Source organism: Xiphias gladius, chromosome 1, assembly GCF_016859285.1.
Source record: "Xiphias gladius isolate SHS-SW01 ecotype Sanya breed wild chromosome 1, ASM1685928v1, whole genome shotgun sequence".
In the NCBI taxonomy this organism is placed as follows: Eukaryota; Metazoa; Chordata; class Actinopteri; order Istiophoriformes; family Xiphiidae; genus Xiphias; species Xiphias gladius.
In genome coordinates this window covers 4,268,556-4,340,644 of record NC_053400.1, presented here as the reverse complement: position 1 = coordinate 4,340,644, position 72,089 = coordinate 4,268,556, and the positions used below count along the sequence as shown (strand labels likewise).

The 72,089-nt window shown below is 38.8% G+C and overlaps 3 protein-coding genes across 6 annotated transcripts in view; 2 read left to right on the top strand and 1 right to left on the bottom strand.

Moving 5' to 3' along the window:
- Positions 1-3,237, bottom strand: part of LOC120795182 (AP-2 complex subunit alpha-2) — a 20,390-nt gene extending 17,153 nt beyond the window's left edge. Inside the window, exons 1-2 of one of the 3 annotated variants that reach the window (XM_040136830.1) lie at positions 2,948-3,237; positions 670-738 (exon numbers count right to left, since the gene is read on the bottom strand). In XM_040136830.1, coding sequence (XP_039992764.1) covers positions 670-738; positions 2,948-3,014 — 136 coding nt within the window. In that variant the 5' untranslated portion in view covers positions 3,015-3,237. Of the gene's footprint in view, positions 1-669; positions 739-1,185; positions 1,304-2,947 lie in introns of those variants that run through there. The other 2 variants (XM_040136848.1, XM_040136838.1) reach the window with 2 other exon arrangements.
- An 18,807-nt stretch (positions 3,238-22,044) lies between these two features.
- On the top strand, positions 22,045-62,827 carry LOC120791648 (CD81 antigen-like). The gene is made up of 8 exons (XM_040130174.1): positions 22,045-22,230; positions 35,642-35,756; positions 52,054-52,151; positions 52,697-52,771; positions 54,423-54,542; positions 56,389-56,487; positions 59,218-59,301; positions 61,024-62,827. Exons 1-8 carry the CDS (start codon positions 22,165-22,167, stop codon positions 61,084-61,086), a joined length of 720 nt encoding a protein of 239 aa, XP_039986108.1. The 5' UTR covers positions 22,045-22,164; the 3' UTR covers positions 61,087-62,827.
- A 7,363-nt stretch (positions 62,828-70,190) lies between these two features.
- The window catches only part of LOC120804262 (plakophilin-3-like), a 41,834-nt gene continuing 39,935 nt past the window's right edge, over positions 70,191-72,089 (top strand). The window contains exon 1 of one of the 2 annotated variants that reach the window (XM_040153641.1): positions 70,191-70,505. In XM_040153641.1, the coding sequence (XP_040009575.1) occupies positions 70,301-70,505 (205 nt within the window). In that variant the 5' untranslated portion in view covers positions 70,191-70,300. The remainder of the gene's footprint in view (positions 70,506-72,089) is intronic. The other variant, XM_040153722.1, reaches the window with a different exon arrangement.

The window sequence follows — 72,089 nt, the reverse complement described above, 5'->3', positions numbered from 1 at the left end:
AAACATAATAGTAAAGGGGTCAGTATGCTTGAAACTAAGTGCCTGTTGGATTGCCAGAAAGTGTCTGGAACTTCCTCCCCCTATATCTTTCCAGCGTTGGGTTTGGTGTGACTGGGGGTGACAATTTTTATAACTCTCGTAATTTATGTACAAGGAAAATAAAAGCACATGGGAAAAACAAACATCATAAAGGACAAACATCCTAGGCATAATGTGGGGGCAGGACAGCACATAGGGAATATGCTAGAAAGAGCACAGGCCAGAATGCTGGGCGCTATGGGCAGAGGAGGCAGCTTCATTCGGGATCAAACTAATTATAGGCAGCATGGAACAGGTGGCAGGAGAAACAACACCAACAGGAGATTTAGACAGACACATTCACAATGAGGTGTGTGAACTTTTAACAGTGCAGACATAGCAACAGCCATTAGAGAACTGAGGAAACTGAAAAGGAGCAAAGTCAAGACACAGTCACGACATGAGCAGCAGCAAACAGCAACAGGAAAACTTGTCATGGATGGCAACGGGTGTATCCAATCAAAAAAGATACACCAGGTGCTATGAAGCAGTCTTTGGATGGGAGAGAAGCTCAACTTGTGGCCCTCCATGCCATATGCTTCCCTAAACTTCCCTGAGGTTTAGCCTGATTTGTCAGAATTGTTCACCTACCTTTAAATTTGGAACGGATATTGGCCAGCTCTTTGTTTATCCTCTTAATTTCTGCCTCTTTACTTTTACCTGCAAACAGATAAAGATATTTTGCATGTTATGTAGTGCTGTGATCAATTGTAACTTTGAATAAACCATCCTTCTTGTTTGCACTGCTATGCTCATTTTTGAAAAGCCGAGTGGAACAAACTACAGTTGCTGTGTTATTCATAATGAAAATATACATCTCTCAATGCAGACTTATGGCTCTTTTATCTGGTTTTACAAAGGACAGTGGGGCTCCATGATTCGGAAACATATTAGCTACGCTCATTGGACATGTTAGTAGGTATTCAACAAGGCGGTGGAAATATTCTTTAGAGATTCTGGTCCATGCTGACATGATAGCATCAAAATGTTGCAGATTTTTCAGTTGCACATTCATGCTGCGAATCTCCCGTTCCACCACAACCCAAACGTGCTCTATTGGACTGACATCTGGTGACAGTGGAAGCCATTGGGCTATCCTCAACTCACTGTCGTGTCTGCGGAACCAGCTTGAGATGACGTGTGCTTTATGACAGGGCGCGTTATCCTGCTGGAAGTAGACATTAGAAGATGGGTAGACGGCGGCCATAAAGTGATGCACATGGTCAGCAACAACAGTCAGGTAGGCTGTGGCATTTTCACAATGTTCAAATGGAATTAAGGGGCCAAGAGAATGTACCCCACATCATTACACCACCATTAGCCTGAACTGTTGACACAGCGCAGAATGGATCCACGGATTCATGTTGTTTATGCCCAATTCTGATCATACCATCTGCGTGTACCAGCAGAAATCCAGATTTTGTCAGACCAGCCTATGTTTTTCCAGTCTTCTACTGTCCAGTTTGATGAATTCAACAATGCTCTTCTGCATAGCATAGTTGCAACGCGTAGTTGTTTGAGTTCCTGTTTAATTTCGGTGAGCTGAACCATTCTGGCCTTTCTTCTCTGACCTCTCAAATTAACTACGTGTTTTTTCCCCACAGAACTGCCGCTCACTGGATGTTTTTTGTTTTTCGCTGTTTGAACTTTACAGACTGTTGTGCGTGAAAATCCCACGAGATCAGCAGTTCAGCAGTGTGAACACCAACTGAACCTCTTGACCATATCTAAAAGCTTTTATGCATTGATTTGCTGCCAAATGATTGGCTAATTACACCGATTGGGCACATCAAAACCAGTTACGGGTTTAAACATTGTGGCTGAACATTGTATATATACACAACATATATAAATAAATAAATTATATACTGTGTATGGAGAGCATACACTGAAACAGCAAACTTCTGCATCAAACTGTGAAATGACCTATAGGAGCTAGTACAGGGAGACTGACAGGACAGGCAGATCAGTGTGAGATTTATGTGGTGTAGTGATTAGACATCCCCAACAAATGCAATGCCTGAGCCATGTTGACACACATTACATATGTCGTTCATATCATCAATCAATCAATCAATCAATCTTTAAAAAAAGCCATTTTAAGCACTGGCCCCGATCAAGGCAGCGCCTTTATCAGACCGTATCTACCTGTACATACTGTACTGGGGCAGAAGGGAAAGCAAACTGGGGAATGGAAATAATGGGCAACTTCTTGAGCAATCAAGTCTATTTCTCCGCCCTGTAGAAATGCACTTGAACGCACTTTTTTTTCTGAACTGACAGCCAGGTCCTGTGAAGGTCTTCAGCCGGACGCTTGAAGTCACTGGTTTGTAAGACCCCTTAAGGCCGCAAAGCGGGCAACACTATGTGTAAATGCACCAGAGCGGTTCATAATTTTAGCTGTGCTGGTCCTTTGGACGTTACCTGAAATGTTCCGTACAAAGTCTAGCGACACCTTCAGTTGTCGCGCTTTTCGAAAAGAATTCGCTCGATTTCCGGCAGACAAAACTACTTGAAAACTGGAAGGCAGCTACGCAAATGTGAAACGCTACCGACTGACAAAAAATGCCAGTTTGGCATAATCTCCAGTTAGCAGTGCGGTCCACGCCCTTCGACATGACGTTAGCAACTGGAGGCTAGCGGCTAACTAACGCTAAGTGCATGGCTAGCCAGCTGAGTGGCTGTCTCAACCCACTTTGACACGTTAAAGTTACCGACATTGTGGGGAAAGTTGGAAGGGGCAGCGGACACATCCCTTGACATGCTCTCGAGACCGCCTGCCAGATCGCTAACGCTGACCGACGTTGCACCAGCGAACTCGCTACTAGCCAAACCAAGAACTGTCTATGAATGTGATAAACAAACTTACAGTTCCTGATGTCAGAGATGAACACGGCCAGGCCACGCATCCCATCCCCTTTGGAAACTGCAGGCATTTTGTTCAGTCCCTGTTAATTTGGCGTTTTTTCTCCCGTAATTAAAATAGCTTCACTATATATGGTAACTTTGTTCCAGAGTTGTTTTCCTGAACAGCTCGGAAGCACTGTATAGTGCAGGGATCCTCGATATATGACGAAGACAGGAACAAGACGCGCTGCGGCTGCGTTCAATGAATCACGAGTTACACCTAAAACCTAGCAGGGCTGCGTTCCATACATGTGGGGTTGCCGACTAAACCGAGGCTGCGTTTCCTCCAGGTGGGTCAGTCCGACGAAGGATAGGGTTTCGTAGCAGAGCTGAAGTCAGCGGCTGCAGCCGTATTGTTGCTGGATGTTCCAAAGCCGGAATGCGATCAACACTGTACAGAGGACTGGTGACTATAAGGCAATAAATACAGTAAAGGGTCCGGACCCCTCCCAGCCTCCTACTGATAGGTAAAACTCCTTGTAAAACATTAATATCCGTTTAACACAAACACACTATGAAATAACTGGGCATTATTTCTCTAATTATAGTAATTCAGCCACAAAAATTGAAATAAGCCAAATGCTGTGTAAATTCCCGTATTAGCCTGTTAACACTACTTCCTTTAGTATCCTTGATGTAATTTATTATATGTGTTACACTGAATCTGTGGAAACTGAAGCCCTTTTTAGGCATGGAATATCTAGCATTACCTGGCTTTAAAAGTCAGGTAAGCTGATGGCTTTATGTCATTCAGATGTCCATTACAAAAATGTTCCTAGTTACATGTCTAAACAGTGCTTTAGGAATCGAATGGCTCTACTACCAGATATTTTGTCCTGCTTTAACTTAAGAGTGTATTTCATACGCGTAACGTTCATCTAGGCTCAAATAATATTGCATGCATTTTCCGGCAGGTACAAAATTTGGGCTGCCAAACACTGCTTCAGTTTAGTAAGTAATAAAATAGGATAAACCACCCATATTTTGGGAAGCTTGGGCTTGACAGTGTAAATTTCATTCATGTAACAGTTGCCTTGGCTGAAATAATAGGGGAAGCATATTGTGGGTTACTTTGGATAGATAGAACTTAACACCTGGCTTGACTTAAATATTATACACACACACACACACACACACACACACATATATCATAGATACAGTATATACACAGAATATACATATACAGTAAGGTACATAAGCTTTTGTACAGTGCCCAAATTTTTTGGAATTTTGCCTCTGAAACAAAGTCTACAAATCTATTACGGTGGTGTACAGAGGCAAAATTGCAAAAATTGTGTCACTGAATATATATATATATATATATATATATATATATATATATATATATATATATATACGTGTGTGCGTGTGTGTGCATGTGTGTGTGTGTGTGTGTGTTTCTGCTTATGTGTATATATGTATATATACAGAGCATTCAGATAGTCTTCAGACCCCTTAAACCTTTTTCAAAAGCACAAACATGTCTATAGGTCTCTCAGCTGACAATGCATGTCCAAGGCATGAGGTCAAACAAACTGCCTGCAGAGCTCAGAGACAGGATTGTGTAGAGGCACAGATCTGAGGAAGGCTACAAAAAATGTCTGCATTGAAGTTTCCCAAGAGCACAGTGGCCTCCATAATTTTGAAATGGAGGAAGTTCGGGAAAACAGGGACTCTTCCTAGAGCCAAACCGATCAATCAGGGGAGAAGGGCCTTGGTAACAACCCAATGGTGACTCTGGATGAGCTCCAGAGATTCTGTGTGGAGATGGGAGGAACTTCCAGAAAGACAACCATCACTGCAGGAATCCACCGATCTGGGCTTTATGGTAGAGTGGCCAGATGGAAGCCTTTCCTCAGTGAAAGAAACATGAAAGCCTGCTTTGAGTTTGCAAAAAAACACCTAAAGGACTCTCAGGTTGGGAGAAACAAGATTCTCGGGTCTGATGAAACCAAAATTGAACTGTCTGGTCTCAATTCAAAGCATCATGTTTGGAGGAAACCAGTAGCTGCTCATCACCTGCCCAATACCATCCCAACGATGAAGCATGGTGGTGGCAGCATCATGCTGTGGGGATGTTTTTCAGTGGCAGGGACAGGGAGAGTGGTCAGGGTTGAGGGAAAGCTGAACGGAGCAAAGTACAGAGATATCCTTAATGAAAACCTGGTCCAGAGCGCTCAGCACCTCAGACTGTGTCAAAGGTTCACCTCCCAACAGGACAATGACCCTATGCAAACAGCCAGGACAATGCAGGGCTGGTTTAGGGATAACTCTGTGAATGTCCTTGAGTGGCCCAACCAGAGCCCTGACTTGAACCCAATCTAACATTTCTAGTGGGACCTGCAAATCGCTGTCAATCAACTGTCCCCATTCAACCTGACACAGGCTGAGAGGATCGAGAATATTTGCTGCCAAAGGTGCTGCAACTAAGTACTGAGTAAAGGCTCTGAATACTTATGTCAATGTGATATTTCAGTTTTTTCTTTTTGATACATTTTCAAGAATTTCAAAAATTCTGTTTTCACTTTGTCATTATGGGGTATTGAGTGTAGATTAATGAGTTTAAACGACCGTCTCGACTGGATGGTCTGAACGGCTGCAATGACTTATGAGTTATTACAAAAGCCAGTTTAACAGTGATTCAGCAAATATTTATAAATATATATAAGCGGCTGTGTGGTTCCTTCCAAAATTTTGCTGTCACTAATGAAAAATAAAAAATGAAATATGTGTCCTTTTCACGACGTTACGTCATCAACGCCACCAGTGCTAGCAGTGTGGCTTCACAGGCTGAAACAGCGTACACTGCAAGGAAGCCAAAAGGAATCATGACATTTGGAGAAGAAGAAAAAAAAAACAAAAGAAAAACCTGATAGCACTAGGTTAAAATCAGCACCACAGAGTAAGCAACATTAAAATGTCATTACATAATATATAATGTATACAGTAGCCTTTATATTATACATGAAATAGTTATATAATTGGACCAACAACTAAAAGAGCCAAGATGATAACAGAGTAAGCATAAGGAATGCTATAATTTTATTTGTTATGATTATAAACGCTGGTCACCACCAATTTGCTACATTGCTATCCCAGCATGCATTGAGCAAGAGACAGGATACATCCTGGATAGGCTGCCAGTCTATCACAGCAAATACACACATAAGGGGAACACATCAATTCCCTTCCCGTGGTTACCTGTACTGGGAGTGTCGTTAACCCCCTTTCCTCAAGTACAGTAGGTATAAATCCAGCTTAAGCTGCAACCAGGTTTACCTCACCTGTGTATTAGCCTCGGCATGTTCCCCGTCTTAAATGATCTACGTGACAAGCATCTGCACATACAGAACTTGCAACCTGTATTACCGACCAGTCCTGACAGTGTGTATGTACTTTACTGTGGACACACTGAATGCACTTGAAACGCTTCTATTGGCAGCAGCTATTGGCAATTTTTAAAATGTATTATTTCATTCATCACAGCAGTCTCTTGGTCTCTTTTTGAGTTGAGCCTTCATATCAGCTTCAGTGCTTTACTGCTGCATCTATCATCCAGGTGAACAATTTCAAGATTTTCCAGTGCTGAAAGGGAATAGCTTAATAAAATAAAGCAGGAAAAATGAACATCTGGTTACAGAATGACCCTGCGCAGAGATCATACAGCAGTAGAATGCATCACGATACTACACAAAGTCCTGAGCTCTGTAATTGTATAAATAGAGAGCAGATGGTTGGTTTTCATTAAGCTTCTCAAAGGAGCAGAGCTGCACCAGGGTCAGATTTCCATCTCAGAAGAAATAGCTGCAGATAACTTCTCACTGGTGAACCTGAAACAGTGATTTTCTGCTCAGAGAGTTGTTGAAAGTCAGATCCAGCTGTGAACGTGTTTAAATTTGCCTGGTCTCATATGGAAGCTCCTAGAGACTATAACTGCAATTAGTCATTATAGGTGGATATTCTGCATGGGCAAAGTGGTCATGTGCCAAGGGCCCTGGAGTCAAGGGAGCCTTGGCCTCCTTCAGATTTCTTTCATGTGGATAGAAATATGTGTATGAAGGACTTTGTTTATGTGGGAATAGGCCTACATGTAACTAAAAATGTAATATAAATTTGTGTTGTGTATTCAGGATGTAAAATACCCAATTAAATCATTTGCTGAGTGGAAATGAAGTAGAACATATCTGTCAACTGCAATTTCATCATGGAAAAACAAACTTTTGGTAGAGTGCAGCTGTAGAACTAGAACTGCAAACAGGTATAAAAGTCCAAGGACAGCTTGGAATAATAAAAACCTGCAGCGTACAATGCAAAGATCTGCTCTAGCCTTGGACTAAATCGCCTGTAGAGTCTGTGTTGGATTGTCTCCTGGTTTAGGCACTCTCCAATAGACTTACAACCTAAAAGGCAAAAATTACACGTATATATAAACTTCTCTCTCGCGTTCACTGATTTGTTATTTACTATACAAAGAAACATCTGACCCAACTGTGGTAGGATGAATCTATTATCTCCAAACTAAAATAAACAATATTATGTGCGGATGGACGTTCGATTCTGAAGTAATATGACCAGGAATTATACAAAAGTCATGAGTGTGATGCATTAAATAAAATAAAGGTATAAGACTGAAAGGAATAAATATCAGTGGGTAGTAATGCACCTAGAAAGAAAGCAAATCACGCACAAAGGCTCAGAATAAGAGTTAGCAAATGAACATGGATCTAAAAAATGCAGGTTTCATACATAAGAAAAATCACGTTTTCTAAATGTTTTGTGAGGGAGAAAATGCTTTGAACATGTCTATTAGGCCTCACAGATAAACAACATGTTATGGGAAAGACAAACTGAATATAGATAGAAACTTTGCTTATACCTTTAATTTGACTAAGTATAACCCAAGATCACTGCACAACGCAGCCCATTCGATTTCTGCCCCACTTGATCCTGACTTGCTCTGGTGTCATGCGAACATACAACGATCACCTCACAAGATCAAGGGGGCGGCAGTTTTGGGGCCCCCTTGATCTCGTGAGGGACCAGATGCCACAGTTGCTCTCCACCAATTAGGCTGTGGGGCATGATGGGAAACACCTGGCTCCCCCCTACTCGATGGTTTGGACGGAGGATAAATAACATGATATTTTACAGAAACCTTTCGTTTTTTTGTAATGTTTGTGATTGTATCAATTTGATATTGTACTATGAACTTTTATTTGGTTAAGTGAATAAATGTGTGTGGTTGAACTTTTATCAGGCCAGGTAAGCCTCATCCAGCTTCTCTGAATAAAGCTTGCAGGCTATTTGCAGTAACCTACACATATTACTGATAGTCTACAAAATGAATACTTATTTAATTCTTGTAAGTATTAGAAAGCACCATAAAACAAATTCCAAATCAAAATATCTGACCGATCGATAAAGAAAACTATTGTATTGAATTACTGCTTTTCCTCTCCTTATATATATCTACTAGAACAGCCGGATATGTGAAGCATAATAACCCTAAAATACTTTTTTTTACATAAGGAATAGCTGTAAAATGATGAATACATTTTTGAGCATCACAAAAACCCTAAAATAACATTTTGTATTAAGAGAATTTGATCAATTATGTCCAATAAATTTTGAAAGGCTCCAAGCATCTCAAAGAGCTGTGTCATGAAATTATTTTTATGCTTAAATTATTGATATGATATGAATGAAAGTTTAACATGGAGAATGTGACTCTTGAAAGTGATGTGATACAAGCTAGAGAGAGAGTGAGACTCTGTTGAAATCCCCAATCCATCCACAAGCGGGTTCAGTGTTGTGACAGAGTATTGTCCAAGGAGAGGAGTGCTGCAACACTAGCAGGCTGAGGTGGACAAAGCAGAGTAGAGTACAGTAAAGAAAGGATCGGATTTTGTTTGGCTTTATTTTAGCCAAAGCCAATCCATGAAATGATGCCTGGATCCGCCCCAATACTAATCTTTAGGATTGGCTCAGGATATCCCTATTAGATATACTGTAGTATGTCATTCATCAAGACCTTAAGCTACTCCACCTTTCTCTCATACTGTCACCAGCATGTCCGTATGACACAACTGGTAAAGTGTAAACCATAGAGGATGATGTTCCTCAGAGAAGCGAAGAAGTGAATATACCTTTATTTAATAGACAGTTTTAGCCAACAATGCGCTATGACCAGCCTGGCAGTTGAACAGATGACCTTCTGCCTAGCAGGTGGTCTCATTAAGCACTGGCCTACATGTCAGTGACACACAGTGCATTGATCTAGAGAAACAGAAAATGGAGGGTGGTGGGTGTCAAAAGAGAAACAAACTTCCCCACGACAGAACAAAGTGTCCCTGTACTCATTCTTACAAATAGTTCCGCTATTGTCTGTAATGATCTGCTATTACAAAACCTAAAATTGGACAAAAGCTAACATCATGTTTTGGAAGAATTCCATGGACTGATGCTGTAGTATGGGAATGGGTAAATGGAGTGTGATACCAATATGTGACCAACAGATGCCAGCATCGGATAACTAAATGGCACCACGAATCCCTGAGCCCTCAGCAAAGCGGTATAATGTCTCATTCAAGGTAAATTCATTATTCAAATATTAATAAATCATTGGATTTTCACCAGAATTCATGTGGCGGTACTAGAAGACATACTGCATGTGCACATGAAGTTAAGTGTAGCTTGGAGAAAATATGAGAGTATGATTAATTATTCAAAAATATTATATTCAAAAATGTGTGGCGGCTGCACAGATTGATGGATTTAATTATTATTATTGTTATGTATATCCAAATACTGGATGTACATATCAAATTATATAACAATTTGAACAATGTAATTCCGAGAAAATGCGACAAATGTGTCATAGCGCTATCTATGTTTAGATTTACTCCCAACTTTGCATGGAAGATCTGGATCACACTGCTGTACACAATTTGGTTTCAGTTTTTTGTGAGATGCACTGTATTCCCAAAATGACACTCTGCAGACAAAGATCAAAGTCATGTAGCAGGCAAACAGAACGCAGCATTAAAGTGTGCAAAATAACAACTGCTAACCTAGAATCTTTTGACACCAATTTTTAGTTTCTGAGTTGAAAAACCCGAGCAAAACGGACAAAAGTACATTTTAAGATTTTTTGCAAATTAGCAAAAACTAATTTTAGGCGGAAATGGGCCTGGCCTATACTACATGATGCAGTTCAATGTACCAAATAGCTAGACATAAAATGCGATGTACATACAGTATTAGATTAACAGCTGGCCATGACATTAAAATGACTCTTTTTCTTCAAACAAAAAGCAGTTGTATTGAACAGTAGGTAGTGAACTTAAGCCTTCTTCATTGGAAGTAGTGTATACAGTAGCATAGATCTGAGTGGGTGGAGCGACAGACAGTGGGATGCAGTACAATTGCTTTTGAGACTTTGGTTTTTTATTTTGTTAACTTGTTTTTAGGAGAAAATACAATGGTGTAGCATGTAGAATGGTAATGTGACAGAAACAACTTGCCTCTGGAAATGGTTCATGCTACATTACCCAAATGCTATTGGGAAATGTACTTAAAAGAATAGTGTCGCTTCAGTCGCTATTGACCAACGTTAACAAAAAGTTTAACTGTAAATTATACATATGTTAGTAATAATTTGTATATAACTTGACACTCATTTTTATTATAGTGGACTGCAACATTGGTCTGTCTGTCGGTTGGTCCACCACTTTGGTTCAGACTAAACTTTCTCAACAACTATGGGATGGACTGCGTTTTTTTCATGGCGTTTTATGCTTTATTAAACAGCCAATAGCAGGCAGATGTCAGCAAACGATGGGAGCAAGTGAGATAAGAAATGACATAAAACAAAGGAGAAATGATGATGAAAAAACAATAAAAGTTAATGATAACAGTTGTAGTGTTAAATGGAGTGTGATCACAGGAACGTTCACAGGGAAGTTATCACTGTGCACCATTGTGCGTCATGAGCTCATAGCTGAGGAAAGCTGGATCTCAGGTGTAACAATACAGACGATAAAAGCTCTGGATAAAGTGAAGGCAGTTCTCAAACCATCCCCCAGACCTTCCCCGTAGGCCGAAATTAACATTTCCATGTGGTGTGAATGAGCATTACTCATGCAGAAACCGGTGTCGTTACGTATTTTACAATGCTCCGAGTTGACAAAAGCACGGCCTTGACCACAGAATACCTCCAAAATGGCGGTTAACCCACAATGCACTTCGGTTTTATGTCATCTGTCAAAGACCAACACAAGATCTGACCGAGCACCCAGTTTGTTTTTCCTCATGTGTCATCAGAGCTGAAGCAGAATCTGAGCATCTTCAGCCCACTGTAATGTCCAGATTGTAGCTATCAGTTCAGTTGTAAAGACCGAAATCCCTTCATTCTTTTATATTAAATAATCTGAAGGTCTGGAATATAAGAGGCCAAATCTGACTTCCAACTATTCTGAACTTGAGCAACATCTGTATAAATCAAAAAAGGTTTTTTAGTTCTTTCTTTCACCATATCCACATAGGCACTGCTATCATGCTGTGTTTGGCAGTAAGCACCCAATGTGATTGCTTTTTTCCGTTAAAAGCAATATAAGGGAATGCAATTTTGAAATTCAGTAATTACATTACAGTTACTAACTCTCCAATACTTTGACATTTGGGGCTCTTTCCATGTTCGGTGGGCAGACTGGTCTGGGATATGGCTGAGGCAGGGGGTAGGTGGTAGCCTCTACTAAAAGAGAGAAATTTGACTCCAGGTAATTCCAAAGTTGTGTTCTTTAAATTTTGTGCGCTCCTGACTAGGTGGCAAATGTTAGCCAGAGGTATGAGTTCATTCAGGAGTCAACTCTTTTTATGATATCTGGAGAGCTGTGTGCCGTTACAGAGTCTGCGCTAGCAGCTCGATGGTCAGAAAATCCTTCCAAATTGTAGGGCTGCCTGCTTGTTAAACTGCAATGCTTTGTTTTCCATTCCTACACATGATAAATATAAAAGACGTAACGTGCGGGTGAGAACGATTGCTCTATAGGCACGATTCCTATCCCAAACAGCTTTATCCAGTTCTTTGTTCCAACACGGTCCAGTGATTCTCCTTTTTGTGGTTTTATTTAATTGGATGGACTCATGCCTTACGCAAAAGGATATTTATTTTTATTATTTCTTTTGTTATTATTGGAATGTGATCACTTTCTATTGTGTATTTATCCATAGAACACCATTCTCCTACTTTTGCCACCTCACCGGATCTACAGTGTTTGGGCAACCCAGGTCAAAATTTCTGTTAGTGTGAATAGTTAAGTGAATGGAAGATGAACTGATCACTAAAAGGCATAGAGTTAAAGTTGAAACATTCTTTTCAACATTTTAAGCAAGATTAGTGTATTGTTTATGTTTTGTACAATTTTAGAGTGAAAAAAGAACCATACAAAGGTTTGGGAAACCCAAGAGATTTGATCTCTCAGATAAGTTTTACCAAGGTCTCAGACCTTCATTAGCTTGTTAGGATTATGGCTTGTTCAAAGTCATCATTTGGAAATGCCAGGTGAGGCAAATTTCAAAGTTTTAAAATAATATGACTCCTCAAACCTTGTCCCAAAAATCAGCAGCCATGGGCTCCTCTAACAGCTGCCTAGAACTCTGAAAATTAAAATAATTGATGCCTACAAAGCAGGAGAAGGCTGTCAGAAGATAGCAAAGTGTTTTCAGGTAGCCGTTTTCTCAGTTCGTAGTGTAATTGAGAAATGGTGGTGGAAGTCAAGTTTAGGTCTTGAAGACCAACAAAACTTTCAGAGAGAACTGCTCATAGAATTTGCTAGAAAGGCAAATCAAAGCCCCCGCTTCACTGCAAAAGACCTTTTGGAAGATTTAGCAGACACTGGAGTGGTGGTGCATCATCTAAAATCTGTGGATAGACCTCAAAAGAGCAGTGCATGCAAGTCAGCCCAAGAATCTCACAGAACTCGAAGACTTTTGCAGGGGCCAAAATACCCTAAATAAGAACTGAAAGACTCTTAGCTGGCTACAAAAGGCGTTTACAAGCTACTCTAGATTTTTATCTGAATTCTCGAGTTTTTATCAAGTTTATTCTTTATAACAGATAAAATAATTATAGTAGGTGATTTCAATATTCATGTGGACGTTGATAATGATGGCCTTAGAACTGCGTTTATCTCATTATTAGACTCAAATGGCTTCTCTCAGAGTCTAGATGAGCCCAGTAATGAGCCCACACCCTTGACCTTGTTCTGACTTATGGCAAACTGAACATTTAATAGTCTTACCACAGAATCCTTTTATATTGGACCATTGTTTAATAACTTTTGAATTCCTGTCACTGGACTACAAACTATTAGGCAAAAATGTTTTTTCTAGATGTCTATCTGATAATTCAAGCTAATTTAAGGAACTGATTCCATCAGCACTTAATTCACTGCCATGTTTCAATATAACAGAGGTTTCCTATGCTAACTTTAGTCCTTCCCAAATTGATCATCTTGTTGATAGTACTGCAGGCTCAATGAGAATGACACTCGACTCTATTGTCCCTCTCAGAGAGAAGATAATAAAACAAAAGGAGGGTAGCTCCATGGTTTAACTCCCAAACCTCATATTAAAGCAAACTACGCGAAAACCTGAAAGGATACGGCTTTTTACTAAACTGCAAGAATCCCGCTTAGCCTGGCATGATAGTTTTAAACATATAGGAAGGCCTTCTGTAATGCCAGAGCAGCCTATTACTCATATCTAATAGAGGAAAATAAAAACAATCCTAGGTTTTGTTTCAGCACTGTAGCCAGGCTGACAGAGAGTCATGGTTCCATTGATCCATGTATTCCCGTAGCTCTCAGTAGTGACGATTTCATGAGCTTCTTTAATGATAAAATTCTAACCATTAGAGACAACATTCACCACCTCCTGCCCTCAACAGACACAGATTTATCTTCAAACACAGGAAACTTAGAATCAGTTGTAAAACCTGATATATACTTGGACGGTTTTTCTCCCATCAACCTTCGCCAACTAACTTCAACAGTGGTTTCATCTAAACCATCAACCTGTCTCTTAGACCCCATCCAGACTAGGCTGCTTAAGGAAGTTTTACCCTTAGTTTACTAGATATAATCAATATGTCTTTATTAACAGGCTAAGTTTCACAGTCCTTTAAAACAGATGTAATTAAACCTCTTCATAGAAAACATACTCTTGATCCATATATATCCACAGAAACAGCGGTGGAAGTTACAAATGACTTTCTAATTGCATCAGACAAAGGACTTGTCTCTGTACTTGTCTTGTGAGATCTTAGTGCTGCATTTGATACCACTGACCATCATATCCAATTACAGAGACTGGAATGTTTAATTGGCATTAAAGGAACTGCTCTAAGCTGGTTTAGGTCCTATTTATCAGATCGATTTCAGTTTCTGCACATTAATGATAAATCCGCCATATACTCAAAAGTTAGTCACTGAGTTCCACAAGGTTCTTCGCTTGGACCAGTTCTGTTCACCTTATATATGCTTCCTTTGGGCAATATTATTAGGAAACACTCCATAAACTTCCATTGCTATGCTCATGATACCCAATTGTACTTGTCAATAAAGGCAGAAGAAACCAATTAGTTAGCTAAACTTCAAGCATGCCTTAAGGACATAAGGACCTGGATGACCAGCAACTTCCTGCTGTTAAACTCAGACAAAACTGAAGTTTTCGTACTTGGCCCCAAAAACCTCAGAAACACATTATCTAATGTTATACTGTAGTTACTCTAGATGGCTTTGCCCTGGCCTCCAGCACCACTGGTAGGAATCTCGGAGTTCTCTTTGATCAGGATTTGTCATTTAACTCCCACATAAAACAAACTTCATGGACTGCCTTTTTTCACCTATGTAACATTGAAAAAAATCAGGCCCATCCTGTCTCAAAAAAACATGCAGAAAAACGAGTCCAGGCTTTTGTTACTTCTAGGCTGGATTATTGTAATCCCTTATTATCAGGCTGTTCCAACAAATCTTTAAATACTCCCCAGCTGATCCAGAATGCTGCAGCGTGAGTACTGACAGGAACTAAGAAAAGAGATTATATTTCTCCTGTGTCAGTATCACTGCATTGGCTCATTGTAATATCCAGAATAGAATTTAAAATCCTCCTCCTCACCTACAATGCCCTTAATGGTCATCCACCATCATATCTAAAAGAGCTCATAGTACCCTATTACCCCAGCAGAACACTGCGCTCCCAGAAGGCTGTCTTACTTGTGATTCCTAGAGTCTCCAAAAGTAGAATAGGGGGCAGAGCCTTCAGTTATCAGGCTCCTCTACTGTGGCACCATCTTCCACTTTGGGTCTGGGTGGCAGACACCCTCTCCACATTTAAGAGTAGGCTTAAAACCTTCCTTTTTGATAAAGCTTACCGTTAGGGCTAGCTAAGGCTTGTCTTGAACCACCTCCTAGTTATGCTGCGATAAGCTTAGACTGCCGGGTGACTGCCCATGATGCACCAAGCTACTCTCTCCTCCTCTTCCTCTCCATCTGTTTGCATTCACATCTCATCAATGCTCGTTACTAACTTGGTAACGTAGTTTTGTGCTTTCTTGTCTCTCTCCTCTCTCCTCCTGTCGCTTTCTGCAGGTATTTCTGCCCCTGGTGCTACAGAGTCTGGATCTGTGACTACAAGCCACCTACTGCCCCCATGATCCTGCTCAACACCCACTGCTTCAATTATTATGATTATCATTAGTATTATATTTAGTTTATTAGTACTATTATTCACCCTATTATTATAGTTATTAGTTTTATTATTAGTCTCATTATTATTATACATCTTTATGTGGAACCTGTAGTGTGCTATCTTCTCTTTCCTCCCTCCTGGCTCACTGGCTCAATTCAGGTGCAAAACGCTGGTACTCCACCCATAATATACTGTACATCTTTGATAAAAGAGCTGACTACCCATTGTTCTGGGCACTTTGGCACTTTTGGTACTTTTACGCTCTTCCTTTTTGCAGTTCTGCATTCTCTTTTACTTTACTTTTAGCTGTACTTCAGTTTTTCCTTCTTGCTTTTTGTGCCTTAGATTTTCTTGTGATTGCTCAACAACTATCTTCTCCAGTCTTATTTTAGCTCATCTAGACTGGCAGTCCTGCTGCATTTTTTGTATTCTTTGTCAAGCTGTGCACATTTTGATCTTTAGCTGAAACAAAGCTGTAGTTGGTAATTCAATATAAAAATGAATAAGACAAAGTTTTTATATTTATGTACTTAAGTAAGTCTTGCCTCGATAGTATTGTAGGGAAAATTAGCGTAATTTGGGGATTTATAGCGTTAATAAGAATTATTACGTGGAACCAATTATTCGTCCAGTGATATAATCTCAGAGTCAGCATAATAAAACTAAATAACAGTTTCTCTTGGTGATTAGTCAAAAGTGTCTATAACACAAAAATTACCTTTGGGAAGGAACTAAGCTGAACTTACGTAACGCAAGCAACAAAGAATTGGATACTTAAAGTGACTGAAAGTGAGTTACAGAAAAAAGAGGCAATGACTTTATATGTAAAACATTTATTACACACACTAACAAAGACTTCCCTCAAAGAAGAAAATATAGAAGAAAAAATAATTATCATTATGGTGTGAGCCCTTGTTCATACTATGGAACCACTGGACTCACACACATGATCACTGCACTTCTCCTCCTTCTTCTTTCTCCCTCTTTATTAACAGATACCTACTATAAAATCAAAGGTCACATTCCTGAAGAAATGCAAAAGGAGAATTCTCCTTTTCCACACATGTATGAAATAATATTAAAATAATTATCCAACTATTCTGTAACCCAGGTAATATTACTCATTAAACGTTTTACCTAATTTAGTTCAATCCCCAGATTTCTATCTTATAGAATGGCCAAAATGTGAAATGTAAAATTTAAGGCAACACATACCCTGTGACAATACTGCCAGCATCCTCCATACAAAGTAACAGGCATTAAACATTCACAATGGTGTCTTTATTATTAATAAAATAACTGTTGCGTAATATCCATTCATTTATTATTATACTTGCAGTATGTTGACATTTTGAATAATGTACTGATGTGAAATCCATGTTTGTATTAATCCTTTCTCTCATTAATAGCTCCTTTATGGGTATATATTGTTTTATTTGATGCTTCAATGGGCCATGCGAGGCGGATGTGTGATTTTTGCGAGTAAACTCCAGATTAAACAATTAAAAAGTTCTATAGAAAAGTACTCACCTCTCCAATTGAAATAAAGGGAGAAGACGGGTACCGCCCCTAGATACAGGCCCAGTCCACAGAAATAAAACAGCCAGATTTCTTTGTGCTGTGCTTTTTGCCATTTTTGCTGTTTTGCTGCACTTCTTTTCCTCTTTTCCTTTCCTGTGCTGCTCTGCTATAGTTTTTGTCCTCATGTCTTATGCTCTCTCTTTCGCCAAGTGTTTTCTGGGTAAGATTTTACACCTAACCTGTATCTCATTCATTTCGTAAGCCAAGTCCACAACAATTTGATTCAGAAGAGCTGAAGTTTGTTTGAATATATAGCTAACTTTTAATTATTAGTCCAGCTTCACTTTGAAAAATTTTGAAGGTTTTGTGTTGTTTGGCCAACAACAATCCCTTCTTTAGTTATCTAGCGAAAGCTAAGCACAGTAATTAGAATTGTTACTTTATTCCACTTCAACCCACAAGAGCCACAGGCACACAACCCATCTGCCCCGACCACCTACAGAGAAATATCAGTGGCACAAAAGGAAGGGTCTGCTGGCAGACTTCCATACACTAAAACAACAGAGAAACATTGGCAGAACCTGTGGCCTAGGCAACCCACAATTCCTCCAGGAGGATCCACCCAGTGTCCGCCGTGAAATGTTAACGGCTTCAACCACCAACTGCTTTGGGTTTCAGCTGAGAATCTCCAGACCACCAACTGGAGTAGGCAAAGCCATCGTTTCTTTTGCTTATGAATGGGTTGATGAAAAAATACCAGTAAAATCTTCTGTTCCTTAAACTTCATTCATAGAAATCTCATAGTATTATAACCATACCATACACAGGCTAACCATAATCTCTTTTGCCCATTTTATCACATTACTCACTTATTAGTTCGTGATTAACATTGTTCCTTTGCTCCACTTTGCATCTTAATTATCTGTCACTGCATTCATCCTGTGTTTGTAGACAGAAGTAAATACATTTCATTTTATTTGGATCCAGCTATTACAGTACTTCCTTTGCAGTAGAGATTCAGAGAGGCCCCTGACCAATCCACAGTTGTGCTTGCACTCCGAGGCAGTGTCAGTATTCACACCCCATCTGGGCATGTTGTCCAGTAAAGGCCAGATGCAACATGCTTAATTACCTTGCTTTTACCTTATTTGGTACTTAATAACTACAGTGAATAAAAATCTGGCATCATGATGCCCAGATGATTACAACGAGACCTAACATCACATCTTTATCTCTTAATGGTTATGGAGATATTAATACAAGAGTTTAACAGACATACAACTTGCAGAATTTAGCTATAAATTATAGCAAATCACTATTATAAGTAAGAATACAAATGTACACATTCAAAACATAAGAAAAGTAATAAAGTGATGGCATTGCGGCATTTTGGGAGAAGAAATATTTCTTTTGAAACAAATTTTTTTTTTGGAGAAGAGTGGAAGAGAGCTAATCATAAGGAGGGGGAGTTAGAAGAGGGAGGGACAGTTAGAGGAGGCAGCGGGATCTTTAGGGGGTAGCCTGGAATGCATCACACCTCAGGAATGTCTGAATCTGCTGAATGGAGGTCGCCAGATCAGCTGAGCGACCAGTTATCTGACCCAAGTTGCTCTGCAACTGCAGCGGCCCAGGGAGCATTGCCTCACTGGGAGAGCCACGAGTTACACGTGCTGATCTTCTTCAGTTTGGGTCAAACTAATGGAGATTTACCTGCGATAATGCTGCAAAAGCAGGCACACTTTACTTCTGCTGTCTGTGATAAGAAGGTTGTGGGATAGTGATTTGCAGTCTTAATTCAAGTCCTAGAGAAGTAGAGTGTCCCTTACATAGACATTTAGCTATAATAAATATCCTCCATTATTGCCAAGTCATGGTCTTGTGAATCCCTTTGAAGCAGAGACAGAGATCCCTGAATTGAGAGCTTACTACTCCTGATTATAAAACTGATTCATTTGTTTTATTGATTTTCCTTCACTAGAGGGTGGTGCCCCAATTTTCACATTTCACATTTAGATTTGAAATGTAGTATATCCGCCAAACTTTTATGACAGACCTCAATGTACACTAATTTACACTTTTCCCTGAGTGAAAAAAAACAGTCACTTCACTAACTGAAGATTTGCAATTAATAATTGCATTAGTGCTATTGCATACAAGTCAGAGGTAATTTACTCGTTTCTGCTGCGTTATCATGAGTTAGAGTAGACATTTCATTTGTAATATGTCATACTTGAGGAAAATGGCATTGATTTTAATAATTTAGTATTAACACATTAATTAAAGTAACGTGATTAAGGAATGCATATTAAACACAGATGTTCACATTACAAGAAGTGAATTGTTTCAAAAAGATTTACATTAGTTGGAATATATGTAATGTGTTTACACCTTAGACCTCTTTCAGAGTATTATACTTTTCTCTCATAAGCAACCTCACTACTCCCTCTTTCTGATATAACTGCCCATTGTGCAGTAATATTTGTTATTTTTATTTGTTTTTTTGGGATTGCAGGACCGTTGGAGAGTTATTTGCTGTCACTATCCTACAGGCTGGACAACCACCAAAATTTTTTATGCGGTAATAACTGAAAGGGATATTACAGACCTTGAATTTATGGAACTAAATAATTTGAACAAATTAATAATGTGGTTATACTAAAGTAGAGAACGCTAAGTTTTCTGATTACAATTTTGTTACATGCGTCAGCTTGAAAACTTACGAAGCCGAATTTATTAGAGAGGATTTATATTTCTTTGGAATTTTATTATTCAAAGCTAAAGAAAATAGTTGAAGTAGGTGGAGAATTCGAGATAGTTTCAAGTCCTCTACTTATCAATACTGTCGAGAAAAGGTCATAATGAATTAAAAAGTGACAGCAGTATACGCAATAGTAAAATCACTAGCAGTAATATTGGGACAAACGGTATCAGCAATACCAACGGTAGTAATAGAAGCAGAAGTACAGTACCAACAGAAGTAGTGGTAGTATCAGTAGCTGTAGCAGTTTTTTTGAAACTTGTAGTTGTTAAAAGTTGTTGTCATAATATTAGCACTACCATAATTTGTAGCAGTTTCAGTAGGGGTACTAGCTGCAGTAAGATTTTGGCCAGTGGTTGTTAAAGTACTCAGCAGCGATAGTAGTAGGTGCTGCAATAGTAGTTGCAGTAGTAAAACGGTTGTGGCAACAGTACAAGTAACAGAAGTGTTTGCGTCTCCCCGTCAGAGGCTCTGTCGTGATTTGACTTTCTTTCCAGTTTTAATCCAGTTTTAGGCCATATCTTTTTGATTTACTTTTAGATCTTGGGCTTTTTGTCACATTATAATAATTCTCAATTTCTGCTAATTTTCATCATTCGCACCTGGACGTTTTCAGCTTTGCCAAAGTCAAGATCCAGAGAGAGGATTCCTGTTCTCAATTTGAGTAAAGATTTCTGGTTCCGTTACAATTGTGCTGCAAGATAAGGTTCAGGGCTTTAATTTGGTTCATTTTTAATATATCTTTGTTATGTTGGTTTTCCCAAGATCTTTTTTATCCATTTTTTTTCAAATCTAGCAAGAAACATTCTTCTATTTGTTCTAATGCTACATGGTAAATTATTACTATACATATGTTGTAATTCAGCTCCCTCAAAATAGCATGAAGCTCTGTAGGCCACGGAGAAATGACTCAGTAGTCTTATCTTTTCACTTTTTTGCATTATTGATCCAGGAATGCATCTCGTATCACCCCGAACAGCTAAAATAGAGGCCCACTTATGAATGGCTAAAAAAACACACAAAATAGTTTTGTAACTGGCCACACTGTGGTGCTGTTGCAACAATGTTTGAATATGTGAAGCATTTCACCATAGACCAGCTGTCTGCCAAGTTTCAATTCTGTAGCCTTCACAGTTTTTTTTTGAGATATTAGTGATTTTTTTTGCACTCCTCATGAAAACATTTACAACTCGTTAATCATAAACGACATCAACAAGCTGTTTACAAGCTTATATGGCCTAGTCACGCTTTACATTTTAAAAGTGGAACCATGTTTCTAGCCAGTAATATCTGGGAGTCGTAGTGCTATGTGATGTCAAATGTAATGTAAAAGTAATCTCAAATTTAAATAGCCATTAACTAAATTATCACTACAGTGAAGTAAATTAATCAAATCATAGATCATCGAATTTCATGATAACATGACTGAATATAGTACCAAATATGACAAATGAATTATACACACGTGCCTCACACACGTACTTTCATACACACACATATGCTAGACATGGGCTGTATTCCGACACATTCACTGTTATGTAAACGTTAACAAAGTAAAATACATTTTAAAATAATATCAATTGATTAAATACAATTTTAATATTAATTAATAAAAAGGGCGCATGTGATATCGGCAAATCACACATTGACCATCTGGTCTTTGTAGCACATAATCTCAAAGCCAGCAGTGTGCGGTACATCTGGCAGCTATGCACTCTGTGGTACCTTACTCCACAGCCGGCAGCATATGGCGCATTTTATGGCACATGCATAAACCCAGTGGTACATTACCTAAGTGCCTGCTGTATGTGGAGTAACTCGGGTACATTACCACAGAGCATGTGCTTTTTGGTACAGCGCATCATACCACAGGAACACGACAGGAAGGTTTTCCAGTACCACAAGAAAATGTTCGCGGGGGCTCTGGGCTCCGATTGGGGCTGCTTTCTGTCAGTCAAGTCTGGCCACGCTGAGTGGATAATGGCGGCGTGCTCAGGGCGTTGGGGCGGGAGGAGTTGGGTGTTGCCTCGGTCTCAGGGCTGAAGTCAGACTTCCCTCCCGAGATTTTAGCTCGTTGCACGTCGTGAAACACGGTCTGCTGTTGCCATCGTCTTGCGAACTCTGTGTTGAGTATATCTGTCTGACGGACCATGGGAGTCGAAGGCTGCACCAAATGTATCAAGTACATGCTTTTCTTCTTCAACTTCATCTTCTGGGTAAGCACCCTTGTTTTGTTTTGGGGGTTTTTTTGTTGTTGTTTTTTTTTTTTACACATTGTGCTCGTTCGTGTCGGTGCGCAGCGCCGTTAGCGGTTTGGCTTTGCTCGGGCTGCCCAGCCCATGATGAATGAACGACGCTGGATAAGTCAACATCAACGTTACAGCTCACAGATTTCCTGCTGTTAAAGTTATATCCACTGTATAAAAGTGTTAGAGCTTTTCCCAACACCAGGGGAGGCTATGGCCAAATTAGGTCATAATGTTTAGGTATTTACGTTTTAATAACGTGTTTGTAAAAATATTATATTGCAACGGTAGTTGTCTGGGTGTGGCTTTTTAAAAAAGTGGTACTGCGATAATTTTTCATGCACATAGTGAGTGCTAAGTGCTAAACTATGACTAAATTATATAATTGCCCAAATATCTCACATTAGAGACAAAAGATGTGTTTTAATACAAGTTGATAAATCGGGTTCCAGACCAACAAAGCAAAAATCAGCTGGTTTAGTGAGTGTTCATTATGAATGCAAATGATAATAATTTACAATATTATAATAATTTACATAATTGTACTGATGAGTTAGCATTAGAGCAACACCAGCTAAGCTAGTTGAGCTACTTTTGAGCTAGCTGTAAGTTAGTTAATGCTGCACATGACTTTGCGCAGAAGAGCATCTTTTAAATCTGATATCTGTTGAGTATGCGGTGATCTCAGTAGTCCTCAAAAATTCTGGACATGTGTTTCCAAGTTTGAGAAATGCATAGTAGGTCATATGAACCAGTCTGGACCATGAGTTTTCACTTTTGTAAATAGCAACCGGTAGTTAAGAGAAAGTGGAAGGCGAAGGAGCAGAGCGCATAAGTCAAGGTCAGTAGCTGTGTAAGTGGCTGAGGTTGATGGGAATGTAATTTTTTGCAGGTATTTCGTCATCAACCAAAGTACGGCACAAATTAAAATACTGACCTAATGAAGGCTCTAGATGAAAACTTCACCGCAGATATGACAGTTCATCCTGACCAAATTTCCTGGCCACATTTCAAGGCAATCCATGCAATAATTATTTATATATGAAATAGTTATTTCAGTCTGTACCAAAGTGGTGGACAGACAGTCAAACATTGCCATCCATAGACCCATGCCACTAGCATGGCTAAAAATCATAAATGGTATACAAGTTGTATGTTATACCACATATAGTTGTAAAAGAAACAGCTAATGTCTCAAAATTACCCTGCGTTCTCTCTATATTAATTCTTATTTTACAATGGTTAATAAAATCCTTCAGCACTCAGGAAGATACAGTGAAAGTCCAATTCAGAATTCTTGGCTGGACTGCAACAGCGGGGGCCAGCAAATGCGAATGTCCATCATTAAGTGAGTGAGTGATGAAGTTAGACCATTGTTCAGCTGAATGCTGCGTGACTGAGCGCTGAAGTTAAATCATTGGTCGGCCAGCCAAGTGTTAGAGTTTCCGGAAGGGCCTTCGCTCTTTCAAAATGGTTTGACGCAAACAGTTTCCATTGTTTCATCAGGGGGCGTTTACAAGAATTGTTGCCAACTTAGCACCTTTGATTTACAGAATTTTCACAACAAATCTAGCAAATTTTTGGACAAACCGTTGTTACTTTCCATAGAGGATAGTCACCAGTATTGCCAAGCGAGCGCAAGGTCATGCTTTCCCTCCACAGGCACACCTCTCAATTCGTCTCATTCAGTTGACCTCGAGGCAGCTGACATAGACGTGAAGGAGCTTCTAACTTTCTGTGAATTATTTTACAAGCAACTACGGCCGAAATCCTAGCACAGCTATTGTCTTTAACTTATGTGTATATTGATTTTGTCAGATCATGTTGTGGTAATACAATCAGCATTTTAGCCGTGCAGAGCAGCAACTTGGAAATGGTTCGGAAGTGACTGCTGGTTAACATGTAGTCTTAATGGGCCACGTTTGAGTCACTATTTCATACTTGTTCCGTTGTCTGACAACAAACCGAAAAACGTGTACATGACAACAGCTTTATTGACTTCATTAAAATACTGTATATGGGCAGAGTGTGAGAGGAAACAGGTTACAGATTTTGATACAGATGCTAGATTTTGACCTAGTCTTGTTACTCAAAAGCAGTAACAAGTCTAGGAAACTCATTTACACTCTTTCTTGTTATGGTGTAGGCAGTTTTAGAGAAACTTAACTACTTAAACCCCACAAAAGCAACTGAACCCAATGGGTTACCAGCTAGATTCAGAAGGAATGCTACAGAAGATAAAGCGCCATATGTCAAGCATATAATAAATCTTTCGATTCAGTCAGCTAAAGTTCCAGATGAGGTGAAGTTGGGTAGAGTTATTCCAATACACAAGAAACTAGGCTAGACCTAGGTAATTATAGACCAATTTCCACCTTATCTGTGTTGTCAGAAAATCTGGAAAAAATTGTGCAGTACAAAATGTATGTCTATATCTCTAGAAACAACCTTTGTGTGAATTTCACTACTGTTTAGTGTACATGGCTGATCATATTAGGAAATAAGTAGATGGAAGACGGTTATGGGGTTTGATTTTTGTTGGATCTAAAGAAAGAATTTGTGGACCATAAATGTTTTGATGTAGTTTAAGGTTTTGGCATTTAATAATCAGGCTGTGGAGTGGTGTCAGTCCTTTTTATAAGTACACACAAATTATGGATTTTAATGGGACATTATCTGATTTTTAGAACTGTTGTTGAATGTGGTATTTCACAGGGCAGTCTTTTAGGTTCACTTTTCTTTTTATTTTAGATTAATGATTTAAAGTCAGTCTTTTCTAGTGATTGTTTTTTATATCGAGATGATTGTGTCTCACAAAGATAGAACGATGGTTGAACAGAAAACTGAAAAATGTTTTTATTTTTCAGAGATAATGATTATTTTTTTCAATGGAATGTCTAATAGAAAAGTGAAAAATAGAAAATTAGTACTTTTATTTCTGTGCCTTGGGTTGCTTGAGAGGGCAGGATCTAAGCAACCAGGTAATATATTAAAATCTGGTGGTAAGCTTTTCACAATGTAATATTAACAATAATGTCAGAGATATACTTGCTTTGTAACCACACGTTTGTGTAGACAACCTACTGCGTCGTGAACGTAATTGTTCACATACTTGCCTATGTACTACACGTGTTATTGGAGGATATTTCTAGTGGGCAACTACTTGATTAGCACGATGTAAACAAAAAACATGATGACACTTGAGGAGGTTACTGTTTTGTTAATTCTGAGATCATGGAATAAGAAGCGACAGTGGCGGCATCATAGATGACATATAAGGCCCCTTAATCAAGCACATTGTAACAATTCAAATGCGAGCAATTGATGATGAGAAAAACCACCAGTATTTTGAAATACTTGCCGTCGTCACTGTCCACTTTCTAAGAACAAGCAGCAGCTTCCAAGCCTTGTCAGTAAGCTACAAGCTTGTCTTCAAAACTTTCTATTGTTGTCGCTGCTGACATGTCTACCCTGTCTGCCCCTCCGTTGCTCCTACTGTTCATGTGCATATTGCATTTTGCAGACACGTAGAGTTAATTTCTGAAGACGAAGATGAGATTTTTACAATCATATACAGAAGTTAGAAAAATATTTTTCATGTTTATTCATTAATATTTCTCAGTGTAGACCGTTTTATTTCATGTGTATAATGTACTATCTTACGCCACTGTAACTTCTTATAGACTGACATCAACTAAATCCAAATTAGTCAGCACAGTAATCACTAATCACAGTCATTTGAAGATGGTTGTTGCAAAGTGGTTAATGCGCAATGAGTGCAGTGTTTGGGAGTTTTGCGACTAAGATAGTTGGACCATACAGTACCATATGGTATATGGTGATGATAGCTCTGTACCATAGAGTGCTAATCACACCCCTCAAATAAAATGCTGGTCTTTTACACCCAGGTATTGTGCGTTCGTGTTACTGTTACAATTAGCGAATTTAATATGCTTCTTACTCACTGTGTCTGTATTTATTCATAGTAACATCAGTTGCATCCAGCATCTCAAGAAAGAAAAGTTACACTCCTACATACCATACCACAGGTTGCTAGCGCCTGTGTACATTATTTAGAGAAAAACTTTAGGAAAGCAGTGGTTTGTTTTTGGTTTTTTTTAGATAATTTTTGACATTTTGACACCAGAACATTGTTGAAGCCAAATAGTTTGGGGAATACCACAGAGTTGAGTGCTGAATTGTATGAAATTGTGTGTGTGTGTGTGTGTGTGTGTGTGTGTGTGTGTGTGTGTGTGTGTGTGTGTGTGTGTGTGTGTGTGTGTGTGTGTGTGTGTGTGTGTGTGTGTGTGTGTGTGTGAGTATTCCTGGGTTGCTCATTATCTCATGTATCCATTTAAGAGTTAAATTAGCAAAACCCAAAACAACTGCAGCAGTTAAAGGCAACCCACACATCAAAGCACCAGAAATAATAATCCATAAAATTAATGCTGATACATCTAGATGCTAACACCTTCAGTCACATTCTTATGACTGAAGCTTTCGGCCAGGAGATGTTGTTTAAAGGTGACTTCCAACTTTCCTCTGACATTTCAACCCTTAACCACAATGTCCTCCAGTTGGCGGGTTGGCAGTGATATCCAGTCACTGCCCATCTTCTGCCCATCATCTTGGCTTGCAGTTGGCTTCCAACTCCTCCCGCCTGTTCGAGAGCCAACAACAGGCTCTTTCCACTGCCTCCCCTAGCCTGAGAGCAGCGTCCTTCCCCCCTTCCAGCTATTCTAAAAGCTGTGAGCATCTTCTTGGGAGAAACCTGGGAAACCCACTGCAGCCAACCCCAACTGGAAATAGCCAGGCCTGCCACCCTTTGTCCCTGCATTGTTGGACCAGGTCCATGCACTTGATGGCGGTCCCAAGGCCCCTTTGCATCCGTCTTCCCACGGGACTGTCAGTTCAATCAGGATGATCCTCTTCGCCTCCTCAGACCATATGACCATGTCAGGCCTCAGGGATTTTGGACGACCTGGGGAAAGTGTGGTTTTCTTTCCAGGTCCACCCTCATTTCCAATGATTGTGCCAGCTGCATAAGGCTCTTCTTGGTGTTTCTTGGAGGAAGGTGGCTTCTCCCCCTTCAATGATGAACTAGATGGATGGGGCTGGTCTCACGTGGGTCTGATGCTTTTTCTGACTTTCCTGCTCCAAGATGTCAGCCATTGCACTGAGGACCTTGTCATGACGCAATCTATATCTCCCCTGGCTAAGTGCAGTCTTGCACCCCACCAGTATGTGCGGCAACATGACTCTCTCTCTGCATAACTTGCATGGTGGGTCCTCCCTCCTTCCCCACCTCTGGAGGTTTGTTGGTGTTGGAAGGGAGTTGTACACTGATCAGAGCAGAAAAGAGATGCAGAATTGCTTTAGTCTCCAAAGTTCAGGCCATGTGATCTTCCCCTTTGGCAGGTATCCACTTTGTCCAGGCTCCTTTTGGTCCAAGTTCCATGGCCCTTGACCTTTGCCCTTTCTCCTCCAGGGGTTGGGCCTCGGCTTGGATCATGTCTCTTCTCTTCCTTGGGTCTGTTTCCCCCCACTGATGGAAGTGGGTGGTTCTGAGTCCTTGTCTCCCCATGCATGGGTTCCTTGATGATGTCCTTCAACTTCAGCATGCTTTCTGCCTGTGCCACTGATGTGTCGGCTACCCATTTGAGTCCTCATCTTGTGGTGACTCCTGCACCTCTGGCCTTTTCATCACAGGAGTCTCTGTACATCATCTCAACTCTGCACATTGCCATCTAGAACTCTTTTATCAATGATGATGGGGTAGCTTTAACTGTCCAGACCTGATGTATAAGCGCTACTGATGTGAAGCTTGGAGGAATTCTAACCCACCTGCAAAGGTGTTCACTCACCTCTTGACTCATTCCACTGATGTCATTGGCACTTCATAAATTGCCAGTAGCCATACGAGTCTTGGTAGGAGACCATACTTGAAGAGCCAGGCCAAGTTTCCTGGTAAGCCTGATCGCTCTATCTTTCTCAGCCATTCATCTGCCTGTTTCACTGACCTGGATATGTTGATTCTGTCAGTGAGCGAGCCATCATACCACCTCCCAGGTTATTCAATTAATAGAATAACCTGCCCCTGGACTTCGAGCTGAAACTTGCTCAAACCTAAAATTTGATCTGATCAACGTAGTCCTACAGGTGTTGTGAGAGTTGTTTTCAATAACTGCCTCATTTTAAGAAAAAGTGTAAAGAATGATATTAAGTGATATTGCAACAATGTGTAACTGCAATATACTGATAACAGTTTGTAAGTGTCCTGTCACTCTCTACCAACATGACTCATTTTTAAATCATTGTATAAAATTCTTAAACACAATGAGACAAGCTACAGGAATGACAAAACCTTTACTGAAACATGTTTATAATGTGTGTTGCAGAAGAGTACTGATGTCCTGAGTTCAGATAAGAGGAGCAAATCAGCAGACGTGTAGGGGAAAACAGAGATTTGGATTTTGACAGCTAACATCTTAGATCAGCTGCTGGAGCATTTATGTAAAAATATTTTATTAGACATTCATAGCACAAATTCCTCGAGCGTTATCCTGCTTTGAGCCAGTCAGTGTTATAGTGATTCAGTCAGTCAGACAGAAGTTGATCCAGGCACCTAGATCCCACCCTCTCAATTAACTCAAGGCTTTAATAGAAGTAAGTGCTTATTAAATACAGAGTAACTAGTTGTATTGAGACAGAGTGTCTCAATACAACTCTTCAGAATTTGTGTGTTTGGCTATTTGATAACAGATTATCACTCCATCTTGAAAAGACTGAAGCTATTCTGTTTTGATCAAAAAGAACACTTAAACAGACCCAAGACTTTATAGTGAAAGTTCGGGAAACTCTACAAATCCAACACAACTAATGATTTCACGTCAGTTTCAGGAGTTGCATTCTCCAGTTAACCTTTAATTATCAAATCAATAATTTAAAGTTGTAAATGTAATAATTTTGAGCCAGGACCCTCAGTATTTGGATTAAGTATCTGAAAAATAAGGTGTGTCAGATTAAGCAGGCCACAGCTTTTTTATTTTTTTAAATGTATCAGAAATGTTCACTCAACATTTAGGTAAGTATAAGTATCGGATTGAACTCTGTATCGGCAGACACCCAATATTAAAGGACTTGGATTGGGACCGTGGTCAAAAAAAACTTGATCAGGACATCCCTAGGAAATACTGTGTTGTCTTTTAAAAGATATTTTGATTTGGACTCCATTGGTGTACATCACCTTTTGGCCCTATTTTGGAAGCCTCGGCTGTCAAGGATTAAAATTGTACTTCTAATCAATCGTAATGATGAAAAAGAGAAAAGGAAGATAATATCCTGTCGGGTGTGTGAGTCGTTGTGCAAAAGACACACTGATATTTGTTGCTCATACTCTTGAAAAGTGACTTTAATATGATTTAGTGCATTACAGCATCTCTCAGGCTTCTTCTATCTTTTTAACACCTTAGTCTGTTTAGTTTTATTGGCTGCTCTAAAGAGCTTTGTGAAAGGATCTGTCGGAGCAGACAAGTCCAGTCCATCTTTAAAGATGCTTTGACTGCGATGTGCGGTTACTGAGCAGCTAGCCGTGGAGGCTGGCTCTTTAAAAAGGAGACCTTCTGTTTCTATAAATCACACTGGACACTTAGAGGGTTAAGAGGCTACAGGAGTTGGGGGGGAGGGGAGCATAGCAGTTTAATGGGAACTGCAGACAACACCCTGCCCCCACTCCCTCTCCTCCAGCATGCCCAGCATTCTACAACCCCCTGTATTCTAGGCAGAAATAGACACTGGAGGGAAAGCTGGCAGGGAAAATTGGGCTGTGCTGATCTTAGACTAGGTTATATTTGAAGCAACTTCAGAGTTTCACTCTCATTTCTGTGTTGCACTTTCATCTTAGGAGTCATTGAATGTGAGGACTTAGAGCTGTTAAAACAGTTTTCCTTTGTTGCAAGACATTTACATTTTCTTAGGATTATCACAAGACTTGGGTTTTGCTCCGAAGCAATCTGAGTGGCCTACACTGTCAGCCACAAGTAGGTACTACCCCTTCAGTGACAGCAGACTGTAGTAAACATGATGATACTGGCCCATGTGTTTAGACAGTTTTTTTCGGTGTGGAATGTGTCACAACAAATGCAGTGCGCAAATGAGCAACAAATGGTTACATAATGTTTTTGACATCTGAGGCCAAAAATATTATCAGTCACTAAAAATGGTAAAGGTAGTCTCTCTGCTGTGTTGTATCGATGTAACTACCTATCTTAGACAAGTCGTAGTGTATTTTGTAATTGTAGCATGTCCTCTTCTCTCTGTTTTAGTTTTATGACAAAAGGCTTGATTAGAAAATCTGTCTAAGAATCCTACAAAAATGCATGCACCCCAGGGCCTTAATATCCATGATAATATGATGATTGGTCTGTTGTTTTATTTTTGCATTTTTGTTCATTTTGATATGAATAGGTCACAATTTATATTTTAGTAAATACATTTTGACCGATACAGGATTTTACGTCTGATGCCGATTTCTATTATTTGAAGATTTAAGAAATCAGATAATGATGTATTGGCCAATATTAATTTTTTTTTTACTTCTTCATAAAATTAAAGGAGAAACTCTCTCTGCCAAACAATTTTATAGTTGAAGAGCAAGCTCTGGGTGGTGGAGATTCCCCAGGCAATGTCATATTGCCAATACAAATACAGAAATTAAAAACAAACGCTATATCCCAGCCTGTTAAAGCCACCTACACAGGTATTGTCAGTTAGGTGGGCTGATTAGTCTTTTTGAGAATGAAGTTGGGTAGAGTTATGCTGAAAGTTTCCTGAGGCCACCAAACTTTATCTACTTAAAAGAATCATAAAGGTGTACATTGTCCTGTCCTAACAGGTACAACAAAAGTACAGGATGGTGTGGGAAAAATTAATCAAGCACAGTATGTACACTAAGATGAGGTTTGACCAGGCAAAATAAGTGAACACCTTTTTGGCTGGCTCAGTAAGAGAGATAAATCTATCTATTAAATATTAAATCTATTCATATAAAATTTCAAATCGGATAAATTAATTTATGAAGCAATGTATTATCGGAGAGTTTGCTCCCTTTAACAGACCTCTTTCACATCAGACATAATTTTTACAGACAAAAATTCCTACTGAGCTATGCCAGTGAACCCACAAGCACAATACCAGGGCTCTACTAAAGATTCGTGCTCTCCCTACTAGGACATTTCAAAATGTCTGCTATGAAATATGTTTTTCACAAAATGCACATTATCATACTTGATTATAATATGTGATTTTAGGGCTGCATCTACAATTATTTTCATTATAAATGATGCTGAATTTTCTTGATTGATTGGTCGTTTGGTCTCTATACTGAGTCAAGTCGAAAATATGTAAAATGCCTGTCACAGTTTCTTGACTCCCAGTTGACATTTTTAAACTGTTTGTTTTATCTGACTAACTCCTGAAAACCCAATGGTATTCAGTTTACTATCAAAGAGGAACACAAATATTCATATTAGAGAAGCTGTCACCACTGTACTTTTGGCATTGTTTCTTAAAAAATTATGTAAATGGAAAAAAATATATAATAATAAGGGTTGTTAAACCTCCAACTGTTTGACTTACTGCTTCAGCTCTACCAGACCACTCAATCAAAAGTGGCCAGTAGGTTCACCTTTTTGGCTACTTTTATTTAAGTATGCGACTTGAGTCTTCTAACTACTCCTACCAAATTTCATTCAAGTTTCAATGACTGTAATTCAGTGACTAAAATTGGTCTGGAACAGTTCAAGATCTGTGGTTGATCCTTTCCAGAAGTTACCAGTCCCTCTGACTCGAACAACCCGGATACCTACATTTTGTCTCAAAGGCCATCTTATGGATTTGTGATTAGCTAGTTTATGACTTTCCCATAGAAACCAGCAGCTGGTTTTTTGTGTTTGTGAGTCACTCCGCTATAAGTATCCTGGAAGTTGTAGCTAACTCGGTACCAGGAATGCTTTTAGCCCAGTTTTGTTTAAATCATGGATCTCAACTTTGTTCTGTCTGGGTTTTCCCTTCTATTCATCTTTTTTTTTTTAAATGCTGTAAATAAGCCTCTCAGAAATCTGTTTAAATCTGGTTTAACCTTCATGCATTTCAGTGACTCATCTCAGTGGTAATTCACGTGTCAGTGAAGTGGGGAGTTCACTTAAAGTCCATAAGTCACTCTGTGGTACTGCTGGAGCTGTGCGTCTGTCTGTCTGTGTGTGTGTGTTGAATTTCTGCACTCTTGCCAGTTATGGTGTTTATTTGGTTGCTAGGCAGCAGCTGGCCTTAGCTCTGGAATGGACTGCACTTAGAGAGAAGGATGGGGAAGGAGTGGGATGACTGAGCCTGTTTTGGTTCAGATCTTTTAACAGAAACTAGTGTTGGCTAGTTTAATTTAGATATTCTCTTTGGTAACATTCTCTATTTTGAATGTCTTGAAGAATGAAATTGATAAAATATCCAAACCCATGTGGAACGGAAGGGTGTCTATTGTGTCTGTCAGAGGTTTATTTTACTGCCGCTGTGTGTAGTGATGCTTGTTCCTGTGTTCCCGCTGTGGTATATGCTAACTGTAGTTACTGTATATTTAGGATTTCTTTTTCCTGGGCCAAACAGAAGGGCTCAGGAAGGCTTTTGTCAGTGTAAGCCACCCTAAAGAACAATACAGTTCAGTAACAAAATTACACATTGCAACCAATGCAGGGTTTCCCCTAGGAAACTGGTTAGCAGATAAAGTAAGAATAAAGCTGAACAAAGGGTGTCTCAGCTGTTGGCTTCTTTAATTGTAGCCTGTAGGGCTGCCCCTGACCAAATATTTTCCAAGTACCCCAGTAGTCATCAGTTCAAGTCATTAGTCGTCTAGTCGTTGCACATTTATTTTAAGTATTTAAATATATATTTTTGGGGGGCATCATAGAATGGTTTTAGTTACAGGGCTGAGACAGAAAGTTATAAGTAACATTGTTAACACTGTGGTACATTAGAGAAATAAACTATAATAATGAGCCTTTAAAATATAAATTTTACAAGCACACGCACACAAAGCGAGCGAGACTAAATGCCTGTTAATAACAGCAGCAAAGTGGTAATGATTCTGAATGTGTTGGAAAAACCAGCAAGGAGACTGAACATCTTGTTGATGTATTTCAAAACATCACACTACTTATGAACACTTGGCTAAGCCTAATAGCACGTAATTATCTAGGCTAATAGTTGGTCTTGAAGTGATTTGGGAAATATGCTTATTCGCTTTTCTCTAATGGTTAAATGAGAACAATTAGAGCCATACCATCTTAACGTTTGTATGTTCGTAAGTATGGTGCTAGGGCTAAGAGCCGATTAGCTCGGCTTAGCATAAAGATAGGAAAGATGCAAACTGCTAGCCTGATTTTGACAATAGTTTAAAAATAGTTTCTTTAATCTGTACACAAACAGAAATGTAAAAATGAACATCAGTTTTTTATCACTGGAGACAGCCAGGCTAGTCGTTTCCCCTTCCATTGATTATGCTAAACTAAACTAACCACCTCATCTAACTCTCCTCTAACCCCGTCTAACTTTTGGAAAGAGAAAAGTGTATTTCTCGAAATGTCGATACCAAATGTCAACATTGCGTCAATTTCTGTCCCTTTGGGCCTAATCATTCAGCAGAACTTCAATACAAAGATTCTGTAACTGCTATGCGAAAATTGAATCAAAGTCTCAATTACAATATAGGGAGAAGAAAATACACAGAGAATATGCAGTGCTGGGGCCCTTTAGTCATCTCTAAAAGAAACTTGTTATGAGAATACCTGATTTCATCCACACAGCTATTTGATGTTAAAAGGTGCATCCAGCTGGTGGATATTGAACTTCAAACTAACTTAATCTAGCAATAGATTGAGTTTATACTTTCACATCCTAAATTAGTTGCAACTAAATAATGCGTTTGCATCTAACTTGTCAGTTTTCCTTTGATATTGCATTAATTTCCATGAAGGCCTTTGCAAGTTGTTATTCTCATCTACTGACCAGGGTCTGACAGATCCTGACAGCTTCTAATCTTCAATGATCAGCAAAACAGTAGCCCCCTCAATGTGTGACATTTGTGAAATACCACCTCTGCTGTTTCTTCCCCTAAATGGAAAACAAAGTAAAAGGTTTTAATTTGTAAAAGCCTATTAATTTTTTTGAGTTAAAAAAAAAAATTAGTATTTTGGGAAATACACTTAATCGCTTTATTCTAAAGAGTGAGACTAATAGATTCATGCTACTCTAGTGTCTGTTCATTAAATATTAAGCTACAACCAGCAGCCAGTTACTGTAAGTTACTTGGTTCAAAGACTGGTTTTACACTTGGGTTTTTGTATGGATCCAACAGATGAGATTTAATGCGTTAATCTGTGATCCTTGGAGGTACTGTTTTGTTTTGTTTTTTTTTTTTAATTTATTTATTTATTTATTTTTTTAAATGTTTGGCAGAGCAAGGCTAGTTTTCCCTGTTTCCAATCTTTTTGCTAAGCTAAGTAAACCAGCTGCTGGCGGTAGCTTCATATTTAGCTTACATATGTACTATATGTATACATATATGTTTATGTGTATGTATATCAATATACATTTGTGTATGTATATATATATTTGTGTATACGTGTATCTCAGTATATATATGTGTGTGTGTATATGTGTGTGTGTGTGTGTGTGTGTATATATGTGTGTGTGTGTATATATGTGTGTGTGTGTGTATATATATATTTGTGTGTGTGTGTGTGTGTGTGTGTGTATATGTGTGTGTATATATATATGTGTGTATGTATATGTGTATATATGTGTATATATGTGTATATGTGTGTGTGTATATATATGTGTGTATGTATATGTGTATATATGTGTATATGTGTATGTATATGTGTATATATGTGTATATGTGTACGTATATATGTATGTTTATGTGTACCTATGTGTATGTATATGTGTGTGTATATGTGTATATATATGTGTATATAATATATGTATGTCTGTATGTGTATATATGTATATGTATATATATTACACACACACACACACACATAGGCCAATATTGGCTGATAAAATGGGCCGATGTATTGGTCTTGCTCTATATAAAACACAGGCAGCTTATGTCCTGCAGTGTCATTGTTGTGGACATCATAAAACTGACATCCAGGGTGTGGCTCTAGCTGAGGACCATACTGGATGTGTTTCGGTGTATGGTAAATGTTAAAAGGCAAAAAATAATAAACAGATTTTTTTTTTTTTTAAATGTAACCAGCACAGTGTAGTTTAATGTACTGAATGTAAAGAAATGTACTGAAGGAGTTACATGTTGTGTTGTATGTTGCAGCTTGCAGGAGGGGTAATCCTGGGCGTGGCCCTGTGGTTGAGACATGACCCCAAGACGAGCAACCTGCTGGATATCGAATTTGATGGAGCCCAAGCCCCCAACACCTTCTATATAAGTATGTATTTCATCTGTACTATCTCTATTCTCTTTCTCTATTTCTGTCTTCATACTATCTTTGTTTAATGGAAAATCTCCTGCCAAACCCTGTGGACACAGTTCAGTATCACACTCGGAAAATGTCTGTGTTTCTGGCATTTGTGTTCATTTGCATTACTTCCACATGAAAACACTGCACTTTGTCCACTAACCAGGCCCAGTCAACTGTTACTCAGTGAATTCATTCAAACGAAAATGCCATAGACTGTGAAAGGCATATATTAAAAGATTGATTTCAGGATTTTATGAATCAATATCGGATCACTCAAACTAAGGTGTTTTTTTTTTTTTTTTTTTTTTTTTTAAACCCAGCCCTCTACCTTAAAGAAATACATTAATACTAGAAGGAAATTTGTCATTGGAACAGCACAGCCATATCTTGAAACGTATTGGTGAAGTGATACACCGTATATAATGATAGGTCTACATTAACTATTCTTGACCAGAATAAGTGGATCCCTCAGTCTATGAGGCCCAGTTGATTAACATGAACGTGATAATCTTTATTTATAAGGTAAAAATAAAAGGTTACTTTTTTATAAGACCTAATAAATAGTTTAAGTCATAGTCTTATATGTACATAGAGTCTGATGGGCAGTTTTTTCTTTTTTGTAAATTACCATTGGGACAATAATTAATTATATATAGACCATACATACACAGCTAGTGGGTTGCATGATAGTACCAAAAATTGTGATCACTAATATTACCATTTCTGCTCAGCTGAAAGCATGTGATGTCGTACGGTTTATAATTTCCAAACTCTCATGGACTCTCAAGGAAGATGGTACCTGTTTCTCAAAATTTCAATGAATTTTATTTACATTTTATTTTTCAGATATTAAGTATTTATTGTTGTACTACAACCATACTATTAGATAAATGTGTTGAATAGTACCTTTTTGATTAATTTGAATTCAAGCAAATATCTGAATTGTAAAAATCAGTTTATTACAGTGTCTACAAAAACGGTGATGGTTCGGTTTGTCAGTTGTCTTGAGTGACGAGAGTCCGGTAAACTGTGTTTAGAATAGTTACTCTATGGCCCACCTGCCACAGTTTATTGGACTGTCGTGACTTCAGATGACTAGCAGGCTTTGGTTGTGTCATAACAAATGGTCATGCCTTTATGAAGAGATTGAAAAGTTCCTTTTCACAGTTATTTGAGCTCTTGCTTTGTGTTTGTTGGCGAGGTATCATCTGGTCTTCAGATATCAGGCTGATGTAAAGAAACACAACAACACAGAACAGATGAATTGTATGCAGACTTTTCTGCTCTGTCCAGCTAAAACTGATTCTTAAACTGGATATCTGTGCTTTACTCTGCATCTGGCGGTGAAAGTCCATAGCTGTATGGGATAAATTAATTTTCAGTAAATATATTTTTTAAATAAACAAGCTTCCCGACTGGTGAAGGCCTTAAAAATATCAAGCTTCAATCATTTAGTTTTTAATTTTTTTTTACGGAAAAAAGCTTTTAATATCGTGAATCATCTCCAAGCATGAAAAATACACATTTCATTTTTTTCGTTGAGTCCTACTATATTAACGTGCTTACTTACCGTCTGTCAGGTGGGCAACACTGTCTCAAGATGATTTCAAAAAGAATTGACCGTGATCAGGTTGCAAAACATGGCCTGTAGGCTATCTATCTCACCCTGGCAGAATGTCTTGCCATGTTGCAATATGTAGACTTTCATCACCCTGCCTGTTGACTGAGCTTGACTGGATTGCCAGCTGTACAAGCAATACTGGTCTTAAATCTAGTTCTATGTAGAATTAAAAAGGCTTTTAAAGTTAAAGGAAATGTAATTTAGAATCATGTTTCTTCCATATCTATGTATAGAAATACGTGATGTATTTGTAACACTTCCCCCGTTTCCAAGCTCCACAAAATTGCAGCAAGAGCTGCGATACCACCACTTGAACCAAACAGTTTATAGCTCAGTTTTGTTTTGTATCCAGTTCAGCTTGAAATCCATGCTGCACACAAATATCATTTTGTCTTGGTCACTTAGAATAAGCTCTATGGAAGTTTTACAGTGAAATGAACACTCCACAGAAGTGGAGAAGGCACCACCTGTCAACACTAATTAGACTAATGACTGTCAATCACACATCAAAGGAGATCCCAGGTAGAGCCATGTTCCTTATTTTGACCTGTATTTCCCTGTGACCAAACAGAGCCAAATGGGCTTAAAACCCTGCATCCCAACCAGGAAATAACACTGAAGCACTTTACAGCAACTGAGGATATTTTTAAGAGTTGATAACAAGACAACGTATATAATTACGAAACATTAAGCTCAAATTCACGATTTTGAGTTTTCTGTACCTTTTTAAATGTTTGTTTTTGAGCCAGGTGCAGTAGAAAGAGGGCAACCATGATGGACAAAGCACTGAAAAATTATCAAATAGTTATATGATAGATAATTTGATCATTTTATCTACCAGTTAATTCCTTAGTCTAGAAATTGTCAGAAAGCAATACAAACAATCCTCTGATTGCTTGTTTAGGGCGACTAACAGTTAAAAACCCAAAGAAGCGTTTCTGTGATATAAAATAGAGAAAAGCCACAAATCCTCACATTTCAGAAGATGGAAAATTTGGCATCTTTGTGAAACAGGAAATGCTTGGCATCTTTGCCTCATAATTGACGTAAGCGATTAATCAATTATAAATTGTGGCCAAATAATTTTCTGTTGGTCGACTCATATATTAATCGACTTGTCTCAGCTCTTCTGAACAGTGTCAGGTCAGACATAGCATCGTTTCACAAACTCATACATACAGTGCAGTACAGGATGTTCAAAGCTGACCCTCAGTAACCCGGATGTGACATTATTAAACTGGTGTGAAATACATTATGATAAGTGGGGCTGCCACGCCTAACCCAGATCACAAGCTACTTTTGATCTTGTCTAACAGAGGACACACAGCTCATCATATGACACTCTAAAAAGCTAGCACTCCCACATGAAGTTGGCTGCTATCATCTCTCCAACTCTGCCAACCAGCATCAACATTCACATTACCCCAGTCAGTTCTTCCTGTCTGCATGAACAACCTGGGTTTTTCATGAAGAGAGATGAAAGGGAAGAAAACAGGAAAAATGCAGAATTGGTATGATTACAAAATAAATGAGTAACAGTGTCCTATAGCTACAGAAATAAATTGAGAGGGTGTTTGGATCGATTTTGTCATCCTCTGACGCAGCATAGCTGTGTTCAAAAAAAGAGGGGAACTACTTAGAGACTTTCTCTCAAACAGCTTCAATGATTGCATCCTACCCATTACACAAAGCCTCCGTCTCATTCCCAAGGAGAGGAGAAAAAGCTTAGTTGTTACCGGAAAAAATTCCTCACAAACACCCCCTTCTCCTCCTCTTCCCCGGCCCCACCCTTATTCCTCCCTCCTCTTTGAAAGTTTTCTTCTCCCTCACTCCGCCCAGTTTCTTTCCACTGTTGCTCCCCATTACTTCCCCATCTGGTTGTGGTTAGTGTTTGAGTCACGCTGTCTCATTTCTCCTTATATTTCCCTTAGACCCCCCCCCCCCTTCCTCTATCTTTGTCTGCCCCCCTTCCCCCTTCATTTCCAGCTGCCAAGAACTTTTCAACATGAAGTCCTACATCTGCTTCTCTCCTTTCTCTCAGCCCTACTCGCTCACAGACACAATTACCCAATGGCGATTAGCCTCTAGGTTTTCTATAGCATTAAAAATACATACACATATCATTGAAGTCTGTTCTCGAAACTATCCCAACTATAAAAACAACAGAAATTAACTGAACTACATATGAATAATCAGTTGAAAGTGTGCTCATGTTTTTGTTACTGAACTGTAAATGAAGTTTGAAGAATGTTCCTAAAACTTGTAGGGTTGTCCCAAATATTCCAGACGCTTGACTTTTTGGACATATTGCTGGTGTAGTTGTAAATTGTAAGCCTGTCACGTGGTCATGTGTCACTGTCCCAGTGTCAGTGCTGGTAACATTGGATAAGAGCACAAAAACATTGCACAAAAAGATTAAATGTCCTTTATCTGAGAATAATAATAATGAATAATGTTAGATTACTTTTTCTTATTTCATGGGTTTTGGGGATGTTTGTGCTGATGCATATATAATAATAATAATAATAATAATAATATTATCATTATTTTAAAAAACGCATCATTCGAATACTGATTTGGATGTTGAATATAATTGCAACAGTAGAAGCTTTGAGGGTTTTGGGTCAGCCCTAAAAACTTTCCCGTTGAGTCATAGTGCTTTCCAGTTACATCAGTTTTTTTCAATAGCAAAGAAGTTTAAGGCTCAGCTCCTTCCATTTTACATAATCATTACAGCTTTTGTGGCATAGTTAGCAACTCTCAATGGTGGTTTGGACTAAGAGGATACTAATTTTGATCTTGGTCAGAATGCTTCAGTTTTTATCAGAACAGGCCTATGACTAAGTTATGTCAGTTATAATGATACTGTACTAAACAAAATAACTGATCACACAACGCAGTAACATCACTAAAAAAGAAATTAAACGGGAAAAGAACCACAAGTAGTTAGTTTTAAACAAACCCTCAGGTTTGTCACATTTATTTGGAAGTGAAAACAACAGCAAATTATAAAACTGTCTTCTGTCTGCCATCCATTACAGTTTACTTAGGCTTTTACTCTTTATTTGAAATATTTGATATGTAATTGTTAATTCAAATTAAAATCGATCAGTATACAGTATAATAAGAGTGCAAATAGGGTTAATTCGGTCAACTATTTTTAGATTTTATCTCAGGCTTTTTTTGTTTTTGTTTAAACCATGACCAAGAATGAGCATTTTTGTCAAACTCCAGCAAACTGCTCTCAAATAAGATGACAACTAAGAATGCAGTTTTCAGAGAGAGTGTCTGGTCTGATGTTATTAATGTAAGCAATACATCCAAACATGAAAGAGGATAAAACAGTGAAGTCTGGAAAGAGGCACCATCGTTAGCAAATCCAGCGCTTGCAATCCAGCACTTGCAATATGATTCAATAATTGTTGGGTGTCATGAATCCTAAATGTCTGATAACACAAAGTATCCAGGAAAAAGAAAAAACCAACAAAATCGATTAGAACTCTGTACAACAGTGTAATAAATCCTACCCTTATAATGTTCATTTTTGGCAAGACTAGGCCAGAATGGTGTTGTTTTGTAAGCCTTAGTGGTAGTATTGTATTGTATTGTGTTAAACTCCAACAGTGTTTTAATATAGGTTCTAAACTACAACTTAAATACATTGCATACAACACAAGCTAAGTACTAGACAGCTAACTACCTCCCAACAGACTATATTCAAGCCCAAAATCAATCTTCTGCATAATATGCTCTGCATTTTAATAATCAGTAGATGGTGCAAATTGACCAAATTTAGCCCTTTGGACCCATGCAAAATCGACAAGCCCTAACTATCAAATTGTGTGGCAATTAAGTGTGTGTGCTTGAGCACGGATAGCATGTTTCACACAACAAAATAAACAAACTTGTCTTACGCAGAATTTTAGCTAACTCAGCTGGCTGGGCTACTGATTCTTCAGTGAGGCTAAACCCCCATTTGCAATGTCCTGTTGTTGCAATATGCTACAACATAATACGCAACTGCCTTTAGTAGACTTAATAGGGCTTCAAGATAAAATAAGATTATTTAACATCTTAACGTAATCTTAATTTGTGTTCAACCCTTCAGGTTTGTGGTATTCTTCCCAGTGACTTTGTACCTGATTTTGTACAACTTCTCCCCCAACAATAAGGAACTACATACTCACTTTTTCTCTTAAGAGCATTATATTTGAAGTGTGTCCAAATGTCAATCCGTTTGTTGCCATTTAGTTCTTTTCCTGTCCATGTATGTTGTCCAGGCTCCTACAGCATAGTGGTAATGTGCATAACTAGATCCAGCCTGGCAGTGTTGGTGGTGTGTCCATGGGTGTGCTGCTAGGAAGATGATTAGGTTGCATAGGAAGAGAAATGTGTGGCGCAATCATTCAGAGAAGGACATTTGAAATATATCATTGTTGAAAATACACTACATTACTGTGTAATTTCGTCTCCCAATTTTTTCGTCAATGAAAATAGAGAGATTTCGATAGTTTTATTTTTTAACACCATTTTAGTCATCTGTAGTCTTTATTTGTCAGTGATATTTTAATTTACGTGTTGTGTCCCACTCTTTAAAGACTTAGTCAGTTTCATCTTGTCAATGTCACATCTTCATGGGAAAAAAAGGGTACTGATGAATATATTCTGTCGCAGTTTTCATTAACAAAATAAGCGCTAAGCACAACAGCCTGTGTCCGTTCTCCGGTGAGGTTTGTTCTCAAATTGCACTGTGTGTGTGTGTGTGTGTGTGTGTGTGTGTGTGTGTGTGTGTGTGTGTGTGTGTGTGTGTGTGTGTGTGTGTGTGTGTGTGTGTGTGTGTGTGTGAGTGAAAATAAATAAATACAGCCAACATATTTTTTTACTTCATTAACTTAAAGAGCAACTTGCTGGTTAAATCTTTTGCAACATTTCTACGCAGCGTTTCGTGGAATAGTAAATTCAAGAGTTTCTGTGTTTCATGAGACATGAGGGAAGAATTTCAAAGGACAAAGGAAATGTTTTGAGCAGTGCACTTAAGAACATGCATCAAATTATGCCGCATAAGGGAGTCGGCTCTGGTACTGCAACTGGTCACAGGTCCTTCAGAGATTCAGCTCGACGAAAACGTCAACTGTACACCGTAAGTCTTGTTTCCTAACGTTTCCCAACTGTTAAAATAATTAGGATACTGATTTAAATAATGAGACACAATCTATGCAAAATATTTATTGTTGTAAAGCATTGTAGCTCTCCTGTAAAACCCAGCTGCTGATGAGGCATAATGGCTCAGGTTAGCTAGCATTAGCATGCTGTTTTGTAGAACATACCTTTTGATAAGGTAACTTCAGTTTGCTAATAATAGAACCCTGAAGTCTAGTTACATATTTTGGGGACTTGTTTACACAGCTAATACATTTGTAATTTATTTTCATGTGGTTTTATAAGGTTCGGGAGATACTGCAAGTCATACAGAGACAGCAGCAGTAGACCCAGAACAAGAGGCCTTGTCTCCACTGGCTTCTCAACCACCATCTGCACTTCACTGTAGCTCACAGTGCAACCTCAGACCTTTCCACTGTCCATCAGGAAGTGTAAATTTACTCTTATATCTAGCATTAGCTCTACATGTTTCTATAGCAAGACATATGACCACTCAGTTTACATAAGGGAGGGCGCAATATTAGACACACCACTCAGAAAAAAGCAGTCCAGTATAACTCCAAAACAGACTATGACCTCAATAATTAACATATAATTGAATTAACACATTTCAGACTGAATATCAGCAAAAACTGGACATTATGAACTTCGTAAAGGTAACGTCTTTCTGAAACACGTCTACGGAAAGCTTTGGATGCTGCTGCAAAGGAGAGGGAGTGTGGGGACTGGAAGCTGTGGAGGCCAGACATTATGAACCATTATGAACTGTGATCCAGATGTGATTCGAGGCCAAGTGGCAAAGCATAGCAAACCATGTTCAAGCCGTCCATGAACACGACACTCCTGCATGTCCCTGCTGTGCAGCACCACCTCTGGAGGGAGAAGCAGTTAACAAGGACTGGCTGAAACCACGTACAACATAACCTCTCAGTGTTTCCCCTAATCAAACCTGATTGTAATCATACAATCATGCTTTAACAGTATATGTAGTGAATGCATATGTCGACAGTTCTACTAACATCAGAATAAAATATGTATATAAGCGGTTGCTCAATAGTACATAATACAAGAAAAATTTGGCTTAACAATTTTCTATGGGTTTTATATGTATTCACGTCAGCGAAATGCATAATCTGCTTTTTCTACTAGCTTCTGATCGATATATATTATTTATTATTTTATTCAGTGCATGAGTCAACTATATTGTCACTGAATTTAATCTAAACTTATTTTTTCTTTACAATAGCATATGTCTGGGCCCCTTGATGGAGTCTCTGAGAGACTGGTCACCAAAGGCTCTACGAGAGAGTAGTGCTGTCTTATCCTCCTCTGCACCTACTCCCCATTTCCAGATCCTGCCAAAAGATCACAAAGAACGAGGCGGTTGGCCTTTATATTGTACAGCACTCATGGTTTAACACAGGACATTAGTGTGAAACCGGCACAGATGTTGTGATTCCCAGTTTTCAAGTTGAGATTATTATAGGTAAAGACAAAGTCGGATCAATATCTTATTATTGTATAATTTAATTCATATCACATCAGATGAACAAGGTTACATATTCAGTCACATTTGTTTATTTGTTAGATATCTCAAAAACCTGACAAGATATTTTGATGAAATCTGGTAAACAATTAGGCCATGGGCCAAGGATTAAGTGAGAAGATTTTTTTCTTCAACATATAGTTGTTTGTTTGATTGTTTTTTTGTTTCTTTGTTTTTCAGTTGAGAAAAACATCTGGCAAATATCTCATGATTGGGGATTTTTTGATGTAGAGCCAATTAAAACATTTCCTTCACAAAATAGCTTGTTGAGGTTTGCACAACTAGTTTAAATGGGTCAGTTGGTTTTTTTTTTTTGGTTTTTTTTTTACTTTAAATTTCTATTTCTATGTTCTATTAGTATTAGTATTTTATTTATTTTTTATTTTAATCATAAACATTTGGTACATCCACATACATATTTTTAAAAGTTCCATTCTTGTGTTTTGAGTTATGATGGTGGGGCTAACTCTTAGTTTACAATTGTTTTGCACAATATCCCTAATTGCCTAATTGCAATTCAGAAATATGATAACACATTAACAGTTTGTACTTATACAGGATGTTAGATCTATCCGAGGGGGGATTTCTTAGTTCTGACTCAGTAGGGGGACCAAACTTTTGCACATACCACAATCCCTTTTTGTTTTCTATTTTTTAAGTTTAAGAAATAGAAAAGTAACAGTGCAGTAACAGGAAAGTTTAAATATAACCAAAATTTTAAATTTACACATAAAACCCTGAAAGAAAAATTATATGATGTTGATCAACTTTTTTTTTTTTTTTTTTTTGCAGTACATTTATTGTCACTGCATCCTAAATTTTGGAGATTTTTCAGACCTTTTTACAAGGTATCACCTCCAGAATCGAAATAATCTCTGAATCAATCTCAGAACTAACGTCTGAAAATGTGCCCCAAATTTAACAATAGCTTAAACCTATTATTATTTAAAAAATGTATAACTCCCAAAAGAAACAGTCCAAACAAAAAGCAATAACTTTCGTGAGGCTTGGTCTAGACTTTGCATGTGTGAACTTGTCAGAAGATTGAATGAATTGTTACCACTCCACCTTGCACCACTAATAGCCAACACGAAGCACTCAACTAGAAACCTGGGAGTTGATTTTGATCAGTACCTCAACTTCAACCACAGTAAGTGTCTTGTCCAATCCGTCTATTTACAAAAATAGAAATATAGGTCAAACCAGTTTTCCCCAAAAACATAGTTGAACAATTTATCCACACCCTCATTTCCTCCTGCCTCGACTAAAGCAACTCACTATTTACTTGCCTTAACAATGAAGCAGTTGCCCAGTTAAAGTTGGTGCAAAACGCAGCAAGAAGACTTCTCGCTAACACTTGATGCAAGGGAACACATTACTCTATTTCTGGCTCCTCATTCATTATAGAATTCAACTTAAGACTCTGTCAATTACTTTTAAATCACTGCATGGTCTGGCTCCGCTGTACATCGCAGAACTCTTGGACCCTATTCTGCACCTAGACCCCTCGGATCAGAGTATCAGATGTTGTTAAAAGTTCCATGGTCCAGGCTTGAATAAAAAGGGGGACCATGCTTTTACGGTTTTAGCTCCAGCACTGAGGAAAAAACTCCCCCTCACTATCATAACAGCAGAGTCAGTGCCTCAGTTTAAAAAGCTTTTAAAAACTCACCTTTACAGATTGGCATTCGTCTAATATTTTTGTCTTTTCAAATGTTTCAACGTTGTTCACCCCTTGAAATCCCTGTTTTTATGTATGATGTTGCTGTAAAAAAGTTTATTTTTGCATCCATTTTGTATGAGACTGTAATTTGTGAAGCACCTTGTAACTCTTGGTTGTGAAAGGTACTATAGAAATGAAGTTTATTATTAATATTATAAATTTGAAACTTTTAAATACTTTTAAAGGTTTTGGACATAATTCAAAACTTTTCTTCTAGCATGTGTAGTTCAGAAGTTATTAGCAAAAATGCAAAAGTTATAGCACCAAGTGTCAGTTGATGTAGTTTTTGTTGCTTGAGTAGTGGGCAACTATTTGAACAAGTTTGGTTGCTTCAGGTCCTGCGGTTTCTGAGACCAAGACACTTTAAGTGGATAATAATAATAATAATAATAATCCATAGCATGGAGTGTTCCAACGTCTACATGTTATACATGTAGATATAACGTGTACATTAGTCTGCAGGGTTGACATGCCCAGTGCAGGTTGAGAATACTTTCAACATCCTCCATGAAATGCCATCTTAAAGGTATTTTCCCCTGCATTCATCCCAATCTGAATTCAGAGTTTCTGATGTCCTTCCATGTTAGGACTGCAGTATAAATAATAAACTACCAAAATAAGACAGGGAACAGGAAGCAGCAGAAAGGAAGGCTTTGTTGTACAATAAACAATAGTCGGATGACTTCAGCTAAGCAAGTAGAAGCATCTGGATAAAATATTTGGAGTTACATTGTTATATTAGCCTCATCATCTAAGGGAAATTCCACCTGTACTATATGTTATTTCCAGCAGTGAGCCAATGAACACAGTTGGCTGAATTTCAAGAACATAGCTGGAAGTAGTTACTTTTGCAGTATGTATGTGCTCATTATAAAACACAAATATGTTTTTCCGAATTTTGATGAATATCTATCAATACAAATATATAATAAAAATAGATTGATTTGAATGATAGATTTAAATTTTTGTTATATAATTTATATATTGTTAATTCCCTCCTATATATGACCACTTGTCAGCTTGTGACCGAAGTTCCATACTAAAATCACACGATGAAAACCAGCCTTATCCATGTTGACTGGGCAAACTCCATCTTCCGAAGAAGACTGTGAGATGTGGTTTAAAAAAAACACCTGGGAAAAGCTATAAGTGGAGTTTGAGTAAAGATTTTTTTTTCTTTTCCTCTGTTTTTACAATTAAATGCAATAAAGTTGTGGTTTATTATATATTGCTGTAACGTTGATTTCTGGTGATTGGATTTCTGGTACCAAATGCAGATACAAAGGGAGGCAGGCTAGATGAGTGAGGTGACTATTTAATGAGTGAAATGAACAGTTATGCAGTGAACAAGAAGGCAGACTGGAATCCAGGAATATGGGTGGTAGTAAAATAAACACAAGGAAAACTGAGGAACAAAGCTGACAATCCAATGTAGGAAGAAACACGAGGGAGCGAACACAGAATAACCGACAAGGAGTGAAGGGAATACTTATACAAGACAATAGGACACAGATGAAACTAATTAGGGTCAGGCAAGCAATCACAAAAGGTGGGGAAACACAAAGACAGGAAGCAAAACAACCAACAGGCACATAAGTAAACTAATTTCAAAATAAAACAAGAAATACAGTCAGGGCAAAGAGTCACTGAGAGGGGCAGATCATGACAATTGTAACATTGATAATATTTATGATCCGCCTCTGGAGTTTTTTAATTTTTAGTCATGCCAACAGCCATGGCTTTAGGAATGTTAGTGTCGCTTCATCAGTTGCTTTCCCACTGTGGGTGAAAATCTCGATATTTTGAAAATATTGTATAAATTGCTATGAAGTTTTGTACAGACATTCATGACCCCCAGAAAATTAATTTCAATGAGTTTGGTTTCCCCTATCTTTTCATCCAGGGCCACTAGCAGTTCAAAGCTTTCAATTGTCCTTTATGGTTCCAAGAGGATAAATTGTAATAACTTTGTTGATCGCTTGACTAATATTTTAGTGCCACCAACCGGTCAGAATTTCTTTTTCTCTTATACTTTGGTTTATCATCAAATACCTGCAAAACTATTGGCATTCCTGTCAGCCTCAGCTGTTTTTTGTATTTAGTGCTACAGTGGCATGAAGAAATTTGGGCTCTTATGGTCAAAATTTTAGGTAAAAAAATTACCTGATTTTTCCGAAAGGCATAAAGATAACAAAGTTCTTAACTATTTTAAGCAAGGTTGCTTTTTTTTCGCTCTATAACAGTTTCAAAATAACAAAAAAGGAACCCTGCATGATCATTACTCACCCCCTTTTGGCAAGTATCAAAGCTTGTAAATGCTTTTTGTAGCAGCTAAGAGTCTTTCAGTTCTTGTTTGGGGGATTTTTACCTGTTCTTCCTGCAAAAGGCTTGTAGTTCTGTGAGATTCTTGGGCTGTCTTGCATGAAATGCTCTTTTTAGGTCTATCCACAGATTTTCATAAATGTTTAGGTCAGGGGACTATGAAGGCCATGTCAAAACCTTCATCTTACACCTGTTGAGGTAGACCATTGTGAATTTTGAGGTGTGTTTAGAATCCTTATCCTCTTGTAGAAGCCATCCTCATCTTCATCTAAGGCTTTTTTACAGACAGTGTGATGTTTGCTTCTAGAACTTGCTGGTATTTAATTGGATCCATTCTTCTCTCTACCAGTGAAATGTTCCCTAAGCCACTGGCTGCAACACAAGCCCAATTATATAGCCTTCTCCTGTTTTGTGGTTATCAATTATTCTAATTTTCAGAGTGCTCGGCAGTCGCTTAGAAGAGCCTGTGGCTGCTGATTGTCGGGACAAGGTTTGAGGAGCCAGTGTATTTGTAAAGCTTTGAAATTTGTATCACTTGGAGTTTCCTAACGATGACTGTGAACAAGCCACAGCCCCAACAAGCTAATTAAGGTCTGAGACCTTGGTACAATTTCTCTGAGAGCTCAAATCTCTTGGGGTGCCAAGAGATTACTATTCAAAGTAACAGAAATTTTACCTGGGTTGCCCAAACTTTTTCATGCCAGTGTATTTTGCAAATGTTAGCGTACTTATGCTAAACCAAGAGGGTGGACATGGTAAATATTACATGCTTGACAACAGCATGTCATTGTGAGCATGTTAGCATGCTGCCAATAGCATTTAGCTCAAAGCACCACTGTGCCCAAGTACAGCCTCAAAGAACTACTTGCATGGCTCTGTCTTAAGCGTTTAGTTCATTTCCAGCCTCAAAGAATGTCCATGAAGACCAGGATATGCTCAAAACAATCAAGTTCATATGATATGTGTTCTGACTACGGGTGGCTGGGTGAAACGTCTGCGGTAATAGGGAGGGGAAAGATGTGATGAAATATACAAACATAACGGTGCACACTTTGACACAACCGTCCTTCTAATTGCTCATCTACACAGAATTTCAGCAGTTTTTTTTCAGTTGTCCATAACGCACTCGTCTCATGGAACCAATATGATCCTATTCTAATCAAATCAGCTGTCTTCACAGGTTAGGTTTTGCTCGCGCTTATATGCCTGTAAGCACAACCCGCAGCATATTTTTACGCTTAAAGTGTGTTTTCCTTTGTTTTATGCACTTAACTTAGGTGACTGTGTACTTGGTGCTTCTAAAACGCAGGTGACCTATGCTTAATACAGTGCCTGAACGCATCCTCTGTAGACATAGACGGGGCACTGAAGCTCCTGCTGTGCTTATGTGCTGCTTTCCCCACGCCTCCTGTGTAGACACGATGTACAGTAAGGTACTGATGGTGTTGCACTCGCTTGGAGATATAAAAGTTAAAATTCTAACCTTACCTATTTTTTCACCTCCACACAAACACAAAACGTTGTACAAAGTGCTTGTGATTTTCTTGTGAATTTCTGAAGGTTGCAAAAATTTTCAGACGCAACCTTCTTAAGTCCAACCTCAGAATGGTCTGGGAGAAGGGCGTTTCAACCATCCAACAAGCATTATGGTTGAAGCACAGTGACACCCTAGGTAGCAATAAAGATTAAAACCTAACACTAATAGAAATTTAAAGTTAAGTTTGGGAACCATTTCTTATTACTACCTTTTACTATGTGATAGCACATCATGTGGGCTTTTTATTTGTAGCCCTGAAATTTGAGGTGATATTTACACATATCATGGCAAACTGTAATATTGAGAGTTTTGTAATCCATCAGCTCTTCTTCAGAATTAACAAGGGAGATGCAGAAGGCCTGATGAATGGAAGCAAGAGGCATCCATGAGAAAATTCAATCAAGACAGACAGGAAAAGAAATTTAAGTAAATGGAATTATTGAGAGCATAATTTTGAATGAGCAAATGTATATACATAGAAAGGATAGATGGGTGGGGGTGTAGCAAGAGGGAGAGTTTGAGATTGCCAAACAGCATCGTAGGAGAACTGTCAGACTAAAGAGCCACAATACAAGAGACTGAGGGAGGACTTGGTCAGTCGCCAAGATATCAATTTATAAATTAGCCTGTGTGTGTGTGCGTGCGTGTGCATGTGGCTCTGTGGCTCTGTGGGTAGAAAAGGGGTGGGGGATGAGGTAAACGAGGTATAGGACCAGTTAGTGGTCCAGAATCAAATTATGTCTGAGCTGACAAGCAGGAGTAATGATGCTGAGACTGAACACAGAGAGCTGCATTCCCACCCTGATACAAGCACAGTAAGACGTTTTAGAGAATGCACCAGTGCTCACTGACAGCAATATTTGTACTTGTACTTGGATTAAATTGTGGTGGACATTTTGGTATTGATGCAGCCCAAAAGTGGGGAAAAAAAGGAAAAAAAAATTGTAAAATATATCAACGAAATAATGACACTCATCTAATTATTATGGACTGTTATTTCTCTTCACAAAGTCATGAGTCTTTCGCTGAGGAACATCTTAAGAATCAAAGATGTAACTCAGAATTAAAACGTTAGTTGCTGCTGCTGTCAATACTGGCTCTTCAGTTTGATACTGAATAAAAATCCAAGCTCACAAGCCAACCCAGTCAGTTAGCTGGCTAGGTAGATAGCATGTGTAGCCACGGCATGTGTTACACTAAATGAAAGAGGAGGCTAGTTATTGTGCCTGTGTACTTTGTCTACAGCAGCAGCCTCTAGCTGCTTCATTCAGAATGACTTTGATATTGCTGTTACTCTAGTTCACAGGAGTTACTTGGTAGCCTTTGTTCAGTTGGTTTGCTTAAGAGAAGTGGAGATGAATGCACCACCAATTAGCAGTTGACTTCTTAAATATGTTTGCACTTTCAACAGCATTACCACACAGTTAAAACCAGATGTAGTCACTGTAATAAATGACATCACTCAAACACTCTGCTAGTCTCTGCTAATAGATTTTTTTGAAATGAATGGCAACTAAACTGCTGTATAGAAAAATCCATTTACAATCTAAGAAAGTTTTATATTTCTTAGAGTAAAACTTGCAAAAACGGCAGATTGGTCTTTAGCTTTAGTATAATCATGATACTCCTCTCCAGTCCTATCTTTCCATCCAGCTTAAAAAAAAAAAAAAACAACTAAATGCACAGCTGGGGGTTTAAAGCCACACACCTCCTGAGATTAGCAGAACAAATGGGCAGACGTAAAGCAGTCAAATGTTTCTGAAGAGACAGTTGAGCATATTCACACATCCTTCTTTTAATGCTGCACCCACTCAGTCCTCCATAAAGTCAAATATTAATGTGCAGGCATCTGACATTATAACCCAGGAAAAACATGGAAGTCTCTACAGATACTATGACATAAGCATGTGCAAGGAAAGAAAGAAACAAGTGCAGGACCTGTCTTATTTCCTGGATGAAAAATAATTTGTTGAGTTATGTAGCAGGTGCTTTGTATTAAAAAACATAAAAAAGAACTTCCTCTTAACATAGCTGGAACATGACTCATTGTTTTCTACTGTTGATATAATTGCATGCATGGAGTTTTTAAATTGAGGCAGAGGATATTTGCAATGCTTCAAAAGCCCAGTGGTTTTAAATCTTTAGTGGTTTCCATTTTTTTTATAGCTTTTTACATTAGCTTGCTTGTCTCTCAGAAGAAGAATTTGAAAGCATGACAAGTATGCTGTCAAGTATGCTGGGTATCCCTGCAGCACTCCTGCCAGCGTTCTTATTTCTACCTGTTAATGGAGTGTATGTGTGTTGCCATGGTTTCTTATCAGTCAATCTATACTGTCCATCTGTGTGTCTGTCCAGGTGTCCATATCCTGATTGCTGTTGGTGCAGTGATGATGGTGGTCGGTTTCCTTGGATGCTATGGTGCCATCCAGGAGTCCCAGTGTCTATTGGGAACAGTGAGTCACAATCACATTAAAGGGTGACCTTTGGAGTTGTAGACCTCTAGTAGTGCTAAGGAATATCGATGAGTGGGTCCTGGTTTTGGAAATCTCATGCACACACATGAGGACACGCTTGTACGCGTGACACGATACACAATCCTACGAGTGGTTTCACACTACTACATTGTTCAACATGTAATGGTACCATGCCAAGATGTGCTACAGTGTGCCTGCAAAGACGGAAGAAGAAGACTGCAAGGTAGTGAACATGAATGTAAACAATGATGGATTTCAATTCTTCGGCTAAGGCAAAATCGGCTTTGCATTTGTTTTATGAGGAATGAAATTGATGAAAGATTGATGCGGTTTTTTTTTTTAGACCTCAAGGATACATACAAAGTGTTCTTGTGAGTAACACATAATTTTTGTTTCTTTTAAAAGAAAACTCCACAGGGCCCCTTTAACTTCATAAAAACTTTTGTCTCATTATGTAATCAAGTAAAACCTCAGCTAAATCCTTAAATGGATCACTTATTTAATGTTTCTATCCCATCCTGCAGTTCTTCACCTGCCTGGTCATCCTGTTTGCCTGCGAAGTTGCAGCTGGAATCTGGGGCTTCATGCACAAAGACACTGTAAGACTGAAAGCATTCACTAGAGGTTGAAATAGGCATGCAACATTGAGCACACAAGTACAGTAAATAAAGTTGCTTCAGAAAGTATTCAGACTATTTGGACACTTTACTGTGTTGTACACTAATAGTCAAAAGTTTTAGAATTAGACTAGTTTCAGAATAAGTTTAGATTAAATTTTAAGTCGATAAAATTGCGATTTTCTTTTTAAATTAATTTAATTATTTTCCCCCTCATCAGTGTACACTCAATAATCCATAATGACCGACTGAAAACATGTTTTTAGAAATGTTATCAAATGTATTGAAAATCAAAAACTGAAATCTTTCATTTACAAAGGTATTTAAGCCCTTAAATAGGTACTTTGCAGAAGCCTTTTTAACAGTAATTACACTTGGCCTCCACACATGTTCTATGGGGTTTAAGTCTTGGATTTGGCTGGGCAACTCAAGGACTTGTCTTAAAGCCGCTCCAGTGTTCTTGGCTATATGTCTTGGGACATTGTCATGCTGAAATGTGAACTGTCAAAGTTTTTTTTTTCGTTTTTTTTCCTTTTCTTTTCTTTTCACGGACCTCTCTGTATTTGGCTGCATTCATCATTCCCTTAGTTCTGACCACTCTCCCTGTCCCTGCTGCTGAGAAGCATCCCCATAGGATGATGTTGCCACCACCAGGCTTCTCTGTAGGGTTGGTATTACCCAGGTGATGACCAATACCCGGTGTTCACCATACATAGTGTTTGGAATTCTGACCAAGGGTCCAGACCAGAAATCCTTTTTCTTCATGATCTCAGAGTCCTTTAAATGCCATTTGGCAAACTCCAAGTGGACAGTCATACGCCTTTTACTCAAAGTGGCGTCTGTCTAGCGACTCTACAATAAAGGCCTGATGGAGTGCTGCTGAGATGGTCATCCTTCCCTGCAGTTTCTCCCATCTCTGAATAGGACTTCTTAAGTTCTGTTATAGAGACTGTTGGGTTCTTGGTCACTTCCCAGACCAATGCCCTTATTTCCTGGTTACTCGTTTTGGCCAGATGGCCAAATCTAGTAGTGGTCACCAAACTTCTTCCATTTCACATTTATACTTAATATAATTTTCACAATAAAGTGTGCAAGAAGTGAAGGGATCTGAATACTTTCTGAAACCACTCTACCTCTTTATGGTATTTACAGGTTAGTCAGGTAAGTTTCCAATATTATGAAACAAAGGCTTCAAAAAGTCAACACTAATGTTTGTTAAATATGTTTTCAGCTATTCTGGTTCAATATGCTAGACTTGGTACTTTAGATTTACAGGTTCCCTCAGCTGACAAATGTTTTTTTGATTTATATGTAGATCAGGACAATTGATAATATATGTCTGAATGACTGTGCATGTCAGCTGTGTAAGTGTCCCATGAAAATGGCTGGAGAGGATTACCCTGCAAGAATATCTGTTACTAGTAATCTTTTTCTCATATTGTTTTTCCTGGAACAACATGTCCACATCAACACAACTTCTTTGTTGCTGTCAGTCTGAAGAAGGGGTACTTTTTGTTTAGTGTCTGTCTCCGTTTTTCCGAGCAAGCACAAAAACAATTTACTTTTACACTAAAAATTGACAGGTTTTAAGTTTGAGGCTGAGCCCATGGAAACCTCCTTGTTCCTGTTTTAGGTGTCGAGGGAGATGATCAACTTCTATGACTCTATATACCAAGAGGCCCTCTCACAAAACAACAATGACCAGCAGAAGAAAAACACTGCCACCCCTGTGCTCAAGGTCTTCCATGAGACGGTATGAACACTGTAAAATATATCATTTAAATATATCTGTTTTGCACTTCAAAACATAAATGGTAAAGACCCTGGAAGAATCATGTAAGAGCTGGGACCCTTCTGCGGAGCAGCAGGTGTGCAAGTGACCCAGATACAGATGAGATGTAATACATAAGCTTCACCACATAGCAGAGCTGTGCTAAATACAGTTGCATTGTTATGACAACATCGTGTTAAGCTTTCAACTTTGGAAAATTGCTAAAACTATAAATAATTAATCAAAATTAGTTGAAATCTGTAAGTTGAGAAGACAGAAACAGTTTTGAGTGGTGGCCTGATTAACACACAATCTATAGCCACAACCTGAAAATGAGATTAGTAAGGACTTAATTCAACCTGATTGAGTTTTTTTATACATAACAGCAGAGGATACCAATGTTGATTAAGCACATATTTACACATTGAAATAACAGCAGCCTGCTGCCTTCGGCACACCTTATTGTCAAAAAGCTACTTGCTCCAAATACTGAAGGTCCTTATTCGGCATAATGTTCAGTATATTCTGTTTAATTTTGAACAATGAACTTTGCTAATAAGAGCTTCAGTACATTGGCACACTCTAATTTTCACTCACAGTTGAGCAACAGAGATGACCAACCAGCTACAGTATATCAGTAATATGGGTTTAATTCCAAAATACAGGTAACAGCTTTAATGATTGAATGTTGGTTGTGCTTATTGGAATATCTTAACATAAATGATAATAAGTATGACCCCAAAAATCAGTTTACTAGCAAGATTAGGTTGACTGAAACTAATTTTGTCCTTGTGAGTAGAACAGACTTTTGGTAATAGGTAACATGAACGAGCAATACATGACAGAAGAGCAAATCAGGGTCACACAGATATACAGTCTCAACACCTTCATGAGTGGATGATAAATAGAAATGAAGGAATTAACAATCTAGAGTAAGGCAAAAAGACTGTAAAATACCAGCCATACTTTCCACTGATGTCAATAAAAAACGGTGGAAATTATGGATATTAAAATACCTATTGGGCTGTATGTTTCATGAGTGTATGATTTGGAGACAAAAAGGTGGTAAGGGTATTGTCCTGCCCATACTGTACCACGATGACCTACTCACACAGGTTTCAAAATGTGTGCTTCTCATTAGGCTAATCAAGTTTTATATTGTTACATAGACTAAAGGAAACTACCATGGTAGTGCTCCCAGTTGAAGCACTACCATGGTAGTGGATGGACATGAAACTCACCTTGTTGAGTCATCAGTACAAAAGATGAACTGTATTAGAAAATATAAATATCTGGTTCTTTGATAAAAAGTCAAAGCTACAAGACTGTGTACATAAAAATGTAACCTGACGTGCTTGTTTTTCATAGCAACAGAGGCATATGGATAGTATAGTATATTGAGCCATTGGCCTTGCCACATGAAAGAAAAAATCATGACTTCTAATAAATAAAGTTGAACTATTTAAAACGGATGGCTGTAACAAAAACCGGTAGCATTGTTACGTTATCTGGGAGGCTACTGAGTTTCCATGTTGAGAAACTTTGATTATATCCTGACTAGAAACAATTGCAAGTGGGATTCAGAATAGGGAAAGTTCTACCATAAACTAACTTCCCCCACTTAGGAACTCTATAAATAAAAATAAAAACACAATGTATCAAGTTCCAACAGATAATTTTATCCAAGTATGAAGGTATGGATAGTTTATAGACTTGCAATGTTTATGATAAATAAGGTTTTAATGTTTAAAAACTACAAATCTATTTCTATTAAAATTAGCTAAGAACATATTTACAGGATGATCACTGTGTTGTTTTTGTGTTTCAGCTGAGCTGCTGTGGTAAAGGCGTTGAGGATGCTTTTATTTCAGTCATTAAAGACAAACTCGGCATGACCAACATGTGCCCCAGCAGTGGACTTAAAGTGGTAAGTTTGATCATCAATCTCAGTTTCATCACCACTTTCATGCAACAACAGCTTGGCCAGACTGTGCCGTTGTGTTCTCATTGTAGCTAGACACTGTCATTTTGACTACGTTACATTTCAGATCAAATAGTAAAGGTAAAACCAAATTCATTATTCAGAAGCTTGTACAATACGATATTATCACATATTTGAAATGCAGATGGGAGAATCAAATATAATATCACATGCTGAGAGTAAGATGAGACGATTGTCAACACTCTCATATTGTGTGTTAAGTACAGAGCTGGAGCCATTTGAACAAATCATTAATGATTTTGTATTAAATTAACAAACAATTCTTGAACTTTGGACAGAGCCAAGCGGCTTCTCTTTGGATCCAGTCTTTCAACTAAACTAAAATAATCCCCTCTGGTTCCAGCTCCATACTAACAGCACAGATATGAGTATGGTACCAATCTTATCATGAACTCTCAGCAAGAAAGAGAATAAACATACCGTATATCCCATAATATTAAACTTATGTTCCTTTAATGTTGTTACAGTTACCTGTTACACCTGTTTCGCAAGTCTAAATGTCTGCTATGAGAAAGGTCTACGGGGCCTGAAAAGATGGAGAAACACTGATGTAAAGCAATCATCTTTTGATGGGAAAATGAATGGAGTATACAGTTTTAACAAAATTTGTGATATAGAGAATCCTTGAGCACTGTATTTAGGGCTTGAGACGCAAATCAACTACTTAAGACCCAGTCATAGTTTCTGCATCGTGATGGCCACGAGGGTGCGTGTGACGTACATTCTGTCATCTGCCTAAATCTGCACCTCTTGTGCAGACGTCCGTGTGCAGCCCAAAATTTGTGACTGCGCAGGCTGTCCGCACTTCAAGTGCACCAACTGCACGTGCGCTAGAGGAGTAAACTGGATACTCATTTCTTGCACTGTATGTGTGTACTCTATTTCCCTACCTTGGTCCTATTCTTGTTAAGCGATCGCAAAGAGCTGTTCTTGATGCTGTCAGGAAGTTGCCATCATGTTTTCCGGAGCAAGTGTGTAACATGTCTGCATACGCGTACCCCCAATTGCAGTTTGTATAGAAGCACAGGCACGTCCACAGCTGTCCACATTGTTGTCTCTCCTGCAATATGATCAAGACTTTAGTTGAGAGATGTGCAGGGAAAGTTATCTTTGTTCAGACTTGTACTGCATAGGGGCCCGTCCAAGCCCCCTGAGGTTGTTTTGCATTGCGTCCAGTACCTTTAAAATATATGGAGAGAAATTAAAATCAAAATTGTCACAAATGTGTATTACATGATCTACAAATGAAAAATACGATTTACAAATGTGTAAAAGATTTGTGTGTAAATTTAGGTATTCATAAATGTGTGATCCAATCCACACACAATAATCAAGCAATTTGAACAAATGTAGAACAGTTTTACAAATGCAAACATTACAACCTGAATAAATATTAATATTATATGTACAGATTTTTGACTTCATCTTCACAGAGCTGTTCATTTTTGCTTTCAAAAACTTCCTGTGTATACAAATGTCTAAAAATATTTGTGACATACTTTTGTCTTTATTTACAGATTGTTAAATGTGTGTGCACGAAGTATTGGTGGGAAAACTGGGACATCTGGCCTTTCGGTGAATTCATGTGTAATTTAATGAAAATTTAATAACGATAAAAACAATAATAATAATAATTATCCTTACAATTCCAAGAGGGTTCCAGCACCTGCAGTGCCAATAATAATAATAATAAGAAGAATTAATAATAATTAATAATATTACAGAAGATTTCCAGCAGCTTTGATGCTTGGACCCCAACACTGAGTGACTATTATAGCTGGCTGGCTAGCTAGCTAGCCATTTCTAATAAAATTTGCCACTGACAGTTGTCATTTCAGTCAATAAAATCAATGGTCGTGGCCAGGAATGAGAAGCCTGCTTTCTTTACCTGTGTCTGACATCAAGAGCCCATTGTTGGCCATACCTTGTGTGTTGGAGTTTCCCCACCGGCACTTGCTCTTTCAAAATGAATTGGTGCAGTCTCTAAGACATCATCAGGGGGGTGTTTACAGTCAGTGTTTCCAATTTAGCGCCTGTCATTAGATTAACCAACTTTTTTCCGACCCGTTTAGGGAGTTTTTTTTTTTCTTCACAAAAGCACCTAACAACCAGTTTAGTGATTTTCTGGACAACCTTAGCTACTTTCAGTAGAAGATAGTCGCGAGTATTGCCCTGCAAGCAGGAGGCCAGGCTTTCCCTCTGCAGGCATACCCCTCTATGCGTCTCATTCAGTGTACCGCACGGCAGCTGACACAGACGTGTATGAGCTAACTTTCTCTCTGAATCATCTTACAAGTAAATGTAGCTGAAATCGCAGCACAGCCATTTGTCTTAAACCTCTGTGTATGGTGATGTCAGACAGCGTTTCGGTTGTAAACTCCTTTGTAAACTGCATATGTCCCGTGTGAGAACAGAAATCTTGACAGGCATAGCAACAGTAACTAATGAGGTGGGGCTTTGCAAACAGTATATTGCAGATGTCAATGATAATGGTATTTACTACTTACGTGCGCTTGCCCCAAACTAACTAACTAATAAGCCAAAGTAAAATATGCAACTTTGCTTTCTCTGAGACCTCAAAATCAGTAAACAGGGCATTCAAGATAATATTGCTGTTTTGAAGTAAATTAATGTTATGATGGTTTTCCTTTGCAGAATTGCCACCAAAGGATCCAGGAATTGTTCTCAGATAAGATTTACCTGATTGGTATTGCTGCTCTGGTGGTTGCCGTCATTATGGTGAGAACATGAAGTTGCAGATCACAGTTATCACACTTTTCAATAACATGGTGGATTTCTTCCCAGGATTTATCCACAGAAGGTGCATACCATAACAAGGGGCACAAAAAAAACTTCAGTAAATCTACAGAGAGACCCACAGATGTTGCCTTGGCAACATTACATCTAAAATATGTTTGATTTGACCTCCACCACATGGTAATGTAATCAAGGCAATGTGTGTAGACAAGGATTGCACATTCACTGCAATGACGCAATGAATAAATAATTATAAGTGAAATGTATGAAAGAAATAATATGTATAAATTAAAATTTATGTCGGTTTAGCTGCATCACTTACCTGTAAAAGACACAAGTATAGTTAATGACTTCAGAAGTAATCAGTGCAAAATTTACTCAAACTGTTAGGAGTAAAAAAAATCATATAGTCATATTTCTTTATAATACAGCTGAGTAACTGTTATTCAGCCATTTCTTTTCTTGCTCCACAAAACAAGAAAGTAATGTTACCAGCACTGCATTTTACAGAAAAAAACATGGCAGCAAAAGAGAGCGTCCAACAGATATTTCACTACTACCTGGCACAAGTTTGGCTTCTTCAACAGGAATAGACAACTTAAATATAACTTTAATTATTCAGTCTGTCTGAGCCACAGCCTTCATTTCTGAAATGTGTTCATGGAACCAAGTATCGAAAGCTGTTAAATACAGAAAGCTTGCTCACATTTGAACTCTCCTTTACCTCTTCTTTTGATCAGAACGTTTTTGATTTCAATTATCATTTTGCCAATTTTAGAACTTTAGTATTCACTAAAGTGGGCTTGTATGCTTGTGTTTGGAGCATTTACCATGTTTATATTCCTCAATGTAAAGTATAAGAGAAATATTTTGTTTGCTGTTGGTACTCTCGGCCTGGTGGTCTATTGGACATTTGATGTTGTTGGTGTAGATTAAAGGATGAGACTATTCTGAATTTTTATTGTTGTCAACAAATCCCACAAAAAGATCACAACCGACATGTTCGTCCATCGCTCAATACTTTCTGACTTTCCTACCCTGTCAATCGCACTCAGCCCCAAGCCAGTTAGTTCCTACTAAAGGGGCCACAACTACATAGTTAAAATATACATTTTATTAGACTCAGTTATTTCCTAAAACAGCTGAGCACTGTAGCAAACGTCACTCAAACAGGGTAAATAGTGCATTTGGTATGGACTAATTTCCGCGGCATATTGTTAGAAATTTGGTGCTTTAGTGAGTGTTTCCGGTAGCAGTATGTGGTTTAACTGTTGGCAAACAACAGCTAGGTACAGTAAGTCATTGACTCTTGTTGTTACTCAAGAAATAGTTACAGTATGTAACTGCCTCAAAAACCACAAATTGTCATTTTTACATTACTATTTGTATACAGATTAAACAAACAAGTTATAAAGTGTCAGTTAGTCAACTTTGGTGGTGTTGGTAGGTGTATTTTCAAAGCTTGCTTCCAGACTTATGCTAAGCTAAGCTAATCATCTTCCAAATCCACCTCTGTGCCTAACACATAGAAATTTGAGTCGAACTTCGTATCTCACTACTAGAAAGAACGAGAATTTGCATATCGTAGTGCAGACCTAGGTGGAATATTTTTGCTGCACCTGGCAACTTTGCTGATGTGCCATGATATTTTTATTGTGGATAAGAATATCTAATCATCAATTCTGTTTGTGTTCATCCTCTCAGATCTTTGAGATGATCTTCAGCATGGTGTTGTGCTGTGGGATCCGCAACAGCCCAGTGTACTAAGGCGACCGGCTGCCAGCATACTTGCAAATGAAGGAAGGACGACCTTGCAGTCTCTGTCTCATTCATTTTCTTTTTTTATAAGCAGGAAACATCTCCTATATTGCTTGCTGGATTTAGTCAGCTCGTTGAGAAGACAACATAAACCATCCTCCATTGAACATTTTAATTACACTGTCAATGCATTTTTGTTAGTCACAGATGCTGTTAAGCATATTTGACCAGTGCTATCCTAACCTGATATGTAGATATTATATCACACTGCGTCACACAAGAATTACTTTCACTTGTCCTGGTGTTTTAATCCTTTAGGGATTCATTAGTTGTTTACTGCCTTCTTGCCAATGAACATGCTCTTATATTCTTGGTTTTATGGATGTTTTTTCACTGTTTTATGTATAAACTGTATATAAATATATATATTAACAGTGCTTTATGACTGCATGAGCATGGATATTACATTTAATTCTTCTCCTGTATTCTTCCTGCACTCTCTGCTTATTCGTCTTGCCCTAGACTGAACCAGATGAGGGTGTATAAGACCGGCACTAGTTAAGCACTAGTGTTGGCCTCACCATGCCACAGAGTAGAGCATACAGAAAAAAACTTCCCTGTCCAACAGATCATTGCCTTAGTTCGCATCCACATCAAAAGTAAGATGAGAGGCTAGATACCACTCTCATGTCTGTAGGCTGAACATAAAGCTAGAGCCAGCAGGTGATTAGCTTAGCTCAGCATAAAGACTGGAAACAAGGGGAAATGTGTGATGGAAGTATTTTTCTCCAGGTGCCGTGACTTCTGGAGTCTTGTCACTGTGAGTTTGCCAGACAACCAGTGGAAACTCACACCTGGCCAAGAAATAGTTCCAGCATGTCGCTTCCTTTAACTGTAACTCATAATTAATACCTAACCATTCAAATCCCATATTAGTACATTTGTCAGTTTCCCCAAAAAATGAAGCTATTCAGGGCTGTTGTATTAGATGAGATATTACAAGTATTCATGTTTTTGTGTCCACTCCCTTTAAGTTTATTTTTAATAGTCTCAGGCTAATTGTAATGGTAACATTTGTAGTAGTAGAGGGCAGTGGTGTCACTTAAATAATACAGCGTTGATCACAAATCAGTCTTAACTGCCTGCTACCACCTGCCAACTGAACTTGCTGATTATTTAGTAGAGTGGGGTTTTTATTCCAACCACAGGCTTGAAAACACTTGGTCCTGAGGACTGTTCCTACTAGATCCATGTGCCACTGGCACTAACACATAACTGCACTGCAACCCATCATAAACACACACTCGTCCCATCATCTTGTCATCTCTTGTAACCTTCCATATTATGCGAGCATTTGTCAACCAACTAAAACCTTGTCTTGTTAACATTTCATACTTAAACTGAGAAACAGTAAAAGTGTCTTGTAATATTTACAGCTCTGACGTATTGTACTTATGAAAATAATGAAGGCTGTAAAAAGACAATGTATGCCCTTTTTTTCTTTGTATTGTGATATCTTTGTCTGGTACGTCGTCAAAGGAGTCTCAACAGAAAGGGTGGAAGATTTAGTGGCAGTTTTCCTGACGAGAAGACTAGCTGTGTTTCTCTGACAGTGCTGTCCATTTTGCTGCCTTTTGAATTCAGCATCTGACACTCAGGACACACTGCCACTTAAATTTTAACCCTTCTCTACTCTTGTAGACGTTGGTTTGCCCAAGTATAGAGGGATTAAATGTATTTTACAAATAAATAGTCAGGTGGTCTTGTCTTTTTCTTTGGGAATCCTAACATGACAAGTGGGTATCAATTGGAACTATGAGGATGATTACAAATGAAATGTAAACCTACAGGATGGCTGACGATTACTGGAGCCAGTGACATCTTCAATTTACCATCCAGTCAACTGTGACTAGACCGTTTCTCAAGGTGACTACAAGATTATAATAATCTGAGTCAAAAATAATTCTTAGTTTAATAGGGTGCATGTACATTTATTATCTTAGACTTTTTAAAACTATCAATGAAAATCTGTTAGGGTTAGGATAATCCGGTTATTTGCCAGGGCCGGCACCCCATCAAATCTACAAACAAAACAAATAATACAGTAACTGATACCGGCAGATACATAAGTGTAAATGGTAAGATGCTGCCCTGCCTTACAAATATTACAGTTTGGACTGACATTACTTAAATTATAGAAATTGGTGCTGATTTATAAATGAAAGTAGGTTTGAAGTGGACTGGCTAAAAAGGTTTGGTAAGCTTGTAAACTAAGTCAGCAAGACCGAATCTTACCACCAGGGAAATGTTGCTCTCATGCACAAACACCGACTCATGCTTGAGCAACAGTCAGTAGACAAGCAAACAGTGTTGTCAGACAAATATACACTTTGCCTTTTCCTGTCAACGGTGACTATGTAACTGAAGACTGAAGCTGTTTGAGAGTGATGAACAAGAGATATACAGTGGTTTCAGAAAGTATTCAGACCCCTTCGCCTTTTGCACACTTTTTGTGTTGTAGATTTGGAACTTTCCCAGTTTTTCTTTCGCTTAGGCCTGTACGGACGCCCTTCCTCTAATTCATTGGTTAAGTCAGGTGTTTAGGTCCGCACTCTGAGCACCGCTGCAACGTAGAGGGTCTCAGTGGATTTTAGAGGCACTTTAAGCCTCAAATGGATACAAACAAAACAATCAAACTTAATCTTTTATGTGATATAATACAAAAGAACAACAGAGTGCCTGACGAGGCCTTTTCCCAGTCTAAGGTTTGGTTACATTGCCTCAAATGTCCGCTCTTAGTGAAGGAAATGATTGATTTCAAAAAGCATCAATTCAGACCGGGACGACGTGGACTCTTAACAGATCACGGGGTTGCCAAATACAGGAGGTGCTGTAGAGTGACCCCGTTTACCCAAGTAAAGATTAACTTCACGTGTGGTCACTGGTGAGAAGTATTCACACAGAATGGGATAAATCCAAACAAAACAGGAGTTCACGCTCCCAACAAGCAGCAGCACAAGCAAGTCTTGACTTTGCCACTAGGGGGTGCAAGAGAAAAATAATTCAGCGCCAACACAGGCTACAAGAACAATATCCTGGTAAGATGCTGTTGCACCATGAGCCTTCAAAACCACTTCAGTAATTCCTGTCATAGATAGAAGTGTCTGTATCTCTAGTGGAGGGATGAGCAGCAGATAAGAGCAGAGATTCCTTCACGTGTTTAGATGATGGCAAAGGACGGCGCTGTCTAGTCATGTTACTCCACATTCTCCTGCAAGCGTTCAGTTGGGCGGAGATCTGGTGACTGTGAATAGCATATAATTCGCATCACTTTCATCAAACCACTGACCTTTCTTGGCCTGTGCGGAAGCATCTGCAATTGTCATGGTTCTCCTCTCATTTGCTCAGGTTTTCCCTTTAATTTGCCACCCGTTTGTAGAAATCCATTTTTCAAAGTTCTTGCCAAACCACTCAGAGAGCTGCGAGGTTGTTGTGTTAGTTTGGGTCAGGTATACAGGTGTACTTTCTTACTTTATGGTTTTGCTGTATATGTGAATGATGATTCTACAGATTTAGAAATAGACGGTATTTCAAATCTATCCAGAATTGTGTAAATAAAAAATATCAAACAAATATTAAAGTTTCAGAAAACTAAATACTGTATCAAGTGAAGCCACGTGAGGTACCCTCACTTGGGATGAGGAACATGAATTTGGGCATTTTAAATGTCCACTTTTTCCAACTTGATCTCTGCAGGTGTGACCAATTGTCCCACGTGAAGCCCTGGTAAGGCTGCCAAACAGCAGCACTGAGGGCGGACTCCTATGCTTAACCAGGAAAAATTGAAAATTAATTAACATCTCTACGTCAGAATTCCTCGGAACTCCAGCAAGTCTCAGCTGCATGGCATCAGATGAACGCGACGGCCTATGTTCTTCACTCCTTGATGGCAACTGCATATAGTAGCATTTCAGACAAGGGGGAGGTATTGCAGACTTTTCTATTGACCATCCAGAATTTCAGCGTTTTAAAATTCCAGATTTTGAAACTGTTGCTGTTTGGAGTTGGCAGGGTGTGAAGTTATAACTGAGTTTTTAAGATGGATACTACTACAACCTCCTGTTTTCCCTTTTCCTACAGTGTAGTTGTGTAGATCTTTAAATGCAGGATGGAAAGTCTCAGCTCACAAACAGTGCAGGTTTTATTCCCAACCAAGCACCACATCAGGTGACTTCACTGTCTCCCACAGGTATGACAGAGACATTAAATTGGATAACTTTACTGTTTTGTTCATTCTCGCCAGTCTCTTCTGCATTGTGTAATTTGTACTGGGTGTCTTTCAATAGGTCTGTATAAGCATTTTTCACACTGTCCAGCCCCCACTGTCTGTTTGCTGCTTGTTTATCCCTGCAAATCATTTCTCAGTGGCAGTTTGAGTGATTAATATCGGACAGTATTAGCCCTGGATGCTCTGAATTCCAACATCCACTCCCTGTTCTAATGAAAACCATCTCTCCCCCGTCCACGTATGGAAAAAAAGAAAAACCACGCTTTAAAAAAAATGGGTTCAGTTTTAAAAATAACTCTGAGAAAACGTTTGATTTCCTCAAAAATGTCATGTCAAGTGCTTTCACGTAACTGTGATAAGCCAATGGCCGGCAGGGGATCCCTGATTTAAAGGATTCAGCAAATACCCGGTGTTACGACCCCAAGTTGGTCTGGGGGAGAAAGGAGTACCGTAAAAATAGATGATGAGTGAGGAGTCACTTTGTTGAGTATGTCAGTCTTTTATCGTCACATATATACCGATCAGCCACGACATTAAAACCAGTTACCAGTTTTAATGTTTTGGCGAAATGGTGCGTATATACAGTATATAGTAGATGCTTAAATGTCACTTCAGGGAGAGCCCTGGCCAAAATAACAAACCAACCAGCCCCTTCAGAAATAAAATGGCACCACTAAAGAAAACTATCAACACAAAAAACAGGAGAAAAGGGGATCTAAGAAAAAAACAGCCCCTCTCCCCCACAGGGCTTCCTGGCAAGGAGTCAAAGACAGTTAAGACACAAAGAAATGAGAAACAGTCACTACAAACTGATTGTTGAAAAAATCACGAACTTTGTGACATTAGCGTCACAACATACAAGAGAGCTATGGACTAAGTCCTGACAAATTAGTACGATACACAAGCTCTCTGGGTGTGAGCCGGCTTCATGTCCCGAGATTAAGCAGCCAGGAAGAGGAAGGATCACAGAGCCTAAGGAGCAACACAACACATTATCAATATTACTACTAACGCATACCACCCTGTATAGAAAACAAATCCAAACTACTTCTTTAATTTGTTGGAACTGGGTATTGTTTGCCAAAAGCATCTAAAATGAAGATCTTAGGCATAGACTTTCAATGGGCCTTCATTTGATTACTTTAACATTTTATTTTCAGTGCATGATGTATGACAAACCAACATTAACATTCTACTTTATGATCCCATTTCGATTTTCATGTTTAAATAAAGCTTAATTACTTGCAAAATAAAATAAAAACTAATCTGACAAAAAATTTTAACCCAACTAAACGTAACGCTGCAATAATGATAATGAAATTGAATGTCAATTTAGCTTTTGATTTGCATTTTCAACTGGTCAGACAATATGCAACTTAAACTAAAAAGTTAAATTGCTAACTGGGCGTTGGCATGAAATAAAAATGAACATTTTCATAATAGCAAAGTCAACCATTATGAAATTGACCATTATGAAAATTACCATGAAAAACGCCATTTTTATTTCATTTTCACAAAAATGATCTACAATCAGGATACGAATGCAAAAGTCCAGTTTGCTAGTAATGATGCAGTTTTAAAAATGCAAAGGGTTTTTTTGATTAATTTTGTCATACATAATGCACACACATGCAAAACATGAAATTTGATCAAAATATTTCGTTTCTATTTTGGCAACCACGGACTTGCATGGATGAAAACATAGAACAAAAAAGAAAACAATCCCTGCATTTGGCTAATCGATCAAAACGGTTTGCTCAGAAATACTTAAAACATTCTTGAGCACAAAAAAGTTAAACAACAAAAAAACAAAGCCATATATTGAAGTTGTAATTTGTGAGCTACTGTTTTTTAAAATACTGTTGGAATAGCCTGTAATTAACCCAAAAAGTGTAAATGATCCAATAAGTGAAAATTCAGCTGGAATGAAGTTAATTTACATTTACATTTTGTGTGCAGCTTTATGTTAGCTAAAAGAAAAATAATGTAAGTTTTACACCACAGATTTGTTTTTGCACCTATTTATGGTTTATGAAGTAAAATGACCATCTTGTGTAAGAGAGTATGCGTGTATGTGTGCGCTCTTACTAAAAATACCAGTCAGATGCAATCCTCATTGCATCCACACCCAAACTGAGAGGCGGTGGTTTCTCTGCAGGTTTGTGTGAAAGCCTCACGGTCTTGGTACTGGCAGGGCTGTTTCTGAGACAGGCTGCAGCAATCCCTCCCTGAGCCTCTCTGTTCCTGTAATATTACTACTCAGTTTCCCAGAACTACACAAAGAATTTCTCATGTTAGCCTTGGGTGATGAGGTTATTTCCACATTCCTGCACCCTCAAACACCCCCCCCCTTAACTGTGCTTACTTCGCAGTCCTATCATTACTCTTATGTTTTGTCATCTGAAATGTTTAGAAAGGGACAATCAGTTGGAGTTGGGGCCAGAGGGGACTGACGACATAACTTCACTAGTATTTGTGTATACGTGGAAACATGTATCTCTGCTTCTCATGAGCATGAGTTCAGCTTGTGGCTCACCTCAGTGAACTTTGGGACGGCTTTGGGATTACGTCGCACTCTAGCTGTTTCTCTTAAACATCACTCACAACCATCGGACCTTAACTCCACCCTACCCCCCCCCCCCCTAGCACCAGTCATCATTAAGTTTGGATAAGAAGGAATATTTTCAAGATCTCGCATAACATACAGACATGATATCAAGGTTTACTAATATTACTGACAGATACATTTTGTAACAATGAACATAACCTTTAGTCATGTTTGCCTGATATCGCCGAAGATTCAAACAGATTCATAGGATTTCGTTATTCTTTGTTGCTGAGCAGGAAATCTCCAACATGACCTCGAGTAGACTGCAACGTAGGATGAATCCTAACGCTTTTGGTGATCCCCTGACCTTTCTTCCTGCACAACCATCGGGCCACAGTTTCCACTGGTGCACATGAAGAATTAAAATGCATTGGGTAGAGGGCCATTGAATTTACGGAGCACAACCGAAGATCAGCTTTTACCAATCCATGAGATTTCTTCTTGCACCACGGCTAAAATGTCCACATTAAGTTGGCTAATTTTTAGCCGTGCTAGTGACGTGGCTGTGGGGATGGCAGTGTTTGGCCTATTGGTTGGTCCAGATCGAAATGGTTTCATAACTACTGGATACTTGCCATTAAATTTGGTAAAAATGTCCATGGTCCACAGAAGATAACTCCTAATGAGCTTGTTGATCCTCCGTCTTCTCGTCTAGTTTTGTCATTAGGTCAAAAACTCTAATGCTTGTTAAAAACTCTTCGTACATGTGAAAAATGTGTGCATCCACACGAATGTTTTAGGCTGTTTTCATAAATATCCCTGTACACTCTGAAATGCCTGAACAATTGGGAAGCTGCAAAATCTGTTCTTGTATTTGAGTTGGCAAACAATGAAACTCTGTATCACAGCCAGCCTGGTCGGGAGTTGGACAGACATGGTTAGTAGTTACTAAGTCTCAGCGGGTAAACCTCTGTCCCCTCCTGCTCTCTTTATCACCTATACCATGGTTTAATGAAGTTGAGTCTACTCTGATGTTGTTCTTGTCTTTTTGATTTTGTTTCTATTGTCTGACAACTGGACAAGCAGAAAATCGGGAGTTACTCATGGGTCCCAAAAAGCTACTTGGTAACCAGGCCAACAATAATTCCTGCGCTTCCGTGCTGAGATTTTGATCCAATCAACATCTGACAAAATCCAAATAAATGACATCATCGGGGTGCATTGTCAGCGACAGTGTATTTGTTGATGATACCACTGGTAGTCACCAAAGTCATGCGTCCTACACACGTAAGGGCTTTAGTAGCTCAACTTTCAGCCTCAGGATCACAGATGGTAAAGAGTTCGCACACAGGTGAAGACAAACAGTGTCATCACTCCACCAATCTGAATTCAATCAGTCCTGCCTCCACCATGCAGTTCTGCACCAGCCTCTGTCCCTGTGGAAGTACGGGGCAACTTGTGATCCATTCAGCATAAAATAAGTGATTCCACCTGTGACTTTATACAGAGTTTGAACAAACTGTATGTTTTTCTTACAGTATACACCATGGTAAACATTCACAACTGCCTCTCAGTTGGACGCATTCACCTTATAGTAGTGTTTCCACTCAAACATCTTCATATCAATATCTCTAAGTAGTGAGGCTGAATTTATATACACACGTACTGTACATCCTGCCACAGTCAGGAAGTGATTGATTTGAGTAGTTCTGCAGAGTAAATTTTGTTTGTTTGTTTGTTTTTTGCTACACGTAATTTGCAGACAGGGGAGGGAACGGCAGCTGTACAGCCCAGGACCATGACTCCATAGTCGGGGGTTCTCATCCAGACTCCTGTGCGCGGTTGAGTTTAGGCAACAAAATGCATTTTGGGTAGGGTTTAGAAGGATCCGAGATCATGATGTACTTTACCTTAACCAAGGGCTGCCAGTGCCTAAACATCCACCCATCCATTAGCTCTAACAGAACCATAAAAAATGTCATGATGCTGTGGTCACTACAAACAGGTACTGTAGTGCAAGATCTGAAATTCTGGCGGAAAAAAGATGAAATATCTTGTCTGTGCAGATGTTACTGATCTTCAGCATCAACATCTTTGCAGCTTTTCACGTAGACTGAGACGGTCCTCAAACGTTATCCGGCATTACTGTTACATGAGCTGTAACAGAACTTCATCACCAGGGGACTCGTCCTGACGGCAGGTGGCTCTTGGTTGCCCCCCCCCCCCCCCCAACCCCAACCCCTGAAGGGCCCGCCTACAGACTGCTGCCATTTCGCAGCGGACACTGACACGACTGAGCCTCTCTTCAGACGAGCCGCGCCCGCTGCAGGACCAGGCGTCTCCCCCCCTTCTGCCCGGCCGAAGTAGTCGATCTCCCCGCTGCGAGTATGAGTGTGGCGGTGGCGGAGGGCTGTCTCCTGTCCGCCCTGCAGCCCAAGTCCTCCTGCACCGCTTATGTGGTCCCCTCGGACGGCCCGTCTCCGGACCCTGCGGCCAAAGCCAGGAGAGTCCAGGAGCAGGTCCGGATGCGGCTAGCTGAGAAGAAGTCATCCTCCCTGCCCAGGCTGGAGGACTCGCTGTTCGGACCGACAGGTGAGCCACATCCTGCTAAAAAGTTGGCTGCATGGAAAGTGGAAAACTGAGAAAGGATAATAGAGTAGAAATGTATTTATTGTTTATTGTGCAATACATTTCTAAAGACATGCTTTCCCTTTGTCTTTATGGCTTATTGAGCGTAGACTGATGGGCAGAAATGGCAGTTTTATCCATTTAAAATTAAATCTACTACACAATAAAATGTGCCAAAAGCGGAGGGGTCTGTACACTTTTCGTAGCCGCTGTATATCTACTTTATATAGCGTAAGCGAAATGCTACATTAATAATACCATGGGGCCACAATGGCTCTCTCGGTCAGAGGAAAGGTTGTGTGTGTTTCACCCATTCAGTAGAATGGGGAAAGTGCTCTAAGGGCTTTGGGCCCCACTGCGTGTGTCACTAGACACATGTTGTTTGGACGGGTTCAAGCTGCTGCCTACTATTTATTCATAAATCATATTTTTTATGGTTTGATAAATAAATATAAGGCAATAATACACAGAGAGGGTCACTGGTCATGTTTGAAAAATGCTGACATACGGAAGTGAAGGGCAGAATTAATATTATAAATATAAATTGGTTAGGAGAAAGTTCAGACAGGGTTAGGGAGTGTGCTTGAAAGTGAGTTGTCTGTCAGTTCTGTAGCAAATTTATGGGAGCTGCCTGGAGACCACACTCTTAATTGGTTCTTGCAGTTACAAAACAATATAACATTTAGTTTCCTAATTTCATTCTCACTTTCTTGCAAAGGTAATATAAAGTTGATCTCTTTGGAAACAAAAGTTGGGCTGTGAATGGCAACTATGTCCGAGTGAACCGATTTTCACAGCTGAAATGAGGGCTCGAAGCTGAAAGGATGGTCTTTTTGGCACGGTGGAACAACTTGTAAACACAGCAATGACATATTATCATCAAGCGTCAGCCAATAGTTGTCTGTTGTTTTTACACATGCAGAAGATTCGGAGCAACATGGAGCTTTTGGAAGGGTCTGGCCGCGTGATGAATGTAAGCTGCTAAGCGCTCCTGTCTGTTCACCAACTTGTTGTCTGTCTGCCGTCACGTTAGTTGCCTGAAAATCAAGAAATTCCTGTTGTTATTTACTGAGGACAGGACACACAATCTGCGGCTTGGGAAAGTTTGGGGGTTTTTGGGGTGGTTACATTTTGGTTGGAAAAACAAGAATTTACTCATTTACTTTGGAAAATGAAACCAGTAAACAGTTCTTACGGTGTAAACTGCTACACTGAAATCTTGGCAGATGGTCATAAAGAAGAAAGTAACCAAAACTCTGGAATTGCATAATGCTCCATTGCTATTACAGAACAACTCCAACCCAGAATTTGTCCAGGGTTGAAACAAACAGCCCTGACAATGTCATCGGGAGTTATCTTGGCTTGGGTTTGAAAAAAACCTGCGCTGTAAACTCAAAGGTAAAAGAAGTTGGGACAGAAGTGGGCATTTAGGAGGCGTGGAGGGTCTCATGAGAGATCCTGTCCAGCTGCCTTACGAGAAATGCAATGTTTCTGCTGCTTGAATTTGCTTCCGCCCCTGCATTTGCCAAGGTGTAGGCCTGATTGGAG

Coding starts and splice junctions, on each gene's coding strand:
- LOC120791648 (XM_040130174.1), top strand. CDS start 22,165: ATGGGAGTCGAAGGCTGCACCAAATGTATCAAGTACATGCTTTTCTTC. Junction 22,231..35,641: donor TCTTCAACTTCATCTTCTGG/GTAAGCACCCTT, acceptor TGTATGTTGCAG/CTTGCAGGAGGGGTAATCCT. Junction 56,488..59,217: donor CCAGCAGTGGACTTAAAGTG/GTAAGTTTGATC, acceptor TTTCCTTTGCAG/AATTGCCACCAAAGGATCCA.